This window comes from Saimiri boliviensis, chromosome 11 (genome assembly GCF_048565385.1).
Source record: "Saimiri boliviensis isolate mSaiBol1 chromosome 11, mSaiBol1.pri, whole genome shotgun sequence".
NCBI lineage: Eukaryota > Metazoa > Chordata > Mammalia > Primates > Cebidae > Saimiri > Saimiri boliviensis.
In genome coordinates this window covers 57,050,658-57,122,746 of record NC_133459.1, presented here as the reverse complement: position 1 = coordinate 57,122,746, position 72,089 = coordinate 57,050,658, and the positions used below count along the sequence as shown (strand labels likewise).

Sequence of the window (72,089 nt, the reverse complement as noted above, 5' to 3'; positions counted from 1 at the left end):
AAATGATGAACACAAACACCTCTGTCCTCTGAATTGACACTTTGCTTTGGATTTTATCAAAAATAAAAGGAGGCCAGAGAAAGATGGAAGAAAGGAGAGAGAAAGCTAAAGGAAAATAAAGACAAAGAAAAGAGTAAGCAGAGAGCTTTCCATTTTTCTGGGATATATCATTTGAAGGGAAGGAGACAAGCGCACACAGGATTTCCTCACCTCCAAATCCTCAGGGTGTGGCATAGCTGATACAGCAAACGTTCTCAGAGACTTGGCCTCTTTCCAGAGGCCAGCGCACAGCAGAGCAGGCACTTGCATTTGTGGCCATTTGAACTCCAGGGCTGCTTCAAATCACTTTCCCACTGGCAGATTCCTGACACTGATACTCTCCCTGGGTCATGGATACTGCTGTAAATGCAGATCATTTAAGAAACCCAGACCAGCAAAGCTGGTTGCATTTATCAGGAGCAGAAAGGAGTGTTTTTTTCCCTCAAGCCATTCTTATACGTGATTTTAAACCCCTGCGTGCACAACCTGAAGGGAAATCATTAGACTCAAGTTGTTATTTGGTTTTATTTATTTTTTAAATCATTCTGCAGCTTTAGAGTCCGTCTGTTCTACTCATTTAGCAGGGGAGCATGTGGGCAGGGCCAGATCATCTCAGATTTAAAGTGAGAGGCAAGATTGTGATATTTATCTCAGGCTGAGGCTGACATGATGACCAGAAACAACAGAGCCCTCCTCCCTGGGCTACACAGCACGGCCTGGTCCCCTGCAACCTTCTTAGGCACAACTCACTGCAGAGCTGGACCCTTGCTTGAGCAGAGGCTGCTCTGAACACTGACCTACAATGGCTGTTAAGGTCAAAGCCAGAGGAGGTTTGTACGTGGCACTGCTGAAAAGGACTGTTTTCCGAGGCAGGGACATTCGTCAAGTGCCTACCATGCACCAGACCCCAGGCGAACCCTTTCCACTTAGGATATCATTTCATTTCGTCTCATATCATTTCATCTTTCCAGCATCTGCCTTCTGAGGTAGACATTCTTAACTGCCATTATAGACGGCGAAACTGAGGTTCGGGGAAGGTGGGTACCTTCTGAAGGCACACCGCTAATAAATGGTATAGCCAGAACTCCAGCCTGTTCACTTTCCACTACACCATCCACTGATCATGCCAGCAAACACCACCTTTCTCCTTCTGAGAATCCACTTAAGTTCTTAAGTTAGAATAAGCCGTGATTAGATGAAATTGAAATAAAGGTAAAATCCCTGCTGTGGAGTGTAAGGGTGGGTGTGGGTCTACGGGCTCTGCTGGGAAGGCCTCAGATGACTCTGTGCTGCCTTCCTTAGGCCCAGGCAGTCTCAGTGCCAGGCCAGGATGGGAAGATGCAGAGGCCCAAGGGAAAAGGAGAAAGGGGGCCCTTGCTCTGGGGCTAATGAGGTGTAACCACTGCATCCCCAGTGAGGGAGCTTTCCAAGGTCTCTGACTCCTTTTATGCCAGATTCAAGCTAATGCTAAAAAATCCTAGTGGTCATATTACATTTCCAAAGGCTTAGTCGGATCAGTAAGAAGAATGCCCTGGAATATTCACTGATGCAGTGAGGTCTGTTTCCAAGACATGAGGCTTAGAAACCAAGAATCTTACTGAATATCATCTTAATGGGAAAATCACAGCAAGTTCAAGGTGTTGGTGATTGTGATGGAAATGGGCTTCAGTGAGCATGAAATTAAACCAAATAAAAGCATGGAAAACTTTGAAAAATCCCTTCCTGTCTTAAATGAAAACCACAGAAAATGTATATGAATAATTCCTTGATGTATAATTTTTTTCTTCCAAAGTAAATCCCTTCAAAGGGTTAGAACAGTTAGGGATAGCATGTGGCCTTCAAACCACACCCTCATATGTAAATAATTAACACAATATCTGTACCTTTTTTTTTTTTTTTTTTTTGAGACAGAGTTTCACTCTTGTCACCTAGGCTGGAGGGCAATGGTGAAATCTCAGCTCATTGCAACCTCTGCCTCCCAGGTTCGAGTGATTCTCCTGACTCAGCCTCCCAAGTAGCTGGGATTACAGGCACTTGCCACCATGCCTGGCTAATTGTGTGTGTGTGTGTGTGTGTGTGTGTGTGTGTTTTAGCAGAGACAGGGTTTTATCATGTTGGCCAGACTGGTCTTGAACTCCTGATCTTAGGTAATCCATCCACCTCAGGCTCCCAAAGTGCTGGGATTACAGGCATGAGCCACTGTCCCAAGCTTAGTATCTGTACTTTCAAAATTATTTTCACTACCATATTTACCTAAACAATGTCTTTTCAAAAAAGATTCTTGGCTTTCTCATAAAAGTGATAGAAAACAATCTGCGGCATGGAGTTCATATGTAAAACACATATAAACACATATAAAGTGTATATGTAAAACACATATAAACACATATAAAGTTTATATGTAGTCCTTGCTACTCAGGAGGCTGTGGCATGGAGTTTATGTGGAAGATCTTCTACACTTTAAATCCTCAAGTCAGAATAAACACAAAGATGGCAATCTGAGATTTTTGTTGATGCTCTTAGTAGGTCTGTTTTATTACATTATGTAGAATTCTAAAATAGATGATGAAATTATCATCCTGTAAAATGTCCTGTGTCTGAGGTAGGATAATAGGAGCTGTGTCAAAATAGTTAAAGATAGAGACCTTGATGTGGTTTGGGTGGGGTTATAATTGAACACCCAAATCTCGTGTTCAATTGTAACCCTCAGTGGTGGAGATGGGACCTGGTGAGAGGTGACTGGATCATGGGGGCAGTTTCTAATGATTCAACACCATCCCCTGGATGCTGTTCTTAGGCAGTTGACTGAATTCTCAAGAAGTCTGGTTGTTTAAAAGTATGCAGCATCAAAGGCCAAGTGCGGTGGCTCATGCCTGTAATCCCAGCACTTTGGGAGGCCAAGGCAGGTGGATCACAAGATCAGGAGTTAGAGACCAGCCTCACCAATACAGAGAAACCCTGTCTCTACTAAAAAAACAAAAATTACCCAGGCATGGTGGTGCACACCTGTAGTCCCAGCTACTCAGGAGGCTGAGGCAGAAGAATTGCTTGAACCCAAGAGACAGAGGTTGCAGTGAGCTGAGCACACCACTGTACTCCAGCCTGGATGACAGAGTGAGACTCAGTCTCAAAAAAAAAAAAATGCAGCCATCTAAGATGTTTCTGCCTCCCTTTCACTTTCCACCATGATTGTAAGTTTCCTGAGGCCTCCCCATCTATGCTTCCTGTACAGCCTGTGGAAATGTGAGCCAATTAAACTTCTTTTCTTTATAGATTATCCAGTCTCAGGTAGCTCTTTATAGCAATGCAAGAAGAGACTAATACAGATCTGTTCAGTTTAATTCAACATATATTTATTGAACACATATGAATCACATATGTACCAAGAATTGTACCAAATGTTAGAAAGTCAAAATTAAACAAATCAGATCCCTGCCTTCAGAACCCATAATCAGGTGGGAGAAATGACTTTAAGCTATGTGTTTTCTCACATCTCTGAAATCACAATGCAATTTCCAATTGACACCATGTCAAAATGTAATTGTCAGAGCTTTTTCTCTTTTAGGGATACCTACAATAATAGAGTAGCTTACTATCCATCACAATGAAATTTAGGTTTGATTAAATAGGATGATCATTACATGAGACAGGAGACAGACAATGCTAAAATAAAAAGGTTTGAAATTCCCTTTCAAACCTAAAAGCACCACCTTCCTTAGGAGAGTATTTATAGTTGAAAAAAATAAAGTCCTTATGAGTAAATAAGGTAGTGAAGTAATGAATGATTACACAGAAGCTCTTATAAATATTTATTATTATTATTATTATTATTATTTTGAGATGGAGTTTTGCTCTTGTTACCCAGGCTGGAGTGCAATGGCGCAATCTCGGCTCACCGCAACCTCCGCCTCCTGGGTTCAGGCAATTCTCCTGCCTCAGCCTCCTGAGTAGCTGGGATTACAGGCACGCGCCACCATCCCCAGCTAATTTTTTTGTATTTTTAGTAGAGACGGGGTTTCACCATGTTGACCAGGATGGTCTCCATCTCTTGACCTCGTGATCCATCCGCCTCAGCCTCCCAAAGTGCTGGGATTACAGGTTTGAGCCACCACGCCCGGCCTAAAATTTTTTGTTGACAATAATGAAACAATGAAAATGCACTGCCATTTTATAACTTTAATCAGTAATAATGAATATTACACAATCCATTTCCATTTACTTTATTTTCTTGAAATTTTTTAAGATCCCCCTCTTTTAGTCAAACTAAGATGGTGGAAGTAAATTTGTGTTATTCACCAGTAAATAATATGCAACTGCGAGCAGTTTTATTTTCCAGAATCTCATCTTTTACTTAAATAAGCCATTGGTTTTGACTGCATGGCTTAAAGTTATTGCCCAGTCCATGGGTCACTGATTGCCCAGAGATGAAGAACAATATAGAAGCTTGAGAAAAAAGCAAATAACAAACATAACTTTGGGTGCATCTTTCCAGTATTCTTAGCTCAGTATATCTGATAGGTATTTCTCAACCAACAGACCTTTCCACCAGTTATCTCCTCTTCAGGCTTTCCGTGTACCCCATGCTTCAGCCACAGTAGATTACTGCCAATCCCTAAACACATTCCGTACCATTCATGCCCACTGACCTTTGTTCCTGTTTCTCCCTTTGCCTGGAATGTTCTCTCTATCCCTATTTCTCCACTTAGAAAACTCATGCTCAACTTTCAAAGCCCAGGCCAAACATTACTGTCTTAGCTTGGGACTTCCCTAGGAAAGCTGAGCCTGAGACAGGGCTTGAAGATAATGATTTATTTAGGAATTGATCCCAAGGCTTATGGAGGAGTACTGGAAAAGAGTGAAACAGTGAAGGGGAGAGAGTCAATATAAAAGAAAATTACTGTGTTATTCCTTTCTGTGGGACACTGGAGCTCCACCCAATGGGGACCACTTGAGGATCTGCAAAAGATGTGCTTCATTCATACCTGCAGGATGGATGAAGGGAACATTCACTCACCAGCTCCTGCTCCCCATTGGTCATTGGTTGCCTCATGGAACATTAACACCTTCGTTTTTCCGGGTTGTATTAGGAGTTTGGGTTTCCAAGTTGCCTGAAGAGACCTGGTGCAGTAAGGGGAAGACACACAGTGCTGTCAGTTTGCACTTGTGTGACGCTTGTGCCATGGCAATAGTTACCCTAAAAGCTGTGCTGAGATGATGAGAGGCAGTGCACAAGAGGTGACTTTCCTAACATGCACAGAGTTAACTGTGCCCTGTAAGACCTCCATGCTGCCAGGTACAGACCTCTCTCACACAGCAGTTGTCTTGTTGCATGGATGATAAATAGTTTAGATATTGAGTATGAAGTCCTTAGCAGTGATGACAGGGTCTTGTTCACCTCAGTGGCTACTGTATCCAGCATAGTAACTAGCACACAGTTATGATCTTAGGATCTCTCATTGGAGTGAAAATTCAAGTTTAAAATTAATTGGTGGTGTTATAGTAGTGAGTCTATTTCTCAAGCACTTGATTGTCTGTTCAAATGAAACCTTATAATGGAAAGGAATACAGTACAAATAAAAGGAAAATAAGGCAGCTAAAAAGTTGACATTGATAAAGATGTGATCATTTGTGATCATGGGGGAAAGGAATTATTTTAATAAAATTGTCAGTTATAGTTGGTGGGATTATTTTTCTTAAAAAACCAGACCTCCCCCCAAAATCACATACATTACTGGCCTCTCATATATATAGCAATACTAAGTAAATGTCAGTGAACTCACATTGCTAAAATCTATCTTTAATCTCACTAGATCCCTACAATAACTCCCCAATTCACTCAGAACAAAAGCTAATGTCTTTACAATGACAGTAAAGCCCTACCACATGTGAACCTGTTGCCTGTCTATCTTCTCCTACTGCCCTCCCTGTTCCACACGTCTTCCACCTCCCTGGCCTCCACCAGGCACATTCCAGCTTGGAGACTTTCCACTGGCTGTTTTTTCGTTTGTTTGTTTGTTTTAACTTGGAACTCTTTCTTTCATTCATTATCAGCTTGGCAAACTCCTTCACCTTTTCTTTTCTTTTCTTTTCTTTTCTTTTCTTTTCTTTTTTTTTTTTTTTTTTTTTTTTTTTTTTTTGAGATGGAGTCTCACTCTGTCACCCACGTTGGAGTGCAGTGGCACAATCTTGGCTATTTTGAACCTATAGTTCTCAACCACCACAAACTCCTCCTCTCCTTAGCCTGTTTCTTTTCTTTTTATTTTTTTCCTGGCATTTAATCACCTCTAATAAATATATAATTAAATTATTATGTCTCTTTTTTATTTTCTTTCCTCTCTGCTAGGAATGTGAGCTCCACCAGGGTAAGAAACTTTGTCATTTTTATTCATTGGTGTATCCCAAACATCCAGAGCAGTGTGTGACACATAGTGGGTGCTCAATAAACAGTTATGAAATTGAATTAGGCCAGGCACAGTGACTCACGCCTGTAATCCCAGCACTTTGGGAGGCCAAGGCAGGCAGATCACCTGAGGTCAGGAGTTCGACACCAGCCTGGCCAACATGGTGAAACCCTATCTTTAAAAAAAGAAAGAAAGAAAGAAATGGAATTAAATATCTTGAAGCACTGAAAGTACACTGTGCTTCTTAATGTAGACAGTGTGTCAGTCATTCATTCCCCAAACACTGATTGGGCACCTACTAAGGGCCAGCATGAATAACTTAGACATAGTCTTTGCTTCCAAGGAGCTTTCAGGCAAGTGTGAACACAGGCAGGGCCACGGACCATTGCAGTTCAGAGAGATGAGGACTCTGATACAAGCATGCACCGTGGCTGTAGGGTCACAGAGAAGGGAAGGGTATGGCTGGTTAGAAAGATATTAAGTGAGGAGACTAAAGCTGACTTTTCTAGCAGAAAGGGAGCCACCTAGACAATAAAGAGAAGGGCTAGACTAGGTTTTGTGCTCATGTATTCTTTTCGTGTGTATGTATACATATCTTCTACTATGCATAAGCTCTAGAAATAGGAGCCAGCACGAGTTTACGTTCTTCCAAAGTCCTTTACAATCTATAGAATGAGCCGTTTTCCTAAACTTAGTTATTCGCCTTCTGTCTCCCTTCATTTCCCCCAAAAGCATAGACTCTAAATAGGCACTAGAACTTCATAGATCTCAGCCGGGCGTGGTGGCTCACTCTTGTCATCCCAGCACTTTGGGAGGCTGAGGCAGGTGGATCACCTGAGGTCGGGAGTTCAAGACCAGCCTGACCAACATGGAGAAACCCCATCTCTACTAAAAATACAGAATTAGCTGAGCATGGCGGCGCATACCTGTAATCCCAACTCCTCGGGAAGCTGAGGCAGGAGAATCACTTGAACCCAGGAGGCGGAGGTTGAGGTGAGCCGAGATTGCGCCATTGCACTCCAGCCTGGGCAACAAGAGCAAAATTCTTTCTCAGAAAAAAAAAAAAAAAAAAAAAAAAAAAAAAAAAAAACACTTCATAGATCTCTCTCTCATTAATGGGAAAAAGCTTTGGGACACTATTTATGTTTACAATTTTCCCCTTCTCTGTCAAGTTTTGTATATTTTTAAATCAAAATCATGCTCTAATTTTTTGTCTTTATTTTTAGTTTTAAGTTTTTAAATTATGGTAAAATACTCATAATAGAAAATGTATCAGCTTTATCCATTTTAAGTGTACAGCTCAGCGGCATGAAGCACATTCATACTGTTGTGTCGCCATCACCACCAGCCATAGGACTCTTTTCATCTCACAGAACTGAAGCTCTGTATCCATTAAAACTAACTCCCCATTTCTCTCTACTGCAGCTTCTGAACCATAATTCTATTTTCTGTCTCTAGGAGTTTGACAACACTAGGTACCTTATATAAGTAGAAACACATGTTACTTGTTCTTCTATGACTACGCTGTTTCACTTAGCACAATGTTCTTATGGCTTATTCACATTGACGCATATGTCAGAATTCCCTTTCCTTTTAAGACAAAATAATATTCCATTGTATGTATATACCACATTTTGTTTATCCCTTCATCCATTAAGAGATAATTGGATTGCTTCCACCTTTTGGCTATTGTGAACAATGCTGCTGTGAACACTGGTGCACAAATATACCTCTTTAACTTCTTGCTTTCAATTTTTTGGACATATACCCAGAAGTGGAATTGCTGGATTATATGATAATTCTATTTTTAATTTTTTTTTAGGAGCCATGATACTATTTTCCATAGCAGCTGCACTATTTTACATTGCCCCTAATGCACAAAAGTTGTAATCTCTTCACATTCTATCCAACACTTGGTATTTTTTGGTTTTTTGAGAGTAGCCGGCTGGGCGAGGTGGTTTATGCCTGTAATCCCAGCACTTTGGGATGTCAAGGCAAGCAGATCACGAGGTCAAGAGATTGAGACCATCCTGGACGACATGGTGAAATTCCATCTCTTCTAAAAATACAAAAATTAGCTGTGCATGGTGGCACATGCCTGTAGTCCCAGCTACTCAGGAGGCTAAGGCAGGAGAATCTCTTGAGCCTGGGAGGTGGAGGTTGCAGTAAGCCAAGATCCTGCCACTGCACTCCAGCCTGGGTGACAGAGCGAGACACCATCTCAAAAAAAAAAAAAAAAAAGAAGCTCGTAACTGTTGGCCAGACAGACCTGTCAGCAAATAACGCTGAAGCATTACCCTGTGGAATGAAAGACGGACACAGACCAATTGCTATAAACTATAGATCAGATGTAGTCTGTGTAAGTGTGTGTTCGATTCAGCAGTGCCTTTAAAAATCTGAATTTTTTTTTTCACAAATTAACCTTTATTTTTGGCTTCTCTTAAAAAAACTCAGAAGATCCAGCAACTCTGAGCCAGAGTTCCAGAATGGCAACAGTAGGCCAGAGCTGAGTCAGAACCAGCCCTTTTAGCGGGAGGGAGGAAGCCCTGTGAATGGGGATGGGCTGTGAGTGGGGAAGTGGTGGGGATGTCAGGCAGAGGGTATGTTTTAATGGCAGTTCATGCTGAACTAACCAACCAACCATATATAAATCCATGTGCGTTCCAATACTCCGATTCTTCTGTTTTGCCTATAACAATGCTCAAAAAATGTCTGTGAAATGAATAAAAACATGACCAAATGAGTCAGGCTCAGTGGCTCATGCCTATAATCCCAGCACTGTGGGAGGCCAAGGCGGGTGGATCATGAGGTCAGGAGTTCAAGACCAGCCTGGCCAACATGGTGAAACCCCGTCTCTACTAAAGATACAAAAAATTAACCAGGTGTGGTGGTACACGCCTGTAATCCCAGCTACCTGGGGGGCTGAGGCAGGAGAATGGCTTGAATCTGGAAGGTGGAGGTGTCCGTGAGCTGAGATCATGCCATTGCACTCCAGCGCCTGGGTGAGAGGGTGAGATTCTGCCTCAAAACAAAACAAAATGAAACACAAAGATCAAAGAATTTTACCTTTGAAAGAGATCACTTTATAGGTCATTTAACCATCAGAAGTCTAAAGAGGTTGAGTAGTTTGCCCAAGGTAACACTAACATGAGTCTGCAGTAGTTAACAGATTATACTAAAGGCTTGGGGGAACAGAGGGGAATTATACAACACAGAACAGTATAGTGGGCATCTGTCATTCTGCCTGCCTGGCATCCTTTCCTCCTCTCTGAAAATAGCACTCTTATTTTGCTTAGGGAGCTACCATTCCTTCTTCTTGCATGTGGCCCTGGTGGAACTGAGTCCATCTGGCATCAGGAATGGCATGAGATCCAGGCCTGGTCAACCATACCCATCCACGTGGAGCGATTGGGAAAGAAGTATAATTCTTTCACGGGGAGCTGCTGCGAAGAAAAGATGTAAATCTGAATGATATTGGTACCCAACTTAAGACAGCATGATGTAAATGAAAAGATGATAAGTTACATTTCCTTGGGTAAATTGCTAAACTATTCTGAGCCTCGGTTACCACATCTGTAAACAGAAATAACAATACCTACTTCAAAGGGCTGTTGTCTGGCTGGAAAGAAATAATGCCTGGCACATAGTAGGAGCTCATTAATGCTGGCATTCTTTCTTTCCCTTCCAGATAATGTCAGATGGATATAGCATTACTGTAATTAAAATGTAAGAAATGCATTGGCAGACTTTCCTTACAACATATTGAGAACAGCTTTTTCAGTAGCTACCTTATGTGATTTCAGGGAATTGGGGAGGGAAAATAAAATAAAATGCAGCTTGCTTTCCTGGAACAATTCAAGCCATACCCAATGCCTGCCAAGTGTAACCCATAAGTCTACGTCTGCATCTATCTATTATCTCACCTCTATATAGATAAAGTGTTTTTCCGCCCTGCCCACTAGCTATTATATTTTTTTAAATGGGAACTCTTTTGAATCCCTGGCAATCATTTAGCTGACAGTTTGAACCATAACATAATAATAACATTAGGAGCAGTTGCATCACACTTCCTGCTTTTAAAGCATGTTACAAATCTTAGCTAATTAGCATGAACGCCAACATGCCAGCTTTTTATGGATTAATATTGCAATTATACTTTGCTTTTTCAATAAAAATGAAGTGACCTTTTTGTTTTTTACTCAAAATGGGAGAAAACAAGAAATAAATAAAAGGCCTTCCCAATGGATTAAAACACAATGTAGCAGAAGTATGAGACAGACACTTTATTGACTGAATGCTCCTCTAACAACATCCATGAGGATTTACAGGTATGGCATCTCCTGCTAATTTTGTTTTAGGATCAACAAAGGAAATAGAATGTATTAATGGTGGCAGGAAAGGAACTTATAAAACTAAAGACAAAGTTCCAACCTTTAAAATATACTTTCTAGTTATTTCTAGACAAAGCGCCTTGAACAAATCAGAAACTTGTCTACTTATAATTTATTCATACACAAAATGAGAAAATACAAGCTCAAATAATATTACAAAATACCATATTCTTTCCATTGTAATATGAAAATATAATAGGGTAAATATAGAGTCAGAAAGACTTTGGGTAGGAATTCCAGCTCTGGTACTTACCAGCTGTGTAACCAATGCTCTGAATCTTGTTAACCTCACCTCTAAAATGGGGGCAATACTACTTACCTGTCAGGATCCCTGGGAGGTCCAAGGGAGATTCTGCCTTACACAATATCTGGGATATGACAGGTGATCATATTAGCCCTGACCCACCCATTCTGTTTATAACTCTTCTTCCTCCTCTTCCAGTCTAAAATTATTCTGACATTAATTCAGTTTGCAGGAAAGCAGAGTGCCATAATGCATAAAAATGTTCTTTCCTATGTAAGTGTTATGTATTTTTAAATATGTAATTCTCTTTTTAAGGGGACTAGGAATAAAAAGTTCATTTTGATGAGAAAAATGTATGATCATTTGAAAACGTTCCTTTTAACATAAACTGTGGAGATACCTCACTTGGGTTTGGCATTTTGCCCTTGGTTCTGTGTATGAAATTAGTAAAAAGTGATGTGACTAGGTATAAAGGGGGAAGGTTGCCTGCAGCCTGCTTACAAAGCCTACAGACAGGTGCGTGGGCAGGGAGATGAAGGGAGGTTGGTCAGTAGATACAAACATCCAGTTAGACAGAGGGAATACATTCTAATGTCCAATAGCAGAGTAGGAAGCTATAGTTAACAATAACAATAATGTATATTTCAAAATAGCTGGAGGAAACAACTTGAAATGTTTCCAGCACATAGAAATAGTAAATACTCAAGGTAATGGATAGCCTAAACACCCTAACTTGATCATTACATATTATTATTATTATTATTTTTTTTTTCTGAGACAGCGTCTTGCTCTGTCACCCAGGCTAGAGTGCAGTGGTGATATCTCAGCTCACTATAACCTCTGCCTCCTGGGTTCAAGCAATTCTCCTGCCTCAGCCTCTTGAGTAGCAAGGATTATAGGCACCTGCCACCGTGCCCAGCTAATTTTTGTATTTTTAGTAGAGATGGGGTTTCACCATGTTGGCCAGGCTGGTCTCAAACTCCTGATCTTGTGATCCACCAGCCTCAGCCTCCCAGATCACCGTGCCTGGCTGATCATTACGCATTCTATGCAGATAACAGAATATCACATGTACCCCACAAATATATCCAAATATTATGTTGCAATATTTTTTAATTTAAAAAAAGCTTGTTCTCTCAATGTACAGAGTGGTCAGATGTCAGGAGGCTGACGCACACTACCTAAAATGCTTGCAAGACTGATGTGGACACCAGCTTGTCAAAGGGTTCTTTGCTTTAGAATCTTAACTGCCACATGTCTATAAAGCTCACATCAGTATGAACAATCCATTCTCTTGTTTAGTGAGAAAATAAATCACAAAATCTGAAGGTTGCTTTCTGAGTGTGGAATCAAAACAAGGAGAGTTAGGATGTTTCTAGTGTAATGGATTCATGCCATTAGCCATTTTTGGAACCGTTTATTCAACAAATATTTATTGAGTGCCCACTATACAGCCAGCACTGCCGTGGGCAGTAGAAATAAAGTAATAAACAGAAACAAAGTCCATCCTTTCACGGAGCTTATCTTGTCATAGTATAGGTGCTCTGGCTAATGGGATGAAAATATTAGAATCTTTCTCCACACTAGAACCAGAAATTTATAACACTACAGCCTCCTTCTCCTTTGACATTGCTTGGAAGTGCATTGACAACATTTACCACTGTGAACTTAGACGTCTGAATTCATTGGGGCCTGAATGTCTTTCCATTTATTTGTTTACTTGGCTAGCTCTGCTTTGATGAGGGGGTCTCACATTTTAACTCTGAAGACAATCTGTTATGTTTCATTCACAAGTTCTGAGGGTCAACTCTCTATAGACCCAAGAGTTGAAAAATTGTTCACACACACACACACACACACACACACACAAAGTGTGATGTGGGAAAAAAATAACATTAGCTTTAAAATTTGCTTTGGTTTGAATTCCTGCTCCATTAATTGCTAGTTCTACATCATTTAGCCAATTAGCAACTCTTTCCAACTCCTTTTTATTGCTTTAAAAAATAATAATAGAAGTAACATATTAATATGTTTTTGTGGTTAACATTCAAACTTTGTTTTTTTACTGATTGTATTAGGGTTTGTACTATATATTTTTTAACATATCACAGTAATAGTACATTCAAGTGATATTATATCACTACTTATATAGTATATGAACTTTACAATATAGCATTGTAATTTTTTCCTTCCTGGACCTTATGTTACAGTTGCATATAGTCAAATTGTTCCTTGCTTTTAGAATCTTAGCTGCCACAAAGCTCACACCAGTATGAACAGTCCATATATGTATATATATAATATATATATAATTTATAACATAACTATGTTATAAATCTCACACTATGTTATTTTTGTTTAAACAGTCAATTCTCTTTTAAAGAGATTTAAATATTAAGAAAAAGATCTTATATATGTACTCATGTAGTTACCTACTTCCCTATTCTTCTCTTTCTTTTATGTAGGTCCAGATTTCCATCGCATATCATTTCCTTCTGTCTGAAAGATGCCCTTTAACTTTTCTTGTAGTATAGGTAGATTGAGAATGAATTCTTTTAGATGTTGCATATCTTTAAAAAGCTCTTACTTTGTCTTCATTTTTGAAAGATATTTTTAATGAGGTGTAGTATTCTCAGTTAGCTGATTTTTTTTTCCTTTCAGTACTTTAAAGATGTTGCTTTACACTCTTCTTGCTTCCATTCTTCTCAACATGAAATTTGCTGTCACTCTCATTTTTTTCCCTCTGTAGGTAACATGCCCCCCCTTTTTTTTTCTGGTAAAGTTTTCTCTTTTTACTGGTTTTGAGAAATTAATTATGATGGGCCATAGTACAGTTTTCTTTCTCCATTTTTATTTTTTTCCTGCTTGGGGTTCCTGGAGTTTTCAGGATCTGTGAGTTTATAGTTTTCCTCATTTTTTCAGCCATTTCTTCAAACATTTTTCCTGACTTCCCACCCTCTGCTTTCCAGAGACTCCAATTGCACATATACTAGAAAGCCTGAATTTATCCTATAGCTCAGTGGTTCCCTATTTTTAAAATTTTTAATTTCTCTGTGTGTTTCATTTTGGATTGTTAATTTTGTTATGTGTTCAAGTTCACTAATCCTTTCTTCCACAATGTCTAATCTGCCATTAATCCCATCCAGTGTATTTTCATCTCAGGCACTGTAGTTTTCATCTCTAGAAGAACAATGTCATTCTTTTTGTATTTTCATGTATCTATTTAACATTTTGAACATATGGAATACAGTTAATAATAGCTATTTTAGACAGGGCAAGGTGACTTATGCCTGTAATCCCAGCACTTAGGTAGGCTGAAGTAGGCAGATCACCGGAGGTCAGGAGTTCGAGACCAGCCTGGCTAACATAGTGAAACCCCATTTCTATTAAAAAACAAAAAATAGCTAGGCATGGTAGTGGGTGCCTATAATTCCAGCTACTCGGGAGGCTGAGGTAGGAGAATTGCTTGAACCTGGGAAATGGAGGTTGCAGTGAGCCAAGATCACGCCACTGCACCCTAGCCTGGGCAACAGAGCAAGCCTCCATCTCAAAAAAAAAAAAAAAAAAAAAAAAAAAAGAAAAGAAACTGTTTTAATGTCCCAGTATAGTAACTCTAACATCTGTGCCACTACTGGGTGGGTTTCTGTGGATTTTTTTCTCATCATTATGGGTCATATTTTCCTACTTCTTTACATGCCTGGTAAAGGGATGCCACGCATTGTGAATTTTACCTTGTTTAGTGCTGGCTATTTTTCTATCCACCCTTTGTCATCATTTTCGGAGTACAGCCTGAGAACAAAGGTGAGATGGGACAAATTGGGAGTAGTGTGAGAAGTGAGCTCACTTAATTAATGAGTTAATTCCTCTGTTCAATATTTATTGAGCACCTGCTATGTGTCATACACTATGCTGAATATTGGTAGTGTAAGAACTAGCAGACATGGTCTTTGTCCGTAAGGAATTCACAGTCCAGTGCAGGAGGCAGACAACTGAATGAACGCTTACAAGGTGTGAGTGATAGATGTTAAGGCAGAGGAATGCAGAAGGGTAGTATCTAATTTCTTTTTTTCTTTTCTCTTTTTTTTTTTTTTTGAAGTTGAGTCTCGCTTTGTCGTCAAGGCTGGAGTGCAGTGGCACAATCTCGGTCTAACGCAACATCTACCTCCCAGGTTCAAGCAATTCTTCTGCCTCAGCCTCCTGAGCAGCTGGTATTACAGGTGCCTGCCATACACCCAGCTAATTTTTGTATTTTTAGTAGAAATGGGGTTTCACCATGTTGATCAGGCTGCTCTCGAACTCCTGACCTCATGATCTGCCCGCCTAGGCCTCCCGAAGTGCTGGGATTACAGGAGTGAGCCACCACACCTGGCCAGCAGTATCTAATTTCTTGAGAAACCATAAATTAGACAGAAGTGGGGTTTATCCTTCAGTTTCTAACAACATGATTTGTACATGGTGAGCACTCAGTAGAGAGTCAACAAAGCCTGGATTCTGTTCCTGTCTGTCTTTGAAACTACTGCCCTTGGGCAATCATTTCAGCTTTCCAAGCCTCAGGTACCTTATAGGAGTATAACTGATGATACCAGCTCTGCCTGCTTCACTGGGATACTGCAAGGATTAATGGTCATGGGTGTGATTTTTAAATTGCAAAGATGTCTACAAATAAATTATACAATCATAAGTTATATTCTTAAATATTTGTTGAATTTTAAAATAAAAGTTGTTCAGCACTTAGGTGAAAATACTGAACGACTTCACAAAAGTGCTACCCGACCCTTTTCTTTAGAAAACAAGGAAAGAGATGGGAGAGGTGGCTCACACCTGTAAACCCAGCACTTTGGGTTTTGAGGCTGAGGTGGGCGGATCACCTGAGGTCAGGAGTTCGAGACCAGCCTCACCAACATGATGAAAACCCGTCTCTACCAAAAATACAAAAATTAGCCAGGCTTGATGGCACATGCCTGTAATCCCAGCTACTTGGAAGGCTGAGGTAGCAGAATCACTTGAACCCGGGAGGTGGAGGTTGGGCAACAAGAGTGAAACTCCAATTCAAAAAAAAAAAAGCTCAGGCGTGGACCACTTTCCAAGATCTCTCTCTACTTGTCAATAAATTCGAAAGGACTCAGCCCTAGGCCTCTGGGGGCGCCTTTGCTCTGGAAGCCCCGCCTTCTGGCACGGGAGGAGCTGGATGACGCGTCAATACCGCCCGTGACGCGTTAGGCTCCGCCCCCGGGGCATGCTCGTCTCGCGTGATCTCTCGGGAGGACGTACGGGGTCAGGTCCCATCATGGCGGCTGAAGAGGCGGATGTGGATATCGAAGGGGACGTGGTAGCGGCGGCGGGGGCACAGCCAGGGTGAGGTTTATAGACCAGATCTTCTCTGGGGCGGAGAGGGGATTGGATTCGACGAGAGGGCGCTGGGAAAGCTGCAGGTCCGGCAAGGGGAAAGGGAACAGAAGACTATCTGCTGGGCCAGAGTCTCCTGTCGGCCTGGGAGGCGCCGCGCCCGCCGGCTAGTCCCGAGCCCAGCGGGCGGGGCGGTTACCTGGGTCTCTGGTACTCCAGTGTCGCTTTCACCTTTTGTCGGATGCTATGAGGGCACCGATTTCGCGTAGCACATTGTGTTTGTTTCACATTTAGATTACTTCTTCCATTCCCTCCTTTTCAGGATCTCCTCGACAGTAACTAGAACAAGAGCAGCTACGGACGAGACCTGAGCTCAGGGACTCTTGTTCCCTTGCTTGCTAGCCATGTGACTTTGGGCGAGTCGTTTCATCTCTTCTTCCACATGGGGATAGTTGTAAAACTTCCTGAGAGGTAGCTTGACTTAAAGGAAAGGGGCCAGGTTTTAGAGTTGGACAGTTCTAGGTTTTTCTTCTGCATTTGCTCACCGTGCTAGTTAATAGCAGTGTGACCTTGGGCAAGACATTTAACTTGTCTGAGGCTCAGACTGGTCATATTTAAACTGACAGTCATGGTATGTACCCATTGAAATTGTGGGGATAAACTGAAATGATTATGAGGTACGCTTCAGCATATGGTAGGTGCTCTCTGAATTTGTTCTTTACCATCCTGTTACCCTCAGGGACCGTACTGTGAGAATCGAGTGAGAGATCACATTTTGTTTAATACCTATTCCAGCAGAACAAACAGCCCAGTGTGATTTGACACAGAACCTCCTTCGACTCCTTGCTTTCCAAATGAAAAATGAGTCTCCTTTTAGTCATGAAGGAGGCCTAGAATAGCCAGGAATCAGAAAACCTGAGGGGTTTTGTTTTGTTTTGGCTTTTGGGTTTTTTTTTTTTTTTTTTTTTTTTTTTTTTTTGAGATAGTGTCTCGCTCTGTTGCCCAGGCTGGAGTGCAGTAGTGCTATCTCAGCTCACTGCAACCTCCACCTCTCCTGGGTTGAAGCGATTCTCCTGCCTCAGTCTCCCAAGTAGCTGGGATTACGGGCACCCGCCATCATGCCCAGCTATTTTTTTTTTTTTTTTGGTAGAGACCGTGTTTCATCATGTCGGCCAGGCTGGTCTCAAACACTTGACCTCAGGCGATCCACCTGCCGTGGCTTCCCAAAGTGCTGGGATTACAGGTGTGAGGTACCATGCCCGGCCAGAAAAGCTGAGTTCTAAACTCAGCCAGTTATGTTTTTTTTAATTGTGAACAATTCCCTTAGAACTGTATTAGCTTGAACCATATGAAATTGCCAATATTTAGACCATTTTTTTGTTCTATAAAGTGGCAGTTTATGTAGTTCAGCCTAATATTAGGGCCTCTGTGGACTGGGGAGAAGTACCACCCCAGTCCCTGAGGCACTAAGATAGTGTGTTTAGAAGTGTATCGTGAACGCTAAAGCCCTGTAAAAACCTGAGGGGTAGTTAAACTCATATAGTTGTTGTCCCTCAAAGCTATAAGTAAAGCAGTCTAAAGCTATGCAGATGAGTAGGGAGCCCTTAATAATTGTTGACATTCATGTAGTTTAAAAATCTTGACCAATTGCTTTTGCATGCTTGATTTAATTTACTCTTCACAAGTTAATGAAATGGGTTGGCAGGGATACTTACTCACAGTCTAGAACGAAATGAGATGGACTTGGAAACACTAAAGATTGATCACCTGAGGGCATCGGTGGTATTCTTCTATAGATTTATCTCAGTTTTTCTGATTGTGTTTAGTTTTTCTCCCTTTTCTCTTCCTATTTTAGTTGAGCCCTAGGTCTGCTGGCAGCACTTGTGGTTATAAGCAGGATGACAGAGGTTGTTGGTTCCTGATGATGGTTACAACTTTGTCTTATACAACCCCAAGTATCATTAATAATATATTCTGGTGAATAGTGCCTAGTGGTGTTGGAGTTCCAGCCATACGGAATTTCGTGTCATGGTACCCCCTGAAGTATGTAGTTAAATTAATGATAGCATCTGTGAAACCCTTGAGGATTAATTTAATAGATGTCAAAGTTAGAAGATAGCAGTGAAACTTTTTGGTTTCTCTTCTCCTAACATTCTTTCTCGTCTTCCTTTTGTTATTTGCATCCTGGTGTTACAAGGAGTTTTCTCATCGGACTTTTATTCACTGACCACACAGTCCCTCTCAAGACTTGAACTTCTCTTTGTTAGGTTGAACCGTATGAAATTTTACTAGTGTTCAATCTTTTTTGACCTGCCAGCTGATGTTTTCCAAATCTGTTATCTACCCAGATCTGTCTCTTAAGCTGCAGATCCATTTATCCAGTTTTTTGAATCTATCTGTACTTGGATGTCCCACAAGTACCTCAGTTTCACCTTATAAATTTTCCCCACCAAATCTGCCTCTCCAGTCTACCCTAGTTTAATAAATGGCACCTACATTCACCCAGTCCCCCAAAGCACAGACCTAAACTTTATCATTCCTTACCTCCCTCCTACTCCTCTACCCTATCAGTTATTTAGGGCCTGTTGCTGTCTAAATATCTTCTCAACTGTATTCACTTCTTCCTGTTCACAGTTTGTCCCCTAGCTATAAGTTATTGTCACCTTTCTCTAGCATTTTTTTTTTCTTAAGACTGAATCCTACTCTGTCGCCCAGGCTGGAGTGCAGTGGTGCAATCTCAGCTCACTGCAACCTCCACCTTCCAAGTTCAAGTGATTCTCCTGCCTCAGCCTCCTGAGTAGCTGGGATTACAGGTGCGTGCCATTACAACTGGTGAATTTTTGTATATTTAGTAGAGATGAGGTTTCACCATGTTGATCAGGCTGGTCTCGAACTCCTGTACTTGTGATCTGCCCGCCTCAGCCTCCCAAAGTGCTGGGATTACAGGTGTGAGCCACCATGACCAGCTTCTGTAGTATTTTTAAAATCACTCTCTCTTAACTGCTCCTTGTCTTTTTGGCCCTCTTCTGTTCTGTTCTGAAGTTAGAGTAGTCTTTCTTACATCCAAATCTGATCATGTTATTCCCTTCACTGCCCAACTGGTTTTATGATAAAATCCTCATTCTTTAACTACCAGAGATCTGTGTGATCCATGCCCCACCTACCTTGTTCATTCAGTCATTTAGAAGATACTGAGTACCTTCTATGTGTCACCGTTATATAACAGCGTATCAAAACCAAGTCTGTACTCTCATAGAACATTCTAGTTAAATGACATAGACAGAAAACCTGTGTATATGTCAGATGGAGATGGGTGGAGAAAGATACAGAAGGAGGTGAATGGCTTGTCAGCTTTATCTTTTACATTTACCCAGAAAAATTATATTAAGATTGGAAACTATAGGACCTCAGGGATAGTATGAATACACTGGAAGGACTGGATTTGGAAAATGGGAGAAACAACAGAATTGGGGCAGATTAAATGTGGGTTGTGAAGAAAAAAGGGCAGGCTTGGATTTCTGGCTTGGGTAAGTAGGGAGATGGTGGTGCCACTGACTGAGACAGGGAACAATGAAAGAGTAGCAGATTTGGGAGGAAAGGAGATTTCAAGCTTTAAACATGCTAATATATGGTACCTATGGAGATTCAGGTAGATATCCAGAATTACATACCAGAATATGACTATTGCTGATTCTTCCTATTGATGAATAAAGATTTCTGTAGTAAACTTGAAATGATAGTGGTTCTACTTTTTGAACACTTGGCAGACCTAGTTATTTGAACAAAGGATTCCTTGAGCTGATAGAAGTCTCAGAATCCTTTGTTTAGCCTTCCTGGTAGTTTCTTCTAGATCATAGTTGACTTTTTTGGGGGAGCGGGGAAGGGACAGAGTCTTGCTCTGTCGCCCAGGCTGGAGTGCAGTAGTGCGATCGATCTTGGCTGACTGCAACCTCCACCTCCGGGGTTCAAGCTATTCTCCTGCTTCAGCCTCCTCAGTAGCTGGGACAACAGGCACACGCAGCTACACCCAGCTAATTTTTATATATATATATTTTTTTTTAATTTTTTTATTTTTTTATTTCATTTTTTTAGTAGAGATGGGGTTTCACTGTGTTAGCCAGAATAGTCTCGATCTCCTGACCTCGTGCTCCGCCCACCTCTGCCTCTCAAAAGTTCTGGGATTACAAGTGTGAACCACTGCGCCTGGCCGCTCATAGTTGACATTTGAGATTAAACCTGTTTGCCATCAACAATTGCAAGAAATGGTTGCTTTTGAACAATAGTTCATTAGCCCCACAATTTATTATAACTAACTGCCCAATTAAAGATTAAAATTTATAAACCTATTAATACGTTTTTGCAGTCTTAGAAGATTCTTAACACTAGATTAGGTCTAGAAAAAGTCAATAACTTAGCAAAATATCAAATTTATATCATGGATTGAGCCCCCCAAAACTTAATTATTCCACCTTTTCAAATATGGGGTATACAATGTAATTTTAAAGAATTCTTATTAGCTTAATGAAAAGAGGGAGATAATTAACAAAGTTTGATCCCCCATGGACATTGAAAAGCCTCCAAGTGAAATTAATTTTTTTAAGTATATGAGTTGTTACTAAAACATCACATTTTTCTTACCTATTCACTGTACTGTCCTTTGGGTATTTTCTGTTTTGGTTCTCATCTAGTTTTGTTTCGTTTTGTTATTTCATGGGTGGTATTATTGATGGTGGGGTTTTTTGTTTGTTTGTTTTTTGACACAGATTTTTATTCTTGTTGCCCAGGCTGGAGTGCAGTAGCATGATCTCAGCTCACTACAACCTCCACCTCCTGGGTTCAAGTAATTCTCCTGCCTCAGCCTCCCAAGTAGTGTGGTGCCTGCCACCACACCCTGCTAATTTTTGTATTTTTAGTAGAGATGGGGTTTTGCCATATTGGCCAGGCTGGTCTCAAACTTCTGACCTAAGGTAATCTGCCTGCCACAGCCTCCCAAAATGCTGGGATTACAGGTATAAGCCACTGTGCCTGGCTGATGGTGGTTTTTGTAATTTAGATAGAGCAAAAAGATTTAATCACAACTTTGAATTCCTGTATACACATGGGTACTGGTATTAATCAGCTGAAACTGCATTGTTGGTTCATAGTCACAAAGCATGTTGTGATTGCTGCTTTGGGGTATTGCTTTTCTCATGAGATTGTTTATTCTTGAAAACCAAAAGAAGTGAGCAGTCAGACTTGATATTTCACAACTGAGATGGGGTAGCTTAGCACTACCAAGTATTTCACAGACCAAAGAGGTAGAGCAGGCATTTCCACAATGTTGAATCTGTTTGTTACTACCTGCCGGTTTCTGTGCTGTGTAACTTACATTCATTAACTAGTATAATTTTCACTTATATACTCATTTTCTTAATTATCACAGAAGTGATGAAAATACAGCTTCAGTTTTACGAAAAGATCACTATCTTGATTCATCTTGGAGAACAGAGAATGGCCTTATTGTAAGTATTTTATAAAAATATCAGGTGCATTAAGCTGTCATTTATTGCCTAGAGTGCTTCTTTTTATTTATTTGTTTTTAAACTTAGTGCTAGTTCTCAACTGTCACAGATGTAATATTTTTCTTTAGAAATTTAGAATTTTATTCTCATTGATGTCTACACAAAGAATTAAGAAAAAATTTAGAAAAAAGAAAACAATAAAAAATTTAGAATTTTTTTTTTTCTTTAAAAATAGAAACCTCTTTTTTCTTTTGACATTGAAAAATGGACTGTTGAGAAATAGGTTTGGAGCCAGCTGGATTTAGGTGTAGATCCTCGCTCTGCCACTTCTCAAATTTGTGAACTTCAGTTTCTTTACCTAAAAAAGTGGTAGCTGGGCCAGTTGGCTCCTGCCTATAATCCCAGTTATTTGGGAAGCCAAGGCAGGAGAATCTCTTGAGCCCAGGAGTTTGAGATTACAGTGAGCTCTTTTTTTCTTTTTGAGATGGAGTTTCACTCTTGTTGCCCAGGCTGGAGTGCAATGGTGCGATCTCTGCTTACCTCAACCTCTGTCTCCCAGGTTCAAGTGATTCTCCTGCCTCAGCCTCTCAAGTAGCTGGGATTACAAGCATGTGCTACCATGCCTGGCTAATGCTTTTGTTTGTTTTTTTGTTTTTTTTTTTTTTTTGAGATAGAGCTTCACACTGTTGCTCAGGCTATAGTGCAGTGGCGCAATCTCAGCTCACTGCAATCTCCGCCTCCTGGGTTCAAGCAATTCTTCTGCCTCAGCCTCCTAAGTAGCCGGGACTACAGGCATGTGCCACCATGCCTAGCTAATTTTTTTGTATTTTTATTAGAGATGGGGTTTCACCATGTTGGCCAGGATGATCTTGAACTCCTGACCTCAGGTGATCCACCATCTCGGCCTCCCAAAGTGCTGGGATTACAGGCATGAGCCACTGCGCCTGGCCTACAGTAAGTTCTGATTGTGGCACTGCTTCCAACCTAGGCAAGAGGGTAAAACCCTGTCTCAGAGAATAAGAAAATGGGATTGTCACAGGGCTTATTTCTTCATGTTATAGTTACTTTATTGAGTGCTTACTGTGGGCCAGTCAGTAGGTCAGGCTTAGAGGATATGACTATAATGAAGACAGACATGATCCTGCTCTCAAGGAGCTTATATTCTAAAAGGGAGTTAGATAACAAACAGGTAGACTAACTAATAATAGATTTTGAAGGAAATAAGCAAGATGCTGACTGAGTACCAGAGTGGGGAGCTTAGTTTAGATTAAATTGTCAGTGAGAGAAACTCAGAGGAGGTGAGATTTAAGTTGAAAATGATGGGGAAAAGGGTAGATATGTGAAAAGTGAAAAGAAGAAATTAGAGACAGAAGGAACTGCAACCACAGAAGCTCTGGTTGAAGGCCATTGTCTAGACTGTGTTGGGAAAGGGAGGAGTGGCAGCATGGGACACGGTTGGAGAGACAGGCTAGAGCTCTGTCATGCAGGACTTAATGAGTTGGATTATGCTAAAGGGTTAAATTTTGTTTTAAAGGAACTGGGACATCATTGAAACATTTCATATAGATTTTATAGAGATTAGCAAATTTACTTTTATAAAATGAATTTTGGGTACTGTGGTAAAGATGGGAGGGAAGTGAGAGTGGAGTTGAAGGGACCAGTTAAGAAACATTCATAGCAGTTGAACCAAGATTTGATGATTGGGACTTGGCCTGAGGTAGTAGCAGAAGAGATAAAATACATAGATTTGAATTACATTTTGGCAGTAGAACTGGTTGATAGATTGGATATGGGCATCAAGGGAGAAGGAAAGAATCCACAATGATTCCTGAATTTCTGCATGGAATAACTTAGTAATAGTGCTTTTTGTAAACTTGGGAATACAGAGGGAGAAGCAGTTAGAGATACATGATGGTGAGTTCTTTATTAGATATGTTAAGTTCTAGAAGTCAATTAGTAAAAATCTTGGATGGGCTGTTGGATATTATTGTCTAGAGCTTGAAGAAGAGATATGATCTGAAAAGTTTTTAACTTGAAGAGTTGAAAATAAGTGGGATCATGAAGATTGTAACTGAGGAAAAAGGAGAGTTAGTGGTGAGTTTTGGAAAGAGATTAAGTGTCTAGCAGAGTGTCTGATGCCTAGCAAATGGTTCCTTGTATAGGATAGCCATTATTACCTCATTGTGGGCAGGAACATGAGCCTGGGAATCCAGCAGACTTGGGTGTAAAGTCTCTGCTCTTTCACTTAAATGCTAATAGTGCTGTGGTTGCACCTGTGAAGTATTAATGCCTATCTCAGTGTTACTGTGGTAATCAAAGTTAAGTCTGTGTGCTCAGTAAATGGCAGCTGTTATAATTTATAATCATTGTGTTTTGTATTTTTATTTAACAAAGCGTAGAAGATAATTTCAAAAAGCAATAAATAAAAAGAAAAATGTATTCTCTTTTTTAATAGCCTTGGACCTTGGATAACACCATCAGTGAAGAGAACAGAGCTGTTATTGAGAAAATGTTATTGGAAGAAGAGTATCCTTTAATGATTATGAGGAAAGTACAGGTCTCAGAGTGAAAAATCTACAAATGCAAAAGTTACAAGAGGCCACTGTTTACTAGATGGATTTTATTCAGCCCCAGACTGCTATTATATAATATCATGTTACCTATCTATGCAAAAAGCAACGTTTTATTCGTAAGGGTTTTTTTTTTACTACTATATCTGTAATCTGATTGCATATTTTGAGTTTCTGTCACTAGCTAACTATTTATGATATCTGAATATTGAGTAGAAATGGTAGAATATTTAAGTCATTTAGAGCCTTAAGTCCAAGCTTGCATTTTTAAACTTATATAAGCTGAAACCCAGAGATGTTAATTTGTTCCAAAGACACAGAGTTGGAACATGTAAAAGTTCTTCTCACTTCATAATTTACAGGTGTTCAGTGGGAGGAATCTAAATAAAAAGCACAAAACAAATACTATCGAATGAAGATTTTTTTCCACTACATTTGTGGATCCTTATTTATAGCTTAGTTTTCATACATGTAAAAGAAAAGAATTGAACAAAATGATTACTGATTTTATGATTTATAAAAATAGGTAGTCATACTCTACTAAGTAGGGGTTTATTAACCTCTTTTTCATTTTATGGATTTCTCCTCACTATTTAGGCCAGAATTACTCAGTTCCCACTATTTCTGCTTATTGCCATGTTGATTTTAGAGTGCCTCTGTACCTTTAGTTATCATCGGTTAACCCCACTTAGGCTTTCTTATTCTCTAATTCTCCCCAGACATTGCAATTATAGCCTAGATTATTGCTCTTCAGAGAAAGTCGCATATAATTTAAAATTTTCCGATCTTCTTAACACAAAGGAAATTAATATTAACAATCTATATTATATAAATATTTAAAATATTCTCATTTTAACATTTAATCAAGATAAAAACATTATTGAGATATTTTACATTCTTTGTTTTGTACTAAGTCTTTGAAATTCGCTGTTTTATACTTAGACTACATCCTAGTTCATGTAAATAGTGTTGCCACTGGTTAGAAGTCACACATACGGTTGGCATCCACTGTGCATGTCTAGATGAAATGCTTAAGTCAGTGGTTCACTTCCAGATACGGAAACAAATAATGAGAATATCTTTGTTCAGCACCTAGTACCTAGCATAGTACCTGACATACATAGTATTCAGTCAATAAATACTTGTTAAGTGAAGAATATCTCTTCAGGCTAAGCTAAGCTTACAGTATTTCATCAGGCTGGTTTTAAGAACTTTGAGAGGAAGATTCCCTGGTAGATTTGATCTAAATGTTTGCTATTTTTTTTGAGACAGAGTCGCTCTGTCTTCCAGACTGGAGTGCAGTGGCACGGTTGATCTTGGCTCACTGCAACCTTGGCCTCCCAGGTTCAAGCGTTTCTCCTGCCTCAGCCTCCCGAGTAGCTGGGACTATAGGTGCATGCCACCACACCTGGCTAAGTTTTTGTATTTTAGTAGAGATGGGATTTCACTGTTAGCCAGGATGGTCTTGATCTCCTGACCTCATAGTCCTCCCGCCTCAGCCTCCCAAAATGCTGGGATTACAGGTGTTAGCCACCTTCCCCGGCCTAATGTTGCTATTTTTATTAAGATAAAGAAGATCCCTGGATTCTTCTCCATTGGCTTTAGAAATGTGGAAAATTAAAATTGCCTTGGACAACCAACCAAATTCACCTATTACATTCTCCATATGTTTTAGAAGAAAAGATTTAAACCAGGGTGTCCAATCTTTTGGCTTCCCTGGACCACATTGGATGAAAAATTGTGTTGTGCCCCACATAAAATATACTAATGATAGCTGATGGGCTTAAAAAAAAATGCAAAATAATCTCATAATGTTTTAAGTTTACGAATTTGTGTTGGGCCATATTTAAAGCTGCTCTGGGCCGCATGTGGCTTGCAGGCAGCAGGTTGGACAAGCTTGATTTAAACACAGAGGCCATTTCTTCTTGTAGTCACTTCTTTTTTTTTTTTCTTTTTTTTTTTCTTTTTTTTTTTTCCCCCTCCTTTTCCTCCTCTCTTCTTGTAGTCACTTCTAATTGGGAAGACAAGGGAACTATTAACATTTATATAGCACACATTTTATATAAGTAATGTCAATATTACAGTCATAAAAATTACATGACTATAATATTATTTAAAATGTTTCCTTAATAATTACACAGGTATTATTTATCTAAAAAATCACTACCGGGAAAAGTCTGGCTTGATCAAAAGGAAGATGATAAAAAATATGTGAAGAGGTAAAATCAATTTATAATATTTCTAAAAGTCTGGATTGTATTTTTAGAAACCTCACACACTTCCTTGTTTTCTTTTTTTCATGTGATGCAGTCTGCAGAAAACAGCAAAAATCATGTATGTACTTCTGTTTTACATTTCTAAATCCTTTTTGATTAGTTAAAAATTAGGGAAGAATTTTTTTCTTTTTTTTAAATTATAGTTGGCCTGTGGAAAAGCCCTCTTGACCTTGGGTTATACAAAAACATTAAGTAGATATAAAAACAGTTTTTTTATAATGATGTTGGAATGGCACAAGTATAATTTTATGATGATATTTATTTGCCAGAATTTCTTTTATAGCCCTACATAGGAAATTCAATCAGATTGTGGAAAATATAGACATCTAGAGATTTACGGGGAAATTTTGAGAAGCTGTTATGTGAGAAGTTGTTACGTAATATATTGGAATTGATTTCTTCCGTTCTGTCAGTTAATTTCAACAAAATTTTTATTTGGATTTGTGGCTTTCAAAAATTATCTGGAGAAATTAACTACTTAAAAAATACCCTTGCCCTATAATTGAAAAAACAGTATTTAGCATTTATGAATTTGGAAGTTTATGGTCCCTTAAAGGGTGGGTTTACATATTTGTAATTGCCCAATAGGTTGAGCACTGAGCAGCCTTTTGCTTTTGTATTTTGCTGAATAAACAACAAAATGAAGTTAACAAAAGGATTAATGGCTTGCTTAAATTAAATTGGTGAGCTTCATCAGTTTTATTTTTAATTCCTTCAGATAATGAATTTTAAAAGCAGTAAGTACAATGCTGTGGTTTTTGACTTCTTTTTGATCTTAATATTTACATGGATTTATGTGAAAGAACTAAAGAGATATTATTTCTAGACCCAGTTTAAAGTCTACATGCCTTTCAGGATTTGGGAATGTATTAACACCTACTGCTTTGTATCCAATCTAAGGGAGCCTTTTTGTTTGTTATCACATTGACTTCCTTTGATGTCTTTTAGTGTTACCCTCACTCAGACCCAAGGATTATGTCTTTTGGGGCTCCCATCATCCTGAGCTAGAGACACGTGACAGGGTAAATCTCTGCCCCCAGGTAGAGGCTGTAACCTTCTTGTTTTGTTTGTTTGTTTTTAATTCTTAGACTCAAAGTATTGAATTTGGCCCATGGCTATCTATAACCTTTAGTTACATAAATGCGGAATGTTCCATTTCAGAAATTTTTTTTGCAATTCCTTTTTTTCCCCTCAGGGTACACTCTCCTACAAAACCAGCCAGTTACTCAGTAAAGTGGACGATAGAAGAAAAAGAGCTGTTTGAACAAGGGCTGGTAAATAGAGCAATTTTAAATTTTTAGTGAAATAATTCTAGAAGCAAATATTGGTAAAGTTAAAAGATTAAATTAATTTATAGAGACCTAAATTTTCATTTTAATTACAGTTATAACACCTTTAGTTCTTCTGTAGTTAGAATAATGATGTTTATAGTATAGTGCAAGCGAATTTCTTTTAACTTATATCTAAGGTACTAAAATACTAAAATAGATTTAGATTTTTAGTTTTCACATTCTTTTGGTATTATCAAAATCCAAGAAATCGAGGTGTATCTGTATGTATAACACCAACTACCTGGATTCAAAGACAAAATTATTTAGTAATCTCTTTTTTTCGAAACAAAACAAAAACTTGTGTATTTGAAACTGGGTGATTAGCCGAGTTTTTATTCAGATAATTTAGCATTGTATACACTGTCTAAGTAAATATTTCAGTGGCTGTAAATGAAGACCAGAAACATTTATTTTGTGTGAATGTCTATTACACTGATATCTATTTAAATGTCAGCATGCTGCATAGTGGAAAAGATACATATTCTGGTTTCTAATTCTGAAAATACCCCTTAATATGAAGAAACTTAAAAAAAAATACTTAAGATTAAAAAAAATTTTTTTACTATCAAGATAACTCTATATCTTTTCCTTTAAGGTATATATTACCTAGTAGTGTTCTAAGTAATGTTGAAATTATGTATATATAATACATTACATGTATAGAATATTAGTATATATAAAATTCATGTATGCTAGTTGAAGTATCATTAACATTTCTACAGATGGTGAGAAATGTGTTTGCATTTGTATTTTAGTTAACACCATGACGTCTATATACTCTATGATATTCTTATATAAATATATAAACTATCTTGAAGTTTTTACCTCTTAAAGACTTTTTCCTATACTGGTGATGTTTTTTGTATTTATTTTTCAGTCTGTTACATGATTATCATTTATAGAATCTAACTTTAATTCATCAGTTATTTATTTAAGATTCCTAACAACTTTGGTGTTTTGTCCCTTATCAAAGACCAGATACATAATCTTAGGTTTTGAAGAGAAGGCAAGGGTTAAAGAAAGGTACACACAAGGAGGGCAGCTCAACAGCAAATGCAGGATTTAGGTCCAGCATAAAAGTGGTGGACCAACCTATTGCCAGAGCCACTGCTACTTACAGCCTGAGCAATTTATAGGTATAGACAGAAGGGGTCTAGGCAGTATGGCTTGCTGCCCAGCAAGATCAGGCAGTTCTGGCCCTTGTTCTGGAGGGATGTTGTTGTGATGTTTCAGGTGTTCCTTGAACTTTTGTCCAGCAGGATATGATAGGGACATTTCTTTAGTTGGGCCTTTGTCAGCCTTGTGGTGAGGTGGTTAGGCAGGACATTTCTCATGGCCTGAACCCCTGTGAAATGTTTCACTTTGACCAAGATCTGCGAAATAACAGGGAGCTTACAACATGGTGCAGTTTGTACTAACACATATATACATACATATGCAAATAGATTGAATTTAAGGCTCAGTTTTAGGCTTAGTTTTTTTTTTTTTTTTTTTTTTTTTTTTTTGAGATGGAGTTTCACTCTTGTTACCCAGGCTGGAGTGCAATGGCACGATCTCGGCTCACCGCAACCTCCGCCTCCTGGGTTCAGGCAATTCTCCTGCCTCTGCCTCCTGAGTAGCTGGGATTATAGGCACGCGCCACCATGCCCAGCTAATTTTTTGTATTTTTAGTAGAGACGGGGTTTCACCATGTTGACCAGGTTGGTCTCAATCTCTCGACCTTGTGATCCACCCGCCTCGGCCTCCCAAAGTGCTGGGATTACAGGCTTGAGCCACCACGCCCGGCCGCCTAGGCTTAGTTTTTATGTTGATGGTACCTATTGGGACTACATTTGCATGGTTTAAAATTCGAATGGTTCCTAAAGTTATAAGATATTAAGTCTTCTCACTCTCATCTTAGCCTTCAGTTCTCTTTGCCTGGGGTAACCAGTGTTTAAAAGACTCTTTGAAAAAGGAGTCTTTCCTTCCAGAGATATTTGTCCATACCTAAGCAAATATGTATTTATCTATATGGAGATACGTAGACATTTGCCTATTTACATTAAGGGAGATTTTAAACTTGGAATGTTTTCCCACACAAAAAGCATGGAATTATTGGTTGTATTCTCAGCATTTCTTACCCATTAATAAAGTTCGTTTATAGACTGAATCCTCTTAGGCTTGTAGGGAATTGGGTGGTACTGAAGGATGAAGAAAGGTTTTTTCCTTCCCTTTCTTGGGCATGGGACTCTCCCTTTGCTCTATTTTGAAACTGGTAAATATCTTCTTTGCTCCTTTTTTTACTTTTTTTTTTTTCTTTTTAGAAACCAGGCTTTTAACTCCTGAGCTCAGGTAGTCCTCTTGCCTTAGTCTCCTGAGTAGCTAGGACCACAGACGCGTGCCACTGTGCCTGGCTCCTTTGCTCCTCTTGTTAGTGTTCTTTCCCCAATTTTTCTAGTGCCCAAGTCCCTACTTTTCTGCTAATCATCCTTTAATCCAGATGTGCCCTGTTTCCACAAATGCTCCATGCTACCTACCAGTGTTACCTATTTGCCTTCATCCCACAATAAAGATAAGTAGTCCTTCAGTACGTCGATCTCAGCTAGGTGTTAAGAGCAATATTAAATAATTAACTTATATTTGTTAATAATTTTCAGAAGTACTTGGAGTTTAAGAAATTGTCTATATGTTATGTTTTCTAATGAATATCAGAAATTTACTTAAATTAAGGTTTATCATTTTGGCCAGATCTTTGAAGATGATTTGCTACCATAAGGCATGACTGCCTGGCCTGTAAATCTAACACCAGGGTCAGCTTTCCTAAGTTGTTACTAGTTTTTTGTTTTTTGTAGTTTTAAGAGTTCTAAAAATTATCGAGCTACCTTAGGAAGTAGAGAATATCTTACGTTGGGGATATTTTAAAGAGGATTTATTATTATAGTTAGACTTGATACCTAACAATCCCTTTTAGCTGTCAATTTATGTGTTTCTTTCTGTACTTGAGAACACACAGGAGCTCCCTCAAGTTCTCAGTTTTTTTCTCTCCACAGCTTCAGTGTTAGGAGTTGCACAGCCTTTGACACTGGGGTATGGAAGGTGTCATAAGGCATTAGTTGTAGACTAGGCAACATAGTGAGACCCTGTCTCTACAAAAAAATAAAAAATTAGCCAGGAATGGTGGTACGTACCTGTAGTCCCAGCTACTGGGATACTGGGAAGGCGGAGTTGAGAGGATTGCTTGAGCCCAGGAGGTTGAGGCTGCAGTGAGCCATGATCACACCAATACCCTTAGCCAACAGAGTGAGACTCTGTCTCAAAAATGAAATAAAAACTGACAAAGACATTAACAGGTGAAACCAGAGTTTATTAATGTGTGTAGCATATACACATTCAAGACAAACTCAGTGATGAGTAATCAAATAGGTAATTTGAACTCTTGCAGCTTATAGCATCTTAACAAAGAAGGCATTTCTTATAAGACTTCCTCATTTGTGATTTAATCTTTTAGGTCAGTTCACTGTGATATCTGATAGAGTAAAAGTCTCTGCTGCGAGACACCTAATGAGTATTGCAAAATGTGGAATCTGTTTTAAAAAATGTTATGTTGAAATTAGCACAGAACATGTTCAGTTGATCACATAAATGGAAAATGTAACCTGCACCCCTTTCAGGCACTTATTTATTGTAAAAAGTCATTTTAGATTTGGAACATCATAACTTATAATATTAATTCATACAGTTAGGTGATATCTTCATTTAAATAGTTATTCTTTTAAAAAAGTAGTTTCTAAATCATTTCCATCAGTTTTCAGTAGTTCAGTTTCAAAAAGAAGAATGTAAGCTTTGATTTTAAGAGCATAGTCTATATAGAAGACTCTACAGTGTGCTTCTGAAAATAAGTTTTTTTTTTAATATGGTAGTTGCTTGGACTAGTCCTAAGTAAATTAATCAAAGGCAATTTTTTTCCATTTTGATAATACAGGCTAAATTTGGCCGAAGATGGACCAAAATTTCAAAGTTAATTGGAAGTCGCACTGTTTTACAAGTGAAGAGTTATGCAAGACAGTATTTTAAAAATAAGGTAAGCAGAATATCAGTATCCTAATTAATAATGATAATATTTAGAAAAAACAAAGTAAGCAGAAGTATTTCTTTAATTCAGGCATTAAAGTCTTACTGTTAAAAGTTTTTAAAGTAGTTTATGCCCACAGAGTACTATACAAAACCTCAGAGCATATCTTCAGTGTTGAGTATTGCCATTAAATAGGTATCATGTTATTCTACTTAATCTTATAAAGTTAAATGAACGAAATAGTAATTGCTCAAAAATATCCCATAAAGCAAATTATATTCCAAAGAGAAAACCTTAGTGATCTTATCTTATTGTTTCCTCTGGAAAATAACTTTTCTTTTTCAAATATTTGTATTGTAGAAACTTTTAAGAATTATTAGCACTTAGAGGAGGTAAATGCTATTATGATTCTGAAATCTGTTAAATAGCAATGAAATTTATATAATTCCTGTGAAGAATTGTCTCAAACTTTAATAAACTGCATTTTTAAGAAAGGTTTAATTGTGGTCTGGTTCCTTAATCTTTTAAGTAATTTGTGCTATATACTTGATATTTAGAATTTTTTAATATATTCTCTTTGAAGTTAGGAACATAATTATATAAATTTGCAAGTGTCTTGAGTGAAATTTGATACTTTCTTTTCATGTAGATAATGAGTTCTACTCTGTATATAAGATTTGTTTCAGTGTTAGCTAGACATAGGTGGTAACTAATGGAATAGATTCATCATACATCATTCATATGCTCCATCTTTCAACCAAACAGAAGCACAGAAGCATTTTCTTTTCTTTTTTCTTTTTTTGAGATGGAGCTTCACTCTTGTTGCTCAGGCTGGAGTGCAATGGCGTGATCTCGACTCACCACAACCTCCCCCTCCCAGGTTCACGAGTTTCTCCTGCCTCGCCCTCCCTAGTAGCTGGAATTACAGATGCCCACCACCAGCCCAGCTAATTTTTTGTATTTTTAGTAGATACAGGGTTTCACCAGTTGGTCAGGTGGGTCTTGATTTTCTGACCTTAGGTGATCTACCCACCTCAGCCTCTCAAAGTGCTGGAATTACAGGTGTGAGCCACCAAGTCTGGCAACAGAAGCATTTTCAAGGCAGCTCACCCAGGTTTAGTTAATACCTCAGGACAGAATAAAGCTTAACTTTATTCTTACTCTTAGGCTTCTAAGATACATGCTGTGTATCTTGGGGTGCCAGTTATACTTAAAGACCTGGGGTAGAAGGGTACATTTTTCATATTGTAAAAGGGATTAGTATATTATGAAATCAATACAAAATTTCATCTAAATTTTTAAAATTATAGACAGGATACTTCAAATAAATAGCAGCAATGTTAAAAGCTATTTAAGGCAATATGTCCAAATCTCTTATTCCCTCCTGCTACCCTTTCATTCCCTATGTGGTAAGCCAGTTAATGTCAGATATTTAATCATGGAATTTTCTTATGATTCAGGATCTGTAAATAACCTTTTTCTGAGAGCTGTCATATCCCTTAAGTATGTCAGTCATTTATAAGACTTTTCAAAAACTTTGTATATAAGGATTTTATTTCATATTTGCTCATTCACTTTCATTATCTCTTTTTTATTATATTACCAGATATTTATGTCTGTATTAATAGGTATGGGAGATAATTTTATGGCTTCAAATGTAATCTCTATAATATAAGCTTATTAAATAAGCCTGTAAAAAACAGTTTGTTTCTGTTGTCCCTTACTTAAATGGAAGATAGTTTTAATGTACACAGTGAAGATGTCAGATAGATTTCTATAAGGATCATTTTAGCATTATAAGAAAGAATCAACTGCAGTATCAGATGTTCTGAGAAATAAGCCTTTAAAAATATTTCAATATATTGTACAGTACCTTAGTATACTATAATAGTTATTGGTTCATTCCACATGATTGATCTGAGCCAGGCTGCTGTTTTCAACTTAATATTGAAAAATAAGTAGTAGTTAAATATAGGTCATGATTATTTGACTAATAAAAATCACCAGACCCATGAATTAGTTATATATTTATAGAAATTTTAAATGGTGATCCTTTATATTTAAAATGCAGTTGTAGTCTATGGCCATACCACCCTGAATGCACCCAGTCTTGTCTAAAAGGCAGTTATAAACCCTTTAAAGAAAAGCACATTAAAGGTATAATGTACGATTAATGTGTACTCAGTTTAATAACACTGTATTTATCCTTTTTTTGTGTGCCAATGATTAAATTTTTAAATCTTAATATTATGGGGATTTTATTCTGATTTTTAATAAGGTCAAATGTGGCCTGGAGAAAGAAACACCAAATCAGAAGAACGGCCATAATCTTCAAGTTATAAATGAAAACAAAGGAACAAAGGCATGGACACCATCATGTTTCAGGGGACGTGCTGATCCCAACTTGAATGCTGTAAAAATTGAAAAGTTATCTGATGATGAAGAAGTAGACATCACAGATGAGGTGGACGAGTTGTCTTCTCAAACACCCCAAAAGAATTCTAGCAGTGATATCTTGTTAGATTTTCCTAATAGTAAAATGCGTGAAACCAATCAAGGAGAATTCATTGCTTCTGACAGCCAGGAAGCTGTCTTTTCTAAGTCTTCCAGGGACTGTCTTCAAAGTGAAAAGCAAGACGAAACACTTTCAAGCTCGGAAATTACATTGTGGACACAGAAACAGAGTAGTAGTGACAAAAATTCAGTCAAATTAAATGATCAGAAATTTAATGAATTGATTAAAAATAGCAGCAAACACGATGGAAGGGGAATCATAGTTGATGCCAGGCAGTTGCCTTCTCCGGAGCCTTGTGAAATTCAGAAAGATTTGAATGATAATGAAATGCATTTTCATTCTTGCCAAATGGTAGAGGAAAGTCATGAGGAAGAAGAGCTTAAACCACCAGAACAGGAAATAGAAATAGATAGAAATATCATTCAAGAAGAAGAAAAACAAGCAATTCCTGAGTTTTTTGAGGGACGCCAAGCTAAAACACCAGAACGCTATTTGAAAATTAGAAATTACATTTTGGATCAATGGTAAGGAAGAGTTACATTTTAGATGTTGTTTTAAAAACCTGATATTCTGAAGTATTTTAATTAGGCCTATACAGAACTTAGAATTTTGCTAGTAAATCTAGAGATCACTTCAGTAGGGAAGATTTAAGATTTCTTGTGATGAAACTTTGAAAGCTTTAGTAAACATCACATAACTATCATAACCCATCTTTTTGTTTGTTCGTTGGATTGTGGGCCTGGTAAAAGGGACAGATGATTGTTTTATGAAGCAGTCTCTTAGGACGGTGTTAGGAAGATATAAAGAGAACACTACGGGAAAAGGGAAATAATTCTTTCAAGTTTATCATGTTCTTTGAATACAAAGAAAAATTTGATGACAGGAATAGTATTAGATATAGCCAGATTGCAGAAACACTTCTGAATAGTGGTCTTAAATGCTTTTAACTTTGAACTTGTGGCAATAATGTGCTATTAATTCTTCAGCTTTATCAGGGTACAGTTTTCTGATACATGAAGCTAATTCTCTAAATTGTCAGTACCACTTATTTTATTTATTTAATGAGGGCTAGGGAATAAACCAAAAAATTTCCCACCTTATTAGCCTAGTTTGAATTTTTAAAAATAGCTTAATTAAGCCATCATTAAACATTTGTAATTGCTGGCTTGGCTCAGTGGCTCTTGCCTGTTAATCCCAGCACGCTGGGAGGCTGAGGCAGGAGGATCACTTGAGGACAGGAGTTTGAGACCAGCCTGGCCAACATGGTGAAACCCCATCTCTTCTAAAAATACAAAAAAAAAAAAAGCTGGGCATCGTGGCAGGTCTCTGTGATCCCAGTTACTGATGATGCTGAGGCAGGAGAATTGATTGAACCTGGGAAACAGGTTATAGTGAGCCAAGATCATACCACTGCGCTCCAGCCTGGGAAACAGAGCGAGACTTCATCTCAAAAAAATTTAACCAAAGCAGATTCATAATTGTTAACACTGTTTCAGAAGCTATCAAATTTTATAGGGCCATCTTTATAGAGAGCTTCCTAGTTCCTTGAGCAGGGGTTCTGCTTTGTCTCTTGCTAGTTCTTTTGTATCAAAACCTTCCGGTCCTATTGCGATAACTTTCTGCTATAACCTAGAAGGGTTACCAAAGGAAAACAACGGGCTATAATAAACCAGTAACCTTTATTTTACCCACACAATGTAAGTCACTGGTTTTTAAAGATGGCTGTATTCTAATATGAGGAGTTTTGTCCTTTTTCTTGACTTAGTTATTTTACAGATGGTTGAGGTGCTGAAAATACAACATGTGGGTCAGGGCAGCATCATAGTAAAGTATCCTTGTAAGGAACAACTCCTGACTTTACATAGTGCTTTATAGTTTTTAAATAACTTTCCTCTATCATCTTACTTGATTTTTTAAAACAATCCTGTAAAATATGCAGATGGTATTATATCTATTTGATAGAGAATGATGCTGAGATCAGGAGAGGTTTAGAGACCTGCCTTTGATTTACAACCAGTCACTGACACATGAAGGACTTCAGTCCAAGTCTTGACTATAAATCACTCTTTTATTCCCCATGGCCTAATTCACACTATTAACAGACTAGTTAAATGAAATTTCTATTGGTATCTACTTTTGTTTTTGGAAATAAGAGGGTGAATGGCCAAAATTTAAGGACCTTGAAATAATAGCTATTTGGAAATAAGAGGGTGAATGGCCAAAATTTAAGGACCTTGAAATAATAGCTATTCAAAAATGTCCATATTGGCCAGGAGCAGTGGCTCCCAACTGTCATCCCAGCACTTTTCGAGGCTGAGACAGGAGGATTACTTGAGGCCAGGAGTTCGAGATTAGTTTGGGCAGCAGAGTAAGAGCCTGTCTCTGCAAAAAAATTTTTTTAAATCTTAGGCACGATGTTGTGTGCCTGTAGTCCTAGCTACTCAGGAGTCTGGAGCAGGACATTCACTTGAGCCCAGGAGTCTGAGGCTGCAATAAGCTGGGATCAGGCCACTGTACACTAGCCTGGGCAACAGAGCAAGATCCTGTCTTTTAAAAATGTCCATATGAAGGGTCAGTGTATACTTGTTACTTTAATCAAATTCTGTATTTGTTATTTGGATTTTGGATTCCAAATGAGGCAGAATAATTTATATAGGTACTGTAAATTACATGCCAGTAGTTTCCTAAGTCATTTGCCTTGGTTCGTGAAACTGGTTAGGTATTGCTATTTTATTATGGTGATTTAGCAGAACAGTGTGAAAGCAAAAAATGTTTTGAACAGGAACTCACATCTGTTCAGAAATAGAAGAGAGTGAGTGGGTTAGGGACTGGAGGTGGTGTTAAAAAAATAGACGGAAGAGTTAAAGTTTTAAAATAAAAAGAAGCCTGCCAGATTTGTTTATAGATAAAAGATCCTTATCATAAAAGCAGATGCAGTTGATTCCCTGGTTAGGGGAATATTTTTATTAAAATAGTTAACAGTACCATGACTGAATGCCTCCCAAATACCATACACTATATTTAAATCATCTCCAGTCCTTTTGACAACCTCATTCTCATTTTATAGATAAGAAAAAATGAGGTTCACAGAGGATAAAAAACTTGTTCCAGGTCACACTAGGTAAAGGGTATATTGGAGTCTGTAGTCTTGACTCATTATTTTCACACTTCCAACTCAGGGCCTTGACCCTGACTTTTTGCTGGATGTTCTTCCCCAATATTTTGGTAAGTGTTGCTTTCTTGTTGCATTGAAGTCTGGTGAAGGTAAACTAGAGGCTTATCTAAAGTAGCTCATGTATCTCTTCCCTTTCATTCTCTTTTTCCTGTGTTTTAGTTTCTTCACAGAACTTATTACTACCAAAAATATTACATTTTTATTTGTGTATTGTCTCTTCTCCCCTCCACCCCCTTATTACGCAGGCAACACGAGGGCAGATTTTTATCTGTTTTGTTTGTTGTTGAATCACTAGTTCTTAAACAATGCCTAGAATATAGAAGGCACTCTTATTTGTTAGGGGGAAGATTGAACATATGAATCATCATTATTCCATGAACAGGTATTTTTAGAGTCCTTACCATTTGTTCAGCACAGTGCTAGATTACTGAGTTCTGTTTAAAGCCTTTTAATTTGAGTAGTCTTCTGTTAGCTCAGTCTAGTTTTTTTCAGACTACTTTGGTTTCTTGGTAGCCATACTCTTGCCTGCTTTATTGCCTTCATTTGTATAATTTTGTTTCCTTTTATTGCAAGACACACTGAAATCTCAACATTTCTATGGAAGTTGTGATACCCTCCCATATCGTAAATTATTTTTACCCTCTATTCTGTTTAGTGAGGCCAACACCCTATATATCCAAAGTAGTCTGTTGCCTGTTTGTCCCACCCTAGCCTCTTGACCTTCTTACTTAGCACTATTACTACCTGAAAGTGTAATATATATTGTTCATTGATTATTGATAGTCCCTTCCATTAGAATGTAAGATCTGTAAGGTCAGAAATTTTACATTGTTTATCTCTGTGTCTCTAGTGCTTAGAACAATATATTTATGGAATAAAATAATAATTGAATGAGAAATACACGTTATATGAGATATCTGAATACCTAAATTTATATCTATACTTGAATTCTGATTCTCTCACTTCCTTATGTAAGTGTTTTACTCCGACCCCCTTGTTTCCTCATTTCCAAAATGAGAATGAGATTAATAAAATCTACCTTGTATAGTTGTGAAGATTAAGGATGTGTAACTCAGTACAATAATCTGGCATAAGCACTCAGTAATTAGTTACTACTAAGTTCTTTATTACTCGAATTTTATATTGTGCCATCTAGCAAGGTACATTAAGTATATTCAGTAAATACATGTTTTATTATATAAGCCTCTTATTTCTTTCATAATCTTTGGAGTTTCTTGATTCCACTTTGGAATCCTTTATTACATCTGTTTCTATTTTCCACTGAGAGTACTTAACATTTGTTGTCATCATAATTAAAAACAAATATAAAATGTTTAAGCATTTATAAGATAGCTGATAATTGAAAGAAACTGTTCAGCAAAATAAAAGTAGATGAACCTAAGTAATGTATTAAAAATTGAAAATGTCTAGTATTTTCTATATATTATCAAAGTGTTCTTTGTATTTGAAGATTCAATTTGTATCTGTACATAAATAAATTTCTAACTTCAAGGTGCTGGGATAACTGGAATCTATGAATTTAACATTGGGAAAGAAAGAATGCTTGTAAAAAATTACACTAATAAGTTATTGTATCATTTAAAGATATTTTATTTCAGAAAAAAATACTTTTGGTATTATGTATTAGTATTGTATTTATTACACATTTATACATCGAAAAGGGTAAAATTTTAAGATATTTCAAATATTTAAAATTTTCCCCCAAAGTCTTTTATTTCACATTTTTATTTATCCAAAATAATTGTACTTCCATCTCTTAATTAGGGAGATATGCAAACCGAAATACTTAAATAAGACCTCAGTACGTCCTGGCCTGAAGAACTGTGGGGATGTTAATTGTATTGGACGGATTCATACATACCTCGAATTGATAGGAGCAATCAATTTTGGATGTGGTAAAAAATAAAAACCTAACAACATCTTTTACTTGACATTTTTTTTTAATCCTTATAGCACCATTCATTTCTATGATGGTTAGAATTCAAGTCGTTTTAGGTAGAATTTGGAGATGATATAACATTATGAAATAAATGTTTTATTAAGATTTTACTGTTAGTTAAACTATGTTTTCATTTGACCTACAATGAAAATTGAGAGTAATTTTAAAGGTAAAATGTTTAATCTAAGTAATAGAAATAATTTAAGAATACAGTTCTTTAGCAGATAAAAGTAAAATTGTTTTATGAAAAGTCTAGTAATAGCCCATTTAATTTGCAAATACTGTATTCATGCTAGAAATGCTGCCTAGCACTGTTTAAATAAAGGAAATAATTTGTGAGCCTCTACACTTAAATGTAATAAAAGTGTCAAAATATTTTTCATGGAAGACTATTTCATACTGAGCTAGATAGAATTTAGTTTGCCCTGGAGTCTGTCCTTCATTTCAGTGTCTTTGTTTTCCCAAAGCTTTGAATATTGAGACTAGCTTTTCAGGAAAACGAAAGCATTTTTGTTTCCTCAGCCACCAAAAGAAAAATTAAATCATGTTTTCTGTATTAGACTGCCAGAGTTAGCAAAAATTAAACATATTACCCATTTTCTAAATATTCCATGTTATTGAGATTTCCTTGTAATAATAGCATTACTTTTAAAGACTGCTAAGTAGAACATCAAATATATGATTGTGAAATAAGAGTCATAGAATTTCCACTATGGTCAGTGTACATATGTCTTCCTATTTAAAAAATGAGTTACACAAAATAATAGATGGTTTCGTCTTTTCCTGAATTCCAATAGAACAGGCTGTATATAATAGGCCACAAACGGTTGACAAAGTACGAATCAGAGACAGAAAAGATGCAGTAGAAGCATATCAACTTGCCCAGCGTCTGCAGTCTATGGTAAGCAGTCATCTCTCTCACTCAGTCCTCTCTCTCCATATTGCTGCTTACCCTGTTTAGTGTGGTATAACCTACTTCTCTTTAGCTGCTTACTAAATGGCCATTTAGTAGAAAAACATGTTTTCTCTTGTATTTCACTTTAGCCATTCACATTTCTGGCTTTCATTCAATGTCATCTTGCTTTCTAAGTCAAAAACAAACCTAAAAATCCTTAAAATGCACCAGCAGACTTGATGCAGAAGCATAATGTTTTGCTAAAATGGTCTTGGGATGCTCCATTTTGATTTATAAATCTAATGTGTCTTTTAAAACTATATAGTTCAGTTGTTTTTTTTTTTTCTCTCATTTGTTTTTCTTTTAAAATTCTTAACCTTAAGAGCCACCTTTTTGGAATAACTGGCCTTACTTTTTAATTCTTGAAGTCAGTTTTATAATATTTTAACATCTGTAAATCATACTTTAAAGTTACCTACTAGAAAAAAAATACATCTTGGAGGGAAAAATAAATAAATAAAATGTTATCCAACATTCTTTATAAGGCAGAGTTATAATATGATCTTGTTAGTTTTACTAATGCATTAAATTAGTAAAATTAAGATAAATAAAAAGGAAAGTATAGGTGCTAGAATAGCTGTTTTTCTCAGAGTATTTAGGCTATAAACCATTTTTGTCTAGATTTACTATCTTAAAGAATGCTTTCAAATAGAGTTGTTGGATATGGTACTAGTCATACACTGTCCTTTGGCAACTGGTCCGTTTTAAAGGCCTAACTATTGAGGTTTGCAAAACTGGATGTTAATGTGGACAGCCAACTTTGTAATTTTTCATTATTTGATCAACTAGGCCATCTCCTTTCTAAAGCTGAGAGATAATTATTTTGCTTCTGGTTCTCAATATTACACCTCTTGCTGTGTGTTATTGCAGATTTTCTATCACAAGTGGTTGAAAAGCCATTTTCTTGGTGGGTTTTTTTGATCTGAAAAATATTTTTCTCCTAGTGTTTTAGCTCCTTCATGATGAAAGGTAATAGGAAGCTAAGAAGGAATGCAAGCAAAATACAAAAAATCATTACTGATCTTATTTTTTAATACCTGCTGCCAGCACCCCGCCCATACCCTGCCGACCTGCTGCTGGTGCTTCTGCCCTTACCTAGCCATCACTTATTTATTATATTTGTAAGCAGAGTGCTAACTATTGAACATAAATTAATAAAATTTTGCCAGGCATTGCCAGAGATTATGCTATTTAAATTGATAGATTAATTGACTTTTAGATAATTATTATTTTCATTTTGTGTATTGATGTGCTATGATTTCTCCATGTTAATCCTACCTTTCACTTCATCACAGCGTACAAGGAGACGTAGGGTCCGAGACCCGTGGGGAAACTGGTGTGATGCAAAGGACTTAGAAGGACAAACATTTGAGGTAACTTTGACCTTTCAAATGGCTCATCCATGAAAACTGCTTTTTAAATATGTATTTGTACATCTTAGTGTCATATGTATTGTACTTGTTTCATACATTAACATACATGTCTTCATTCGCATGTTAATTTGTTTGTCTAGAAGTCACCAGTAAACACCAAAGTAGAAGGCATTGGTGGTACAGTTAATTAGGACTTTAACTCATTTCAGAACTCTCTGTCTTTATATTCTTATCTCTAGCTCAAGATAAGGGTGTCAAGAAATTGATATGCCCAGTTCGTTTCATTAAACAATTATTGGATGAGGTTCTGATACACCAATTAAAATACTGTTCTAAGCATTAGATAACAATTGAGTTACAAATATTGAAGTGTTATTTCTAATAATAAAAACTACCGTCATAAGAGGAAACATAGTGAATTTTGTAGTTGTGTGTATACACACACGTGTGTTCTAAATATATAATTTTTTTTTGTAACAGCTAGTGCAGTAAAATGGATAGAATGTGTGAATGTGTACATAATGGCTTTGTTACTTTGAGCAACTGCTTAACCTCTCACAGAATCTCATGCTTTTTTAACTTATGAACTATGAATAATAGTAATGCCTTCCTCAAAGGATTGTTGTAAGAAAGAAATGAGATAGACTGTATAAAGGTCCTAATTCTAGGTATTCAGTAAGCCTTGCGTGCACAAGGTACTCAACAAACTTGAGTTGTCTGTCTTTCCTCCTCCACCTTCCCTACCCCCAACTTCTCACCTGAGTACCATTCTAGACCCAATAATTAGTAATTCATCCTTCCTGTAAGAGACTTGTGTTTCTAATAGGAAAGACAAAATCTATGGTAAGTTCAATAATGTTGGTCCCAAGAATTATAAGGTTTTCCCAAAGGGTGTGATCAGAGCAGGTTTCATAGACTATATGGAGTAGAATCTGATCTGAAGGATCTGAAAAGAATCTCAAAAAGGAGATGAAAACACTTCAGGCTGAGGGAACAAAGCTAGAGACATGGAAAAAATACTGGATGTATTCTGGAAAAGATACATAGTTCATTTGGACTAGGGTGTAAGGTTAGTTATAGAAATGGAATAAGTAGAGATTTATTTTATTTTGTAACCACCCATAAAGGGTTACTATGTATCACACACCGTTGTCAGTATTTTATAAACATGAAATCAATCTTCACAATAATACCATGACGGTGGTACTATTGTTTATTTACTTTTTATTATTACTTTTATTGTTCCCATTTTTAAGAATGGCATAACTGAAGCATGAAAGCTTTAGAACTTGCCTAGGGTCACCCAGCTAGTAAATAAATAGCCAGACATTCTAGATCCAGAATCTGTTCTTAATCGTTACTCTGCACTGTCCCAGTTGTGAGAGAAAACTCAACACCATAGAATATGGTAAGTAGAAATGGGAAATAAAAGACTCAGGTGATTCTGAGGTTTTCGAACCTGGGTGACTGGTACCATTGAAATGGGCAAATCAAGAGAAGCAGATTTTCAGTTTGGGAGGGCTGTATCTTTTGAAACAGTGTTTTAAAAAATGCTGTCCAGCCTTTGTACCATGTCGGTAGCAAAAAGGAAAACCCATCTGTATCAGTTTAGTTTCTCATGTTCTCACATGCCCTTAAACTTGGTTTTAAAGGACTATTTTTTATTCTGCCTCTTAGTAGTTGATGGATTCCTTAATCAATTGGCATTTTGTTTTAGCATCTCTCTGCTGAGGAGTTGGCAAAAAGAAGAGAAGAGGAAAAAGGCAGACCTGTTAAATCTTTAAAAGTGCCAAGACCAACAAAAAGGTGTAGTGTTATATAAATGTAATTTTTAAAAATTTATCACAAATGGCTAATATATGAAAAAATAGTCAGTAGCTGCATTATGTTGTTTGCATTAAGTTAAAAATTCTACAATTTTTAAAGATTTTTTTGTTTCACTGATTTTGAATTTGGGAGACCTGGAACAAACGTTTTAAATTTGTTCAGATTCAGTGAACATAGTATCCAACATATGTTGTAAAGAGGCCTTGTTTAGGACAGGTTGGTCATTCAACTCTAGACGTTATGGACAGAAGACCTCATAAAATGACTGGGTTTTCTTTGGTGGTACTAATTGTCAGCAAGTTGTTGCATAGTTTATTGTTGTTTTCTAATGCTTGGATAATCTAAAATTTGAACCTTTGAAATTTAAGGGTCACCAAATAAGTTAAACGCCCCAATTTTCTATCCTCTCTTCCTGCAGATGCCCCATGCAGTAGACGGTAGTTTTGTCAGTGTCCTTTTAAAACAAGATATCCGGGAATGCCATTACATCTTATTTTTACCTGATACATGTCCTTAGCACAATGATTAAAATAGCTAACACTGTTAGCTGTGTTTTAAGCACTTTATATTTATTAGCTCATATAATCTTCATGACAACCCTATGCATTAGTCAATATTCTCACTCCCATTTTACAGATGAGAAAACTGAGAGGCATAGAGAGGTTTAGTAACTTGCTCACACTATTAAGTAGCGGAGCTGTTGGTTTTAAACCCAAGTGTTAAGCTTATGAATTCATGCTCGTAATCATTACATATTACCTCTCTAAAATAAAAATGAAAACTTACACAATTGTTGTGAGACTAAATTAGATAAACTATGTAAAAAATATTCATAAGCTAGGACTCCTCATCCAATATACAGACAATTGATTTTCGGACTCAATATGTAAGACTTATATTTATTGTGATTTTCAATCATTGTTCCAGGTCATCAGGATCTTTTTAAATCCAGATACACTTTTTTCATTTTAGCCTTGGTAGCACTGTATCATTAACATTTCAATAAGCTTGCCTTTCCTGCCATTAATCACTGATTGAACTTAGAGAATGTAAACCTCATAGTTTATATCTTTTTTTTTAATATCTTTTTTTTTTTTGGGACAGAGTTTCGCTCTTGTTACCCAGGCTGGAGTGCAATGGCGCGATCTCAGCTCACCGCAACCTCCGCCTCCTGGGTTCAGGCAATTCTCCTGCCTCAGCCTCGCAATTAGCTGGGACTACAGGCATGTGCCACCATGCCCAGCCAATTTTCTGTATTTTTAGTAGAGATGGGGTTTCACTATGTTGACCAGGATGGTCTCTATCACTTGACCTCATGATCCACCCGCCTCGGCCTCCCAAAGTGCTGGGATTACAGGCTTGAGCCACCGCGCCCGGCCATTGTTTATATCTTAACAACAAAGATATTCGTTCTTCAACCAGCTATATAGATTACCACAGTTAACCCATATAGCTTCATCTTATGGAGAAGGATAATCATAACAGATGTCTTGTTTAGTTTCAGATAAATAAATTTGAGTCTTTAGTTTCTAACAGATCATTCCGGTCAGTAGTGTCTGTAATAAGGTCTACTTATGCCTTACATTTTCACGAACTCATTTTGCCTTAGTCACCTCTTCACTTGGTTAAAGATCACAAATCAGCTTTTTCATATTTTTTTCTAGAATTTTACTAGTATTCTATATCTAATTCATCCTTTTCTGCAGTCTGCTTTTTTGTGTTGTGAAACAAGCTCAATAATTGCCTATTTCTAGTCCTTTGGTAACTTTCCCATTCTCTGCAGTTCCACAACAAACATTAACAGCGGTTCCATATCTGTGGTTCTTAAATGCTCTGGGATGTGCCTTCTGTGCTATTTTCTCATCTCTCTTGGCCTTCAGTTTCTTTTTGTATTGATTAAACACTTCCTAATTTAAAGGTCTTTCTTTTTTATTCAACAAGTGACTTTGAATGTCTATTGTATATGCCAGGCATGGTTCTGGTCACTTGGGGTACATTATTAAGCCAAACAAAATGTTTTCTTGAAGCTAACAATCTGTGGTTGAATGGGAATGGAGTTGACCTGCTCTCTTCCAGCTGTGTTAATGCAAATGTATTCCTGTGTGTTTTTCTTTCCCTGAAGATAGCCTAAGAACCCTTTTTATTGTTTTTAATATAGTTCTCAAGCCTTAATTGTTTACTGGTCTAAGACTTTTTAATATTTCTTAGATTTATGTGTGCTATTGACCTTGCTTAGGTTCTCCCCTTTTTAGCTCTTTTTACTTTTTCACTTTTTTTGTTTGTTTTTTTAGAGACAGGGTCTCACTCTGTCACCCAGGCTGGAGTAGAGTGGTGAAATCACGTCTCACTGCAGCCTCCACCTCCTGCACTTAAGTGATCCTTCTACCTCAGCCTCCTGAGTGGCTGGGATTACAGGCACACACCACCAGGCCCAGCTAATTTTTGTATTTTTTTTTAATAGAGATGGGGTTTCACCATGTTGCCCAGGCTGGTCTCAAACTCCCAGGCTCAAGGGGTCCGCCCACCTTGGCCTCCCAAAGTGTTGAGATTACAGATGTGAGCCACGGCACCTGGCCACTTTTTCACTTTAAGAGTTTATCATAGGACTAATACATTAATTTCTTTAACAGAACTGTTTGTCATTCATTCATTCAAAAAAATGTTTTAAGTTCCTACTCTATAATGGGCACATTATTGAACTGACTCGTGTTTTTGATAAACTTCCATCATTTTTGAACTTTTTTTGGGGTCTCATGACAGATAATTACATTTTCATTGAAGTTTTTGAAATCTGCTTTTAGTGTGGGACATATGTCTGATGGTGTATAGGGTCTGCTTTGAGTGTCAAAGGAAAAGACAACAGAATGACTTTATCTCAAAGTCCCCGGGATTTTTTTGTTCTTGTTAAATCTAAAGGAATAGTGCTTCTTTTGAAAGGGTTGATGGAACATCCTAAGAAACTCCTAGTTTATTTTTCTCATTTATACAGAATTTGGGTTTAGATTATTGATACACACTTTCAAATTTGCAAATAAATGCTATTTTCCTAATCTTGTTGAGATTATATTAAAAATAATTTTTTTTTCTTTTCAGCTCATTTGATCCCTTCCAACTGATACCTTGTAATTTTTTCAATGAAGAAAAGCAGGTACTATTTATGCATTCATGAATGACCATAGACAATTCCCCTTCCTTCTGTCAAACAGGAAATACTTACTCTTTTTCTATATGTGCAAGGCTTATGTATGGGAAAAGACTGAAAATGCGAGAGAATTTCTCCCTGGTGGAGTTTTCAATCATAATGTTTTTTAAAAGTCTAGTTTGTTTTGAGCTTTGTTAGTGCTGAGAACTTGGTGGGGTAGATAAAGAACAGGGTGGGCATTCTAGGTGGGGAGAACAAAATCTCTATTTTTATGCTCCCCCACTTTGTTTTGTTTTTTATATTTCAGGAGCCATTTCAGGTGAAAGTGGCTTCAGAAGCACTTTTAATAATGGATTTGGTAAGGATAATCTATTGCGTTTACTTTGTTATTCTGATTTCTACTCTTGTGTATTTTTATTGCAGGCTTAAGACAGAGTATGGAAGACGTGTATTTTGGATCTTAACTATCCTCTTTTACAAGGAGTCTAAAAATAAGTCTTTTCTTTTGGAGAAAAGCCAAACAATTGCATGTTTCCATATTTTAGAGAAAATAAATTAATGTGAGTTTTTGCAGACTGTTTACCATCATTAACCCTGTTTTCATTTTCTAATATATGTGTCTGCCACCTTTTAGATTACTGGAACAAAGCACAACTCCTATAATTTGGAGGGTTTTTTTGCTTACACTAAACTACCAATACCTCCAACAGTTTTTGTGTTTGTGATGTCTTTGTGTAGAAGGATTTAGAGTGATTTTTACTTTGTATCCTTACATAATACCTTTCTTGAATAGGGAGAGTAAATGGTATCTTCATTTTGTAAGTGAAAAGGTAGAGTCAGAGAATGTTTAAGAGTTTGGTTGAAAGCTTCTCAGCCAACAGTGAAGATAGATGTGAAATCTTAGTTTCTGTGCACTGAGCCTAGCATCTAGTTCCTCTTTTATGTTACTTTATTTTATAAAAGCATGATGACTATACTTATACATGACTTTCTTACGATAAGTGAGTTTTGTTAGGATTTTTTGTCAAGTGATTTTGTGCATTTGGGCTAAGTCTGTCTTGCATTTCTTTTAGCATGCTCATGTTTCTATGGCAGAAGTGATTGGCCTGTTAGGAGGAAGATACTCAGAAGTTGATAAAGTAGTTGAAGTAAGTTCTCTTTTTTAAAAACATGTTTTATTTATTATTTAGTCCTACTACCATACCAAATATTTTTATAGAATTCAGTGAATATAATTAAAATACAGACTTTACCTGTGATATATATGAGAATATGCAAATATTGCATAACTTGCTACATTTGCAAGTTATATATTCTCAGAAGTGACTTAACATTCCATATTCTGAGCACCTGTTTCTTTTTACCACCAAGAGAGAACATTGCCAGGCCTTGGCTCCTCATTGCCTTTATTAGTAAAAAGCTACAACTTCTAAGAGGCCAGAAATATGTACTAGCGCTTGTGGTTGAAAGTTTATATGCATGATTCTGTTGAAATTATTGTCATAAGTAACAGGTGTCATTGAAAGAATACCTTTGTACGGGTATTATATGGGCTGATGTGGAAAACTAACCATTATTATGACCTTGTTTGAGTAGAAAAATGCATGCTAAGTTTCTAGCATACAATCAGATTTTTGGAGTATAAGTCATTTGCAAGTTAAAGGCTGACTATGATATTGTCAAATAAAAGTCTTGACCTTGAAAAGTTTCTGTATCTCTGAAAGAATTTTAACATTAGAGTAATCGAATTAACAGGATTTTAGTATAATCATTTGAAGATCAATTGTTTTTTATAGGTCTGTGCAGCAGAACCGTGTAACAGTCTGAGTACAGGACTACAGTGTGAGATGGATCCTGTATCACAAACACAGGCCTCAGAAACCTTGGCTGTTAGAGGCTACAGTGTTATTGGATGGTATCATTCTCATCCAGCTTTTGATCCCAATCCTTCCTTACGAGATATTGACACACAAGCTAAATACCAGGTATTATATGGGTATATTCTGTAAGTGATTGCACACCCCCTCAGTGCTTCGTTTTACATAGGTAAACTTTAAACATTTTTTGTTTTGCATTTCTAATATTCTTTATAATGGGAGTTCTAAAAGAACATGCATTTTTTTTTCTGCGAGATTGATAAATGTTTATGTAAACATTTAGAAAGTCAGTTATTTTATTAAGTACAGACAAGCCATTAATGTTACAGTGATAAATACTTCCAGAGCCTTTAAAAATTAATGGGAGCAGCTAGGACTGGGACTAAATATAATTGAAATAATAAGAAACATAATATATATTTTTTATAGCTGAAGAAAAAGTCTCGTTTTATTCTGGGATTTTACATTTGATAATGTGACTGGGTTTGCCGTAGGGTATTTGTAAATTATTACCATATTGATAAGAATTACGGATATAGCATGGTGAATATAATTAGTAAGTAAGTTCATGGCAAATACAGATTGTGTAGGCCAATTTTTTTAAAGGGCGATTCCGGATTTGGTTGAACACATTTTTGCCTGAAAAATTTACAGTGTGAAACGAATGTCTAAGGCATTTGATTTAGTTGCAGTTTGAATGTTAACTTTTTTTTTTAAGAGACAGAGTCTGACTCTGTCACCCAGGCTGGAGTGCAATGGCGCAATGTCGGCTCACTGCAACCTCAGCCTCCCAGGTTTAAGGGATTCTGCTTCCTCAGCCTCCCAAGTAGCTGGGTTTACAGGCACGTGCTACCACACCCCTGCTAATTTTTGTATTTTTAGCACAAACGGGGTTTCACCATGTTGGCCAGGCTGGTCTTGACTTGACCTCAAGTGATCTGCCTGCCTCAGTCTCCCAAAGTGCTGGGATAACAGGTGTGAGCCATCACACCAGGCTGGATGTGAACTTTTTAATGTACCTTTTTGTTCCTGCTTTTCCCATTAGATGTTTAAAATGTTAGTATGGATAAACATTGGCTTTTGAATTTATATAGTTGACACTAATTATATTTTTCTTGTAATTGTAGAGTTACTTCTCCAGAGGAGGTGCAAAGTTCATTGGAATGATTGTTAGTCCCTATAATCGAAATAACCCCTTACCATATTCTCAAATTACCTGCCTGGTTATAAGTGAGGAAATTAGCCCAGATGGCTCCTATCGTAAGTTTTCAACAAAAATAACTTTATCCTACTTCTACTCTCTTTTCTTTGACTTATACAAATCAAAAGATTGGCAACTGTGCAAAATTATTTAATGTCAGAGTTGGTGGCCTCAACTAGGGAATTACTATTTGGGTGCCACCTAGTATAGCCACCCTCTTCCCTTTCATAATCTCCTGCTTTAGTCAAGTCCCCACTTTTGTTACTATGGCCACTGGGCAAAAGGATTGAAATCTGGAGAAAGGTTAGGTCAGGCAGTGTGTATTTTAGGCACTGGAGATCCTGCAATAAACAAAACAGTCTCTGTTCTCATGGAAATTGTTTTTATAAGTGCAGACTGGCTTTCTCTTTGATGGCATGCAAATGAAAAAAAAAAATGACCACCAGCTCTCTTGTCACCTCCCAGTTTAGGGTTAACAATGACTAACTCAATTTGTATATTTCTTTGTTCCCATTCTATCTCAGGAAGGAATTTGGTTGGCATAGGCTGACATCTGACTTGATTCCTCTGAGGTTTATATCTACTTGTAGCCAATCATTTCTGGGTGAATAGGGAATTGGTATAGCAGATGAGGAAAAGGAAGGGAATGTGGACAGAAAGCAAACAGTAAGAGGAAACAGTAGGCTAAATAACTCTAGGTTATTTATTCTATCATTACTACCACTGCTCTAGGTCAAGTCCTCTGGACACTGTCACTACAGTTACCCCACATTGTACTCTTCCCTATTAGAGCTAAGCCTTTTGAGAATAAATACTCTATCGTACCCATTTTTCTATCCTGTTTCTAGCACAAGGCCTGGTATAAAGTAGATACCAAATGAATGTTTGTTTAATAATTAATTTATCTTCATTCCTTTTTTTTTTAAGACGGATTTTCACTCTTGTGGCCCAGGCTGGAGTGCAATGGCATGATTTTGGCTCAGTGCAATCTCTGCCTCTCAGGTTTAAGGGATTCTCCTGCCTCAGCCTCCTTAATAGCTGGGATTACAGGCATGGACCTATGCCTGGCTACTTATGTGTTTTTAGTAGAGATGGGATTTCACTATGTTGGTCAGGCTGGGCTCGAACTCCTGACTTCGTTATCCACCTCCCAAAGTGCTGGAATTACAGATTTGAGCCACCGAGCCCAGCCTAATTTCTGTTCATTCTTAATGATCTCACTTGGATGCCCTATGTTTGATAATGACTTACTAGCACTGCCCTCATGTTATTACTATTAGTTGCTCTATTCTTTATGTATTGCAACACTTTATTTTTGCCTTCATGGTCACTTTATATTTTAATGCAGTTTATCTGTTTAGCAAGTCCTAATAAACTGCATGCCCAAAGAGCAGGGACTATGTCTTTTCTTTTTTCTCCAGTAGCACCTAATAAATTGCTTTGCATCTAGGAGGTGGTCAACACTATGTGGGTTTTTACTGAATTAATAATACTGGTATTAAATTTAGTGTGGAATGTCCATTTTGAGCATAGCACATAATACACATTATTCTTTAGCTCAGTACAATTTTATAAAAAACTACAATTGTTCTCTCTTTAAATCATTTTATAATCCCACATACTGCTAGGTTTTGGAAATAAACCTCAATTCTGGTGCTGTCCAATACAATAGCAGGCTCATGGCACATGTGACTTTAAATGTAAATTGATTAGAATTACATGAAATTTAATATTTTGTTTGTGGAATTCTACTTTGGCAAAAATGAAGTAACAAGAACCTGTCTGAAACTACCAGAAAACTGGACAAAATATATAAAATCTCGGTATTTAAACACAACATTGAGCAGCAAAGGAATACAATTGCTAAGAAATAGGAAACAAATGAAAAGAGCCCAAAATTACCCTTGCTTAGTGCTTTAAGGGTTTTCAGATATGGCAGAAGGAGAACCTCCCCAGAGCCAGGCAGACTTGATTTCATTGTGAGGAAACAATTCTATTTCCCCCGACCCTTGGCTTCCCCCCCGCCATGGGTTCTGATTTGCTGGCATTTTATTGTTTTGAAAAGCCTTATCATGGTAGAAACCCAGTTGAGAGGCAGTGTTATGTAAAAGATAAAACCAGAACTCTCAAGCCTGACTGCCTGGATTCAAATCCTGCCTCTGCCTTTTATATTTGACCATGAGCAGGCTAACCTTTCTAGGACGTAGTATCCTCATCAAAAATAAAAAGGGGAAAATTAATGGCAGCCACTTCACTTAAGTGATTTCACATAAAGTATTAGGTGGTACATAGTATGCATTCTAAGTGTTATTATGACAGTATCAGCCTTTGATAATGAATCAGCTGAGCTTTTTAAAAAATGCTACAGATACATTTACATGGGGTCTTGAAGGATATGTAAGAAATAGCTAAGATAGCTCATCGTTGGGTATATTTTCCTTTCTAGCTGAATATATGATATCCACCTTTTGGGCTTCTTTCTTTCCTCCAGAGTTTAGTATGACAACTTTGACTCAAAGCAGTTGCTGCCTCCCCAGGTTCATCCTATCATCCTCTTGTCTGGTCTTGGATTAGCTCAGGCGTCCCCAAACTTTTTACACAGGGGGCCAGTTCCCTGTCCCTCAGACCGTTGGAGGGCCGCCACATACTGTGCTCCTCTCACTGACCACCAGTGAAAGAGGTGCCCCTTCCTGAAGTGTGGCGGGGGGCTGGATAAATGGCCGTAGTTTGGGGACACCTGGATTAGCTCATCAAGGGAGGTAGAATGTGTTTGGGTTCAGAAGTGAGGCAAACCTGCTGGGTTTTAACATCTATGTCCTGCCACTTTGCTAGCCTAAATATGTTTTCTAATGTGTCTCAGCTTTAGTTTTCTCACCTGTTAAAAAAAAAAAAAAAAAAAGCTACCTTCCTTACAGCATTGTTGTAAGCTTAATAACCTGTATTTTATTTTATTTTTTGAATTGTCACTAGGATGGCAATATGTTTTAGTTCAGGCGTCCCCAAACTACGGCCCGCGGGCTGCATGCGGTCCCCTGAGGCCATTTATCCGCCCCCCCACCCCCACCCCGCGCTTCAGGAAGGGGCACCTCTTTCATTGGTGGTCAGTGAGAGGAGCACAGTATGTGGTGGCCCTCCAATGGTCTGAGGGACAGTGAACTGGCCCCCTGTGTAAAAAGTTTGGGGATGCCTGTTTTAGTTTGTCCAGAATAGTCCCAATTTAAACCTGTGGTTCAGCCATAATTATTAATAGTACCTTCTTTCATTCAAAAAAATCTCTTGATTTGGGTGATAAATTATGTGATCATCCTATCATAGTGCCCAGCAGAGAATTGTCATGTAAATGGCACTTTTACTCTTCTTTATTAGTATTAATAGCTTACCATTAATATGCTTGGTGGGCCAAGCACAGTCAGGCAATAAATATTTAATGAATGCCCACTATGTTTAAAGTGCTGTTCAGCTGATCTGTCAAGCCGTGGTTGTAAAAACACTGAAGGGAATTTTAAGTATAATTAAAAGGAGGTTGGAGAGTTAAGAAATAGTTGATGAAAATGTGCTTCTTTATGCTTTTCTAGGCTTACCTTACAAATTTGAAGTACAACAGATGTTAGAAGAACCTCAGTGGGGATTAGTATTTGAAAAGACAAGATGGATAATAGAAAAATACAGGCTGTCCCATAGGTATGTGCTGTGGTTTGAGATGGTTGCACATCTGCAGTGTTGCTCATTAAATTATGTTTCAGAGAAAACCCAAGTTAACTATAAAATTGTGATGTATGGCATCTGTGATAGTTTACTACGAAACTGATTATAGTATTTGTTTCATCAGTTTGTTTTCATACTTCTTCCTACAGCAGCGTCCCCATGGATAAAATCTTTCACCGGGATTCTGACCTGACTTGTTTACAGAAAGTAAGCTGCCTTCATTTTAATTGGTTCCATTGTTCACAAATTCTAAAGCTATTCATCTCAATGTGTTTTCCCATGATGCCTAATACTTTGTGGATAATTTTCTGTATATTTCTTTTATTGCTTTTTCCTTTGGAAAATTAATTTCTAGGAGATAATTAGTAATGTGTTTTGTTGCCCAAGCTTGCACATAGAAAAAATACTATTTTAGAATAAATCTGTCAGTGTCAGCTGATAAATTTCTTAGCAGATTATTATTATACACAATGGAGAGCATTTTCCTCATTTTATTAAATTTGAAAGTGCCATGTTTCCATTTTAGCCTTAACAGTTGATCATTTTTAAGAATGATGATATAAATCTGACAATTAAATTTAAATAGTAATTTTATTTAACTTTCTAATAGGAAATAAGAGTTTTGAATTCTATCAGTTCACTTCTAGGTTTTGCTTCTGTAATGATTGAAGGCTAGTAGATCAGCAGCATTTGTCTTTTTTTAAATAGCAATTAGGGGATAGAAAATTTAAACAAAGTTTTTTTAAAAATATTTTTACTCGTTTGTGTTATATTCACTTTTTTGTGTGTTGTTGAAAAGTATATGCATATTTCCAAAGAAATAGACTCTAGCTAGCATCCTCATTTTGAAATGGTAGAATCTTGTGTTTTTATATATATAAATTGTGTATGTGTATGTGTGCCCAGGATTATTTTGCTTTATAAGTGTAACTACAAATAGAGAAAAGTCACAGATATGTATAAAGTAGAAAGCCTCACATAAACAGTCTCAGGTTTGTCTCTTTGTGTGAAATCGTAAAGGTACTCAGCTGAGTGCTCCTCAGCAGCAATTTTCTACGTTCCAGCTCTGCGACTCTTCAACACAAGTTAATCTTGAACCATTTTTAAGGAGAGTGTTTCTCATTTGAGCCTTAGGAAATGTGAGGTCTGGAAAGGAACAAAATAGTGATAGTAATGTAAACCCTCATTTTTTTATGTATTTAAATACAACACTTTTCTTTTCAACTAGCTTTTGGAGTGTATGAGGAAGACTCTGAGCAAAGTGACCAATTGCTTTATGGCTGAAGAATTCTTGACTGAAATAGAAAATTTGTTCCTTTCCAGTTATAAAAGCAACCAAGAGAATGGAGTAACTGAAGAGAACTGCATAAAGGAATTGTTAATGTGATTATTTTACAGTTAAGACATTTGAATCTTGACACAGTAGATATTGCTTTCAGTGTTATAACCTTAAAGTGATTGTAATGTAGTTAACATTGGCACGGCTTTGGTATTTTTTCTCTCGTTCACAAAATCCAAACTTTGTCACATAAAACATGTGAAAAGGAAGAGCTACAGACTTGCTTTCATACAGTGATTATCAGAGTGCTGCAAACCAGGGTCCAGCACAGTGTTCTAGTCCTTTACTAAGCGATGCTGTGTAACTTAGGAGCCTGCTTGGCTTTACTGTTGGGTTCAGCTTGGGATTTGGACTATGTCTCTAAGTCATTTCTTCCCTGAACTAGCCATTTATGTTTCATTGTGTTACCTCATATTTCATTTAGAAGCATTTCCATTCTTTTCATATGTTCTGGTGAGATTTGTTTATGGTTACAAATGAGATATGGATGGGTGGTCACTGAGATAATTAATAGGGTTTAGAACTAATCTAACAACATGCAGTAGGGAGCCAGGAGAGGCATGACAAGAAAACCTTAAAAACAAGAGAAACCCAAAAGAGAGAATTGAATTACTAGTTTTTAATATTGCTTCCATTTCATTGTATAGCAATAGTATCATAAGATACGCCATTTTCCCCGCTATCTGAAAATTTTTGACTAATTTGACATGCATAAAATAATTAGCTTCAATTGTATGTCCACTACATTGGTATATGTGATAAAACCTCATTTAATTGGAACATAGGTAATCATAACCCTCAAACTTTTTTTCTACTATCTACTATTAGGAGAAAGAGGCAAATGATAATAAAGCTGGAAAAATCAGAGATTTAATTTTTAAAACAAAAACACCTTTCAGGACATATTACATATTCAACCTAGTTTCATATACTTTCTGAATCTGTAATGGAGGTCAGTGAACTTTTTAATGTAAAGGGCCAGTTAGTAAATAATTTTGGCTTTTTAGGCCACATAATGATTTCTATGAGACATTCTTCTGTGTGTGTGTATGTGCGTGTGTGTGTATGTGTTTTAAACAGTTCTTTAAAACTATAAAAACCATTATTAGCTCACAGGTCTCACAAAACATAGGCTGCTGGCTATTCTCCAACCCCTGATCTAGAGAATTTTAACATTAGAATTTTGTTTTACATTTGTTAAGCCTTACATCCTCTTCAAATGACACTGAAACTCAAAATTATGATCTGAATCTAAGCCCATTTTAAAATAAAATAAGCAATCATGCTGCCCAAAAGATTTTAGTTTATTTCTTAGTAGCTAGAGGATTGATTTATACCTATTCACTAAGAATTCTTACTGATGTTTTCTTATATCTAAACCAGATTGATTCTACATTTTTGCTTTGTTTGTTTGTAATCAATAGCCAATGAAGAAAAAGGAGTATTGGAAGAAGCAGTGAGCCAGCTATAGGTGACCTGGTTCTTGTCTCAACTTTGTGATTTGGGGGGATATAGTTTACTTTCCCTTAGCCTTAATTCTTGTGTAACGGAAGTCTAACTTAACTTCTTAGGGTCCTTCCAGGACTAAAATTTTATTGTTCATTCTAATCATTGGACTGCTCATGTGAAGTTCATATTTTGAGTTAATACAGTTTCCAAATTAACCTACATTTTTTAAAAAACAGGTAGTATTTTTCCATTTTTCTATGTGTACTTTGGATAAACAATGAAGTATAGCTTACAAAACAATTGCTCTGAGGACTGAGAGACCAAAAGTCAGGAAACCTGAACTCTTATCCGAACTCTGTGACCAACTTTACTGTGTGACCTTAATCAAAACATGTAACCTGGACCCCATGCTCCTCACTGTTAATTCAAGGGCCTGAATTTTATGACTTAGTATTCGCTTCCAACCTCAGAAGTTGTGTGGTTCTATGAAAGGCAGTGATTGATTCCTTTGTACTCATCTTCCTTTTGAACTGTTTCCTCATGACATATTGGGGAACAAATACTAAAAAGTTGTTATTTATTAGGTTTCTTGATTGACATTTCCCTATAATACTGATGAGTTTGGGTGATGGAAAGTAATGGAAATTGTTAAAAGTTATGCTCTCAAATCTGAGTCTCCCTGCTCTGTGTGCCAATTTTAACCATATTTGCCAACCTAAGCCATATGGTGAGGATCTCAAAGATGGTAATTGTCAAGAGGTTGGAGTCTTGGGAACACAATTTTCAAAATAATACTTACTGAGTATTTTCTGACTATAGGGTACATTTATCTTGTAAAATATGTTTGAAAATACAGAGAACTATGAAGTATAAAAATCTCAGTGCTACTATTAAAAAAAAAACACACACACACACAGTTAATAGTGTAAATCCTTCCCCATTTTTCTGACAGTATAATTTGAGTATGTTAAAATGGGTTACTTTTTTCTCTCCTCCTCCATCATGTTTGCTGCTGCTTTTTTCTTTTGTCATATTCTTAAAACAGTTTTTCAACTGCAGGTACCCACATTGCTGGCACTGCCAGGCTTGGGCTACTACCAAGGATAATGGAGCCAGGGCCTTGAAGCACAGAGGAAGTCTAGAAATGAGTGGGACTATGATACAGGAAGTTTAGGAGGCAGGGTCTCAAAGGAAAACCTGCCGCTAAAAATGTGGAAAAAGGCCTAAAGGACTTAAAGACATGAAGGCGTCTTCATCCTGATTCTGCACAAACAAAGCAAAAAATAATGAGCTGAACTTTTTTCTGGCTTGGCTAATGGAAATTGACACTAGCACTTCCCCAATATTAGACTTAGCTTTCTTTAAAAATCTAATTCCAATGTAACATTCAAGAAAAGAAAAACAAGTGGAACAGGATCAGTAAGCCTAGGGTCTTCATCTCTATTATTTTAGCCTTGAACCATTCTTCTCTAATCCTTGTAAATGGTCTTCAGTTTCCTGTACAAGTCATATTGCTTCAGTTACAATTTGACCCTCTATTCAGAGCTGCATTATGATTTTTGTGGGCCCTAGGGAGTTTTGCCATCTTAGACTCCTTCTTCCATAGAAAGTTAAGTGATATTTTATAACTGCATTTGTTTGAAATGAATGTACTAACATTTTAGATTAAAACATTTTGTGTAGTCTAGAATTTCAGTTTTTTCTTATGAGGCTAAAAAAACATTAAAACATTTTTGTGGGCCACTAAAAAACTGTGGGACTTAGGTACTGTGCCTAATGGATAAGCTGGCACTGCCTGTATTCTGAAGGGTATCATTGGAAAATTGCAGTCATGACTCTGTCCCCTTCTCCTAACACCACAATCCCTGAGGAAGCCTTTGCCACCCCAACCAAGAGCACTGCGGTTTCCACAGTTACAGATCTATAGACTTGAACTTACTTCCTTCCCAACCTAATCAAAACTCATGAGAATTGCTTGGGACCATTCCTCAAAAAAGATAGGAGGCAGTGATTTGTTTTAGTCTACAGATATTTTTGTTCTGGTTGTCCTTAATCTATAGACTTGAAACTCATGCCAACTTGAAAGGGAAACCCTACTACCTTTCTTTTCTCCCCATTTCCCACAAACCCTTTCTTTCATCATCATTCCCTGCATTCTTTTTCCTCAGCATATAGATGCAAGACCATTCTTCCTATCATTTGTTGAAAGCTAGGCCTGTAGAATAGAGATGGACAGACCATGCATGTTTCTCTGAAGCTGTTTACTGTTGCTCCCAGTCTTCCGTCCGTACCATTCCTTCCCTGCCCACAGGAGTGGGGTTGAGGCCTGTGACATGCAGACTCTACGCACAGTCAGAGCCTCTGCAGCTGTCCACTCAGCAGAGGAGACTGTGGCCTCAACATGCCTGAGCAGGTCTCCTCCTCTACATTACCTTCCTTCCATTTCTCTTGCTGGGTCCTGATGAAGTGAGCTGGAGGAACCCACACAGTCAGGATGCCCTGGAATTGATGATGCTTTGTTTTGTGCTTACACAAGAGCTGTGAACACATGACCACCTGAATTGAAGCCATCTAGTTGCAAGTCAGGAGACAGCAGTTGATAGAATTCTCAGTAGAAATTCAGTAAGCATGTCCAATTTTTTTTTTTTCACCTTTACCAAAAGCTTTACCAAAAGTTACAGACTAAATCTGGAGTCACTTATATGATATTTAGGAAAACTTCTTTTATCCAAGCACAAAGAAAAGCACACACATTTTTATAATCATCTGCTTCATCAGGGTAAATAACAAAGAAATTTGATCAGTATCTCTAGTTTACTAGTACTTTATTATTAGTTTTCTTACAAATTAATATATTTTGTAGTATTTCCAGAAAAATCACTATGGGAGAATAATGTACTATAGAATGTATTTCCTGACCTTTTCTTAAATGGCTGTTCCCCCCAGATTCTGCTTTCTCTGGTTCCTTTTTTATTTAAGCTATAATTGCCGGGCGCGGTGGCTCAAGCCTGTAATCCCAGCACTTTGGGAGACCGAAGTGGGCGGATCACGAGGTCAAGAGATCGAGACCATCTGGGTCAACATGGTGAAACCCCGTCTCTACTAAAAATACAAGAAATTAGCTGGGCATGGTGGCGCGTGCCTGTAATCCCAGCTACTCAGGAGGCTGAGGCAGGAGAATTGCCTGAACCCAGGAGGCGGAGGTTGCGGTGAGCCGAGATCGCGCCATTGCACTCTAGCCTGGGTAACAAGAGCGAAACTCCGTCTCAAAAAAAAAAAAAAAAAAAAAAAAAAAGCTATAATTATACTTTCTAGTATATTCTGAGTCTATCTTCTAAGCCATCTTAAATTTTTCCTGGAACAAGGAAGGGAATAAATATGTTGTCTCCACTAAATCAGGAGAAAATAAAAATATCCCAGGGGGGCTATGATTATGCCAAGAGATCTAAATAGAAGTTCGAGAAGGTAAAATAAAGTTAGAATATCTGGGTTGTTTTTATTTTCTTCCTTTGGTGTTTATGAATGTATTCATAAGAACTTTAATTTCAGGGGAAAAAATGCCTGATTTGCGATCTTTGAGGTTTCCTAGTCTCTTAAGAAGTCAGTTAAATATGTTTTCATAGTTTATATTCCTGTTTCATAGATTACTGTAAAATGTGTTTAAGCCTATGGATTATAAAATAGTATTTAGAGTGTAGCATGCATGAGTTAAATCGATCAATCATATACCTTTAGATTTGTGGATCTGACATGCAATTTATGTGTTGTGTATAAGTTACTAAACACACTGCATGGTTATTGATAAACTTGTTGCTATTTTTTTCCAAATGTTAGCAGTGTTTGTGGACTTTTTAAAATTAGTTTGAATTTTGGAATGTTCTGTAATATAATTTCAACTATTTTGTACATTTAAATATGCCATGTTGTATGTCTGTATTTAAAAATATTGTAAATATCTGCATTTTTAGAATTATGAAAGATTTTCCTCAAAAATGACAGAACTCTCCATACTTAATTGTGACACGTTATAAAATATCTGATTTTAAGCTTTTGGATTTTATCTTGCTCTAAAAATTAAGTTGAAACATGCTGAAGATTCCATATAAATAAAATTTTTAAAATAAAATGGTGATCATTTGGATTCTTTCTAAATTATTAGCAGTGTACACATTGAATTGCAAAAAAAAAAAAAAAATGCCACATTTTAATGTATCAAAGATTTGTGGAGCATCTATTATGAAGAACACTGTAGGGGAAGCAAAGGTGAGTAAATCTTAGTTTCTTGCCACAAGAAGCCTTATTTAGTAAGTGGGAAAACAGATAAAGCCCAACATGAATAGCTAAGACACTAGGATGCAAAAAGACTTCCAGCATAATGGATGGTTAAACAAATGAGAGAAAATTCTCTGGAATGTGAGCAGTGAGATCAGTTTCTGGGGAAAAGAAGCCACCTAGTCAGATTTTTTTAAATGGCATTTGGGGGACAGTGGTCCAGAGAGAAAGACTAGCATAGGTATGGAGGTAAGGAATAAGAATGGTGAGAGTTTTGGTTTAAGGGTGGAGTATATGAAGATGTTTGTTAAGAAAGCAACACACTTTCTGTCAACTAAAGGCTATAGAAGGTGTAAAGGAAGTGAAAATCTCACCTTAAAAGCAGTATTAACTCATTAATCTTTAACTTTCCAGTCTTTCTAGCATATGCAGAACCTATAAATTTTTTTTAAAACCCAACAATCATACTGTATATCTTTAACTTCCATATTTTTCATTGAGGACATCTTTCCATGTTGGTGCATAAAGTCTATTCATCCTTTACAGTAGGTACTTAGTATTCTGTAGTATATATTTGCCTTAATTTATTTGATCTGTTTTCATTTGGATGTCAGGTTGTTTCCATTTTTCTATTAAAAATAATTATTTTCTATTAATTTTTCTATTAAAAATTAAAAATGTTTTTTTCCTTTACAGTTAATACTTCTCAGAAGAATCCTAGAAGCTTAGTTGCTAGATCAACTAAGAACTATGCATCCTTTAAATTTCATTAGTATCTGCAGAAAAAATTTTAATTCCTATAAGCTAATTTTCCTTACAGTAGTACAGGCATATTCCATCTTGTTTATAGAACCAGTTTGAACTCAGGCACCTAAATGATAGTAATTTAGGTGGCAAAGTACAAGAAATAGTAAATTCAATGAAGGTATTTCTGATTGGGTGGCCCAACTGGGCAACTCATCTTCAATAGGTAATTTAGGTACCTAGGTTCCTTTCACGTGAGTGTTATTCATTGGAGGACAAGGGGAGCGAAGAAGAGTGGAGGGTCACATACCTAGTACTTAACTCCTTTGGAAATACTTTGGCTTGGAAATACACGTTTTTTTCTATTCCTTTGGCAAGAACTAAACCTAACAGTCCCACCTGGATGCAAAGGGAGCCGCTAAATGGATTTCTCATTGGACAGGTATTTCTCCAAAATTCTACACTATGGAAAGGAAATACGAATCTTTGTTAGTGACTAGCTAGCTCTGACACAGATGGCTAGGGTTGATTTTGTAAAATATTATAAACTCATCTTTACATGGTCTTTAAACTGTATTTGAGACCCCAAGTTCATAAAAGTTGTTATCAAATTTCTTTGAAGCCAGAGCCCTAATATTAAAATAGATAACTTATTCCCCTTAATTCAGAGAATGTTAAAGCTGGAAAAAGGGTTGTTAAAGCTTTTACAGTTCAGTATTTTAATAGGAAACAGGTTCCCAAAAATGAAGCAAGTTGCCCACAGTCACACAGCCACATTTGTAGCAAGATTGCCCCTGGAAAGATCCCAGCTCTGCCACTTAACCCAAGTACTATGGCACATTTTTTTTTTGAGTGATTTCACATTATTTTTTAGTCTCATCAAGAACAGTTCTGAGTATTTTTTGTGAGATTCAAATATTGATATAATTTATGTTTTAATTTAAAATGTAATTGTCTTAGAACTGCAAGCTCTTATAAATGCTCAGAACATGACGTTGTGGAACAGTCAACTAAGGAATTACTATTAGAAATGATAGAATTAGTGAGATTTCATTATATTTAAGATTAGTTTTACTGGCATTAAGAGTAACAAACCCAAATCCTCAATGTTTGCATCCATGTCCACAGAGCCTTGTTCTTCAATGATCTTAATGAAAATGTTAATGTCTAGGGCCACTAGAGGGTGCTCTGTCATAGTGTATCAGCACTACCATCTCAGCCCGGTATTGGCTAGCCTAGGAGGCAGAAAAGACTACACTTGTAGTGAATTTGTAAACACTAATACATTCACTTTTCTAATTCCTTGACATTGAGTCATCTAGAGATAAGTTTCCTTGTTATTTTATAGTATCTCTAGGCTAACTATCTTTACTTTGGGGTATAATAGTAACAGCCATCCATTGATACATGTAATAGCCGTATATTTATACATAGGTACAGTGCTAAAAATGTTTTACCTACAGTGTCATATTTAATTTCCACAACAACCTTGCAAGGAGAATCTTACAACCCCCGTTTTAAATGTAGCCTTAAAGAGTGTTTAAGTAACATTCAATGTCATGCAGCCAGAAGTGGCGGAAAGAATTCAAATTCCTATGTAATTCTAAAGGCAGCTCGCTGTCATGTTATTGACTTCAGAGCTGGCAGAAATTTAAGGAACAATTTAGTTCAGTCTCCTCACTTTGAGATGGGAGAACTGATACCCAAGTCCAAGTCACAGACCCAGTCAAAGCCAAATTGGGAAGTTAAAGCGTGGGCATTCCTTATCCTGTGATCCTGGGTCACACCTCACGGCAATCCTTGCCTTCTCTGAGCAACAAAAGAAATCCTGCGCTCCCAGGTCCTGTGTCGTGCTTTACCCAAACATCGTAGATGATGCCAAGGGATTATCTGTTACCTAGACAACAGAAGAAATGGACGTTATGGATAGAAATTTTGCTCTGACTAAAAGAACCTCCTGCACTGTTAAAAGTAATTAATCATCCTGCTTCCAGTAGGTCCCCCTCCATCCTCTACACTGAAGCCAGAGGGATTTTTTTCTTTATCAAGCATAAATCTGAGCACATCACTTCTCTGCTTAAAGCTTTTTAATGGCTTGGCGAGCTTTCTACACCACGTCCAACACGGAAGCATGGAAGACCCTTACGATGTACCTTTCTCTAGTCTCACCTCCTGCTACTCCTCTTCTGTCCTCAAATACGCACACACACACACTCCTGCCTATGCTTTTCTTCCCAGCCACTCAACTCATTTCAACTGCCCATCTTGTATTAGACAAATCCAAAATGGGCAGCTTTACCCCTGCAGGCTCACTCACCCCTTTCCCCATGCTTGAACTGTACCTTCCTGGTCCCAACCTTCTTCACAATTCAGCTCAAGCATCACTTCCACCTGGAAGACTGCCTCGAGTCTTTATTCACTTCAGGTGGAGTTGACTGGGCCCCGCTCACACCCTGTTCTTATCTCTCTCAGGGCCAGTCACACTGCTTTCTGCTGGTCTCTTTTTGTTCCTACTACTTCTTCGAGATAGAGCTTCTGAAGGGCTTGGACCCTGCCTTCGCATACTTTGTATCTCCAGTGCCCAGCATACTACCTAGCATAGATTAAGAAGGCACTTAATTGACGGCAGCTTGATGAATGTATAAATAATTGAATAAATGAAAGAATGCAAAAAGAACGAAGGCAGATTCTTGGGGAAAATCAGTTCTATGACAATCAGATGCTGGATTTCCTATGAGGAGTAGAAAATAACTGAGGCAGAGCTGTTTGTTCTGAAAAACGAGCCCCAGAGTCTAGGTGTGAGCTGAGAGCTCCAGAGAAGAAGCATCTCTTCATTAACTTAAGTGCAATGAGCGCTTGAGGAGACATGAATCAACTGATTAGCAAGGGCAGCCTACTCCAGGAGATGTATTCTCTTGCAATTTTCTCAAAAACACAAAGGCAGGTGAGATTATAACACTATAAACATAATTGCATTTTCTAATCAAAAGTGCAACGTAACTTGGGTAATTATGAGGCGTCAGCAGCATTACCACTTTATATCCTGAGTATTTTTATCACTACAAGCTGGGTTGGGGGGCGGGTAGCAACTGCTCAAACATTTTCATCCATCACCTTGTGTTCTCTTCTATGGGGTTGATACATGGAGAAAGCAAAATGAAAAAAAACAAAAAACAGGCAAAGGGGTAGAATCCATTTAAAGATGACTAAGGTACTTTAGTGATTTGAGGTCCAGCAGTGGAATGGGTTCTGCATTCTCTGGGCAAGTGACTTTTCTGTCAGGCAAACAACAAGGAGCATCATCGGCAGCCCTGGCAGAGGGGAGCCCGGAGAGACAGGTCCAGCTCCAGCTCACACCCAAGCCTTTTCTCCACTTTGAAAGATATTTGTGAATTGCACTTCCTTTCACACAGGAAATCAATGCAACCCAGCTTCTCTGCCCAGGGCCCAATGGATAAGCCATACTCTGGGCAGATCCGGAGTGGAGTTAGTTACCCTCTCCTCCTTAAAGGGATAACAACGATAGAAGACAAAATAGCAATGCAAAGAGCAGACCTTCGGAGCACTTGGGGGCTTTTGTTGTTGTTACAAAAGGAGAAGAAAAGGATTTTGCCATGCCCCTGGGATTTACTAGTTCAACAGCCCTTGTTCCTGATCCAGGGACCCGAGTCAAGCTGTGGGTTCTGCAGGGCTCCATGTGGCATGAAGTTACTTCTGGCACTCTAGGCAAAAGTTTCCCCGGAAGCAGTGGCACAGTGCCAAGAAGTGCAGATTTTCATGGGGCTGGTGTGCATTGTGTGTGGCTAGGAGTCAGAGGTCACAGAATGGGATGTGGACATGGGGTCAGTTCCCCCAGGGTGTCCGATGCTATTTTAGAGAGGGATGTATTCATGTTCCTCAGGAAAAGAGATTCAGGCAATCAACACCCAACATCTTCAAATCCTAAAATCAAAAAGTTTCTCTAAGCCAGTAGTATTCAGACTTTTTCTTTCTTTCTTTTTTTTTGAGATGGAGTCTCGCTCTGCCATCTGGGCTGGAGTGCAGTGACACGATCTTGGCTCACTGCAACCTCCGTCTCCTGGGTTGAAGCGATTCTCCTGCCTCAACCTCCTGAGTAGCTGGGACTACAGGCGCGGGCCACCACACCTGACTAATTTTCGTATTTTAGTAGAGATGGGAGTTTCATCATATTGGTCACACTGACCTTGAACTCTTGACCTCGTGATCTGCCTGCCTCAGCCTCCCAAAGTGCTGGGATTACAGGCGTGAGCCACTGTGCCTGGCCGTATTCCAACTTTTATTTAGCTAGAAATCACTGTTGAAAACAAATCTTGCATTAAAACCAAGTATATAAAACAAGAAATAACCAAAAAATATAAAAACCCAATTGGATATCAACTGATAAATGGATAAGTTAAATGTGGTCTATCCATACAATAGAATTATTATTCAGCCACGAAGAGAAATAAAGTACTGACATGTTAGTAACAACATTAATGAGCCTTGAAATCATTATGCTCAGTGAAGAAGCCAGACATAAGTGACCACGTATTGTATGACTTCATTTCTAGAAAATGTCCAGAATAAGCAAATCATAGACAGAATAAGTAGATTAGAAGTTGCCAGAGTCTCAGGTGGAGAGGAGAGATTGGGGAGTGACTTCTAATGGATGCAGGATGTCTTTTTGGGGTGACGACATGTTCTGGAATTACTGGTGATGGTGATGGTTGTACAACCTTGTGAATATACTAAAAACCACACTTTAAAGTGGTGAATTTGATGGTCTATGAATTACGTCTAAGAAAGAGAAAGAGAGAGAGAGAGAAGCAGAACCGATTTGGCTGAAGGGAGGAGGCACTGGGAGACTGGGAGGTCCAGTGGCCCTTATAGCTGGCTCTGTTTATTTCCAATGTCTGTCCAATCTCCTACCCAAGTTTTAAGCTTGGCTTCCAGATCCCTGGGGAGCCAAGTAGGAGAAAAGGTATAGACACCTCAAAATTGAGCATGTGAACTTTCACCTAATCCTCCCATTTTCCCCCAATCCAGAAAGGTTCTGCTTCACCTTTCCCAGAGACTGACCAAGCAGTGACCTCCCTCTTGGAGGTGGGAAGGTCAGTAGCCTGCTGAGAAAGCAGGAAGTCACTAAGATATAACTACATCTTAAACCCACGTGTGTGTGTGTGTGTGTGTGTGTGTGATATAACCACATCTTAAATTCACATGTGTGTGTGATATAACTAGATCTTAAACCCACGTGTGTGTGTGTGTGTGTGTGTGTGTGTGTGTGTGAGATGGCATCTCACTTTGCTGCCCAGGCTGGAGTGCAGTGGTGGGATCTTGGCTCACTGCAACCTCCGCCTCCTGGGTTCAAGGGATTCTCTTGCCACAGCCTCCTGAGTAGCTGGGATTACAGGCATGCGCCACCACACTCAACTAATTTTTGTATTTTTAGTAGAGACAGGGTTTCACCATGTTGGCCAGGCTGGTCTCGAACTCCTGACTTCAGGTGATCCGCCTGCCTCGGCCTCCTGAAGTGCTGGGATTACAGGTGTGAGCCACCGTGCCTAGCTTAAACCCACTTGCTACCAGCCATCATCATCCTGGCCCCACTGGATCCCCAGTTCCAGATGTTCCTAGTGCTACAAATTCTTGAGCTTTGGGGGTTCCACAAAGTAAATCAGGTCACTTCTTGAGGGTGTGCTTCTCCCACTCTCCAGGCCTGCTAAGTCAGGTCCCAAGCATTAATTCGTTACTGTCACATCTCTCAAAATAAAGCCCCACTACCACCCTGCTGTGATTGAGTGATGTTTCAGGAGGGCATGGAATTTCACTGCGCATGACCGGTCCTTTATCTCTAACACAAATCCACCATGCTTTTCTGTATTTTCTATATTCCCTTCGATTAGCATATATTATTATTTTTTTAAGAGACAGTTTCTCATTCTGTTGCCCAGGCTGCATTCAATGGTGTGACCATAGTTCACCACAGCCTGGAACTCCTGGGCTCAGGCGGTCCTCCCACTTCAGTCTCCCAAGGAGCAGCAACTACAGGCATGCACCACCATTCCTAGCTGATCTTTAATTTTTTTGTAGGGCAGGATGTCACTATGTGGCCCAGACTAATCTTGAATTCCTGGTCTCAAGTGATCATCTTGCCTCAGCCTCTCTAAGTGTAGGGATTACAGGTGTCAGCCACTGTGCCTGCCACATTATTTTTAATAATCAAGGGGAAAAAAGCAATGAGAGGGAGACAGATGGCGATTTTTGAGATTGATTGGAAAGACCCCCGGAGCCTGCCTACAAGCAGGAGAGAGGGCCAGGCAGGAACTGACAAGACTCAGAGGGATGGGAGATGAGGTGCTGTTGGCAGAGATATGGAGTCGGATTCCAGAAAGAGGCCAGAGGGTGATCAGCCAGAGTGGAAGTTGCTCTGCTCTTGGGGGAAGGGATTTGTCTTCAGGACATGACCACAGGGCACGTGGGGAAAGACCAACTTTCCAGAGTGTTCAAGTGGACATGCAGTATAACTGAGGGCCTGACCCAATGGCCAGATGCTCACTGGCCTTGAAAACTGTAACCGCTGGGCACCATTCACTCTCCTACTCAGACCCAGCTCTCCTGGATATTCTGGGATCTGTTTTGACCTTAGGGAAGGAGTGAGACATAGAACATCTCGGGCTGTGGAGTTTTTAGTATCTAGTCAACCCAGCCACAGATTCCTCTAGAACAGGGTTTCTCCCAAACCTCAGGCTGCAGACCAGTAGCAGTCCCTGGCCTGTTAGGTGCTGGGCCATGCAGCAAGAAGTGAGCAGTGGTAAGCATTACCACCTGAGCTCCACCTCCTGTCACATCAGTGGTGGCATTAGATTCTCGTAGGAGCACGAACCCTATTGTGAAGTGTTCATGCGAGGCTGTGTGCTCCTTATGGGAATCTGATGCCTGATGCTCTGAGGTGGAACAGTTTCAACTCCAAGCCATCCCGTAATCCCCAATCCATGGAAAAATTATCTTCCATGAATCCAGTTCCTAGTGCCCAAAAGGTTGGGGACCACTGTCCTAGAACTCCCACCCCAATCCTAATAACCATCTGGTGAATAAGGCCCCACCTTAAACCCCAATTCTAACACCTGTCTACCAGACACACCTCTAAGTCCACATGTTGTTCCCCGCCCCTGGGGCCTTCTAGCAGGACCTGAAATCTAAGCCAGCACCCACTCTCCCCTGTGACCTGATGCCGACCCTCTCTAACAGGCCTTGTCAAGTTTCTCCAGACCGCTAAAGCATCCAGAGCCAAAGTCCTACTTTATCCAGGCACATTCATGATCAATAAAGGCAGTTAAAATAGCCAACATCAACTTCACTTCACCCCTGAAGACCTGGGCTGGTGACTCGGGAGTAAGAGAAGGAAACATCTCTTACCTGAGACAACTGTTCCAGATTTACACACAAATGAGTTTCAACCCCAAGGTTAAGCCCAGATCCGACATCCCTTTCCAGAGGACTTAAAAGCCTGATGATTTCTTCTTTATGTCCATTGATACAGTTTTCTGACACCAATTTAGATCTGATTTATGGAAGGCCTTGTCTTGAGCTCGCTGAGCTGGTTTTGCAATGCAGATTCTGAAAAGAGATTGGATATCGGCCACAATAATAAGATCGCATATTCTCTAATCAGATCTTTTGTGTGTTTGTTTTGTTTTGTTTTTGAGACAGGCTCTTCCTCTGTCACTCAGGTTGGAGTACAGTGGCACAATCACAGCTCACTGCAGCCTCAACCTCCTGGGCTCAAGTGATCCTCCAGCCTTAGCCCCCCAAGTAGCTGGGACTACAGGCATATGCCACCACGCCTGGCTAATTTTTGTACTTTCTGTAGAGATGGGGTTTTGCCATGATGCCCAGGCTATTCTCAAATTCCTGGGCTGAAGTGATCTTCCTACCTCGGCCTCTCAGAGTGCTGGGATTACAGGTATGAGCCATTGTGCCTGGCCTATGTTGGTTCTGTATGAGTAACTAATAAAGTATTTTTAGAATGTTAAAGTTGTGAGGGGCCAGGGAGTCCTGAGTCTAGTGGAAGAAAGAAACAGAGAAGACATGTAAGAAAGACACCTTCCTGGCCATTTTTATTCTTTGGGTTTATATATATATATATATATATATGTATATATATATGTGTGTGTGTGTGTGTGTGTGTGTATGTGTGTGTATATATATATATATATATATATATTTTTTTTTTCCTGACACAGAGTCTTGCTCTGTCACCCAGGCTAGAGTGCAATGGTGCAACCTCCACCTCCTGGGTTCAAGTGTTTATCCTGCCTCAGCCTCCTGAGTAGCTGGGATTACAGGTACATGCCACGACGCCTGGCTAACTTTTGTATTTTTAGTAGAGACAGGGTTTTACCATGTTGGTCAGGCTGGTCTCGAACTCACGACCTCATGATCTGTCCACCTCAGCCTCCCAAAGTGCTGGGATTACAGGCGTGAGACACCACGCCCAGCCATTCTTATGTTATTTACATCAGGATCGGCCAGGTTTAATCCACCTCTGCCACTGCTAGGTGTGCGACCTTGGGCAATCTTTCTGTGTCTCATTTTCTTCATGTGTATACGGGGTTACTAATAGTATCTAACTTGCAAGGTTGTTGCAAAGATTAAATGAGTTTATACATGCAAATATATAGAACAGCGCCTGTAAGGGAGCAAGTACTCAATAAATGTTAGTTACTATTAGTGTTGTGTTTATTATTACTACTATTCGTGTTGTTAGTATTTGTCTTTATTTATTTATTTTTTTTAGAGATAGAGTCTCACTCTGTCACCCAGGCTGGAGTGTAGTGGTGTGATCTTGGTTCATTACAACCTCTGCCTCCTGGGTTCAAGCAATTCTCGTATCTCAGCCTCCCAAGTAGCAGGAATTACATGCCTGCACTACCATGCCTGGCTAATTTTTGTATTTTTAGTGAATTTAAGGTTTTGCCATGTTGGCCAGGCTGGTCTCAAACTCCTGACCTCAAGAGATCTGCCTGCCTCAGCCTCCCAAAGGGCTGTGATTACAGGCGTGGGCCACCACATGCAACCACTATTCTTATTTAAATATCATATCAGCAAAGTTTCAGTGTGGGAAATAGAAACCATGTAAATATTTTATGCAAGAAGGGATTTCATACAGAAAATCGGATGCTTATAAAACCAGTGGAAAGGAGGGCAGGTCTGGGTTCTACTAAAGGCCGCCAGAAATAACTGCTGGATGTTTTTTACTGTCCAGCTGAGACAACGAGAGCCTCTGAGGCCATCACTAGGGCCTGCTGGAATTCAGAATTTACCACTGCTGCAGTGGCCACTACTTGGGCTGCCTCTGAACATGGGGAAGCTGTGGTTATGACCACCCGGGGATCAGGAAGCCAAGCAAGCAGCCCTTGTCACCAGCGAATGAAGGGGTCCTACAAAGCAGTTATACAGAAAACTCACATCTCCACAGTCCCACTTGCTAGCTTCCCCCTCGCCCCCCTTTTAAATCTCCTGGACATCTAAACGGCAGAACCCAATCATCACGCAGAACTCTGATATTCTGGGACTTGGAATTGTTAGTTTTCTAACCATTCCAGCTAGAGGAAGGAACTGGAATACAGGTGGAAAGTCAGTCCACACACTCCAAAGGAGGCAGCTGCACAGCAAGGTCCTGCTAGGCAGAAGGTGTACCCTTCTCCTCAGAGGAGAGGAGAGCACTGAAGGAGGATTCATTCCTGATTTAGGTTCTCTGGGGAAGGGGATGGTCTCTCAGATCAGATAAGAATAGAGAAGGTGTGAGCAGAGAGGGGACCCTAATAGTTGTCTTGGCCTTCACCATGAAGTTGGGCCTATGCTGTGAATAGAAATATATCACTTAAGAATGTACTGGAGAATAATCTTATAATGCTTGCCTTTCAAGAAAAGCACAAAAATCAGAAGCTACAAGGAAAAAAAATGGGCACATTTAACCATATGTAAAGCTAAACGTGTATATGATAATACAAAAAACAGGTTGAAAAATATATTTGCAATTAAGCAGTTAAAATCCATAATATATAAAGAGCCACTTGAAGACAATAAGATGGTAACATTCAATGGCAGCAGGTCACCTACATGCTTTTTCATAGACTGGTATGTGGTACATGCTGTATCTTCTGTCAAAAGAGCATTTCCTCTCCAGCCTACCTGGAAACCCTCTGTTAATATCTTAACCCTCTTAGTAATGTCTCTTCTGGATGCATTGCCTGATTTTTTTCTCTGTGGTGGATACCGAGGTGCATGGCCAGATTGCTTTTCAGGAGGGAAGGGCCAGTCTCTCCAGCTGCCAAGACAGCTACGTCTTGTACCTCTACAGAAAGAAACTGCTTTGCCCAAGGTTATGCCACTTCCTTGG

The 72,089-nt window shown here is 38.2% G+C and overlaps 1 protein-coding gene across 2 annotated transcripts; it reads left to right on the top strand.

Moving 5' to 3' along the window:
* Nucleotides 1-16,330: 16,330 nt before the first annotated feature.
* MYSM1 (Myb like, SWIRM and MPN domains 1) lies at nucleotides 16,331-56,514 on the top strand. Of its 2 annotated transcripts, none has more exons than XM_074380902.1 (20): nucleotides 16,331-16,430; nucleotides 21,847-21,922; nucleotides 24,378-24,448; nucleotides 26,634-26,711; nucleotides 26,803-26,826; nucleotides 27,964-28,042; nucleotides 32,061-32,159; nucleotides 34,429-35,189; nucleotides 39,626-39,756; nucleotides 40,598-40,701; nucleotides 42,051-42,128; nucleotides 43,846-43,934; nucleotides 47,049-47,103; nucleotides 47,405-47,455; nucleotides 48,171-48,245; nucleotides 48,894-49,082; nucleotides 50,102-50,234; nucleotides 53,751-53,856; nucleotides 54,030-54,087; nucleotides 55,109-56,514. In XM_074380902.1, exons 1-20 carry the CDS (start codon nucleotides 16,363-16,365, stop codon nucleotides 55,265-55,267), a joined length of 2,484 nt encoding a protein of 827 aa, XP_074237003.1. In that variant the 5' UTR covers nucleotides 16,331-16,362; the 3' UTR covers nucleotides 55,268-56,514. The 2 variants fall into 2 exon arrangements, with proteins under 2 accessions (XP_074237003.1, XP_003921550.1); XM_003921501.4 differs by having other exon boundaries at nucleotides 21,844-21,922.
* Nucleotides 56,515-72,089: the final 15,575 nt, after the last annotated feature.

What these genes read in the sequence shown, in the direction of transcription:
- MYSM1 (XM_003921501.4), top strand. Translation starts at nt 16,363, where the DNA reads ATGGCGGCTGAAGAGGCGGATGTGGATATCGAAGGGGACGTGGTAGCG. An exon ending in AATTACATTTTGGATCAATG is followed by an intron (nt 35,190 to 39,625) that starts GTAAGGAAGAGT and finishes TCTCTTAATTAG; the next exon opens with GGAGATATGCAAACCGAAAT. An exon ending in GTGCCAAGACCAACAAAAAG is followed by an intron (nt 43,935 to 47,048) that starts GTGTAGTGTTAT and finishes TTTTCTTTTCAG; the next exon opens with CTCATTTGATCCCTTCCAAC.